The following is a 72,089-nucleotide window of genomic DNA, read 5'->3' as shown; positions in this document are numbered from 1 at the left end:
TGTAAATATTAGAGAATAAAGTGTAAATATTAAAGAATAAAGTGTAAATATTAGAAAATAAAGTGTAAATATTAGAGAATAAAGTGTAAATATTAAAGAATAAAGTGTAAATATTAGAGAATAAAGTGTAAATATTAAATATTAGAGAATAAAGTGTAAATATTAGAGAATAAAGTGTAAATATTAAATATTAGAGAATAAAGTGTAAATATTAGAGAATAAAGTGTAAATATTAAATATTAGAGAATAAAGTGTAAATATTAAGACAATAAAGTGTAAATATTAAGAGAATAAAGTGTAAATATTAGAGAATAAAGTGTAAATATTAAATATTAGAGAATAAAGTGTAAATATTAGAGAATAAAGTGTAAATATTAAATATTAGAGAATAAAGTGTAAATATTAAATATGAGGATAATAAAGTGTAAATATTAGAGAATAAAGTGTAAATATTAGAGAATAAAGTGTAAATATTAAATATTAGAGAATAAAGTGTAAATATTAAGACAATAAAGTGTAAATATTAAGAGAATAAAGTGTAAATATTAGAGAATAAAATGTAAATATTAAATATTAGAGAATAAAGTGTAAATATTAAGACAATAAAGTGTAAATATTAAGAGAATAAAGTGTAAATATTAGAGAATAAAGTGTAAATATTAAGAGAATAAAGTGTAAATATTAGAGAATAAAGTGTAAATATTACAGAATAAAGTGTAAATATTAAAGAATAAAGTGTAAATATTAGAGAATAAAGTGTAAATATTAAGAGAATAAAGTGTAAATATTAGAGAATAAAGTGTAAATATTAGAGAATAAAGTGTAAATATTAAATATTAGAGAATAAAGTGTAAATATTAAGACAATAAAGTGTAAATATTAAGAGAATAAAGTGTAAATATTAGAGAATAAAGTGTAAATATTAAATATTAGAGAATAAAGTGTAAATATTAAGACAATAAAGTGTAAATATTAAGAGAATAAAGTGTAAATATTAGAGAATAAAGTGTAAATATTACAGAATAAAGTGTAAATATTAAAGAATAAAGTGTAAATATTAGAGAATAAAGTGTAAATATTAAATATTAGAGAATAAAGTGTAAATATTAGAGAATAAAGTGTAAATATTAAATATTAGAGAATAAAGTGTAAATATTAAATATTAAGAGAATAAAGTGTAAATATTAGGAGAATAAAGTGTAAATATTAAATATTAAAAGAATAAAGTGTAAATATTAGGAGAATAAAGTGTAAATATTAGAGAATAAAGTGTAAATATTAGAGAATACAGTGTAAATATTAAAGAATACAGTGTAAATATTAAAGAATAAAGTGTAAATATTAGAGAATAAAGTGTAAATATTAAATATTAGAGAATAAAGTGTAAATATTAGAGAATAAAGTGTAAATATTAGAGAATAAAGTGTAAATATTAAATATTAGAGAATAAAGTGTAAATATTAAATATTAAGAGAATAAAGTGTAAATATTAGGAGAATAAAGTGTAAATATTAAATATTAAAAGAATAAAGTGTAAATATTAGGAGAATAAAGTGTAAATATTAGAGAATAAAGTGTAAATATTAGAGAATACAGTGTAAATATTAAAGAATACAGTGTAAATATTAAAGAATAAAGTGTAAATATTAGAGAATAAAGTGTAAATATTAAATATTAGAGAATAAAGTGTAAATATTAGAGAATAAAATGTAAATATTAAATATTAGAGAATAAAGTGTAAATATTAAGACAATAAAGTGTAAATATTAAGAGAATAAAGTGTAAATATTAGAGAATAAAGTGTAAATATTAAGAGAATAAAGTGTAAATATTAGAGAATAAAGTGTAAATATTACAGAATAAAGTGTAAATATTAAAGAATAAAGTGTAAATATTAGAGAATAAAGTGTAAATATTAAGAGAATAAAGTGTAAATATTAGAGAATAAAGTGTAAATATTAGAGAATAAAGTGTAAATATTAAATATTAGAGAATAAAGTGTAAATATTAAGACAATAAAGTGTAAATATTAAGAGAATAAAGTGTAAACATTAGAGAATAAAGTGTAAATATTACAGAATAAAGTGTAAATATTAAGAGAATAAAGTGTAAATATTAGAGAATAAAGTGTAAATATTACAGAATAAAGTGTAAATATTAAAGAATAAAGTGTAAATATTAGAGAATAAAGTGTAAATATTAAATATTAGAGAATAAAGTGTAAATATTAGAGAATAAAGTGTAAATATTAAATATTAGGATAATAAAGTGTAAATATTAGAGAATAAAGTGTAAATATTAGAGAATAAAGTGTAAATATTAAGACAATAAAGTGTAAATATTAAGAGAATAAAGTGTAAATATTAGAGAATAAAATGTAAATATTAAATATTAGAGAATAAAGTGTAAATATTAAGACAATAAAGTGTAAATATTAAGAGAATAAAGTGTAAATATTAGAGAATAAAGTGTAAATATTACAGAATAAAGTGTAAATATTAAAGAATAAAGTGTAAATATTAGAGAATAAAGTGTAAATATTAAGAGAATAAAGTGTAAATATTAGAGAATAAAGTGTAAATATTAGAGAATAAAGTGTAAATATTAAATATTAGAGAATAAAGTGTAAATATTAAGACAATAAAGTGTAAATATTAAGAGAATAAAGTGTAAATATTAAGAGAATAAAGTGTAAATATTAGAGAATAAAGTGTAAATATTAGAGAATAAAGTGTAAATATTGAGAAAATAAAGTGTAAATATTAGAGAATAAAGTGTAAATATTAAAGAATAAAGTGTAAATATTAGAAAATAAAGTGTAAATATTAGAGAATAAAGTGTAAATATTAAAGAATAAAGTGTAAATATTAAGAGAATAAAGTGTAAATATTAGATAATAAAGTGTAAATATTAAAGAATAAAGTGTAAATATTAGAGAATAAAGTGTAAATATTAAATATTAGAGAATAAAGTGTAAATATTAAGAGAATAAAGTGTAAATATTAAAGAATAAAGTGTAAATATTAGAGAATAAAGTGTAAATATTAAATATTAGAGAATAAAGTGTAAATATTAAGAGAATAAAGTGTAAATATTAAAGAATAAAGTGTAAATATTAGAGAATAAAGTGTAAATATTAAATATTAGAGAATAAAGTGTAAATATTAGAGAATAAAGTGTAAATATTAGAGAATAAAGTGTAAATATTAAATATTAGAGAATAAAGTGTAAATATTAAAAGAATAAAGTGTAAATATTGAGAAAATAAAGTGTAAATATTAGAGAATAAAGTGTAAATATTAAAGAATAAAGTGTAAATATTAGAAAATAAAGTGTAAATATTAGAGAATAAAGTGTAAATATTAAAGAATAAAGTGTAAATATTAGAGAATAAAGTGTAAATATTAAAGAATAAAGTGTAAATATTAGAAAATAAAGTGTAAATATTAAATATTAGAGAATAAAGTGTAAATATTAGAGAATAAAGTGTAAATATTAAATATTAGAGAATAAAGTGTAAATATTAAGACAATAAAGTGTAAATATTAAGAGAATAAAGTGTAAATATTAGAGAATAAAGTGTAAATATTAAATATTAGAGAATAAAGTGTAAATATTAGAGAATAAAGTGTAAATATTAAATATTAGGATAATAAAGTGTAAATATTAGAGAATAAAGTGTAAATATTAGAGAATAAAGTGTAAATATTAAATATTAGAGAATAAAGTGTAAATATTAAGACAATAAAGTGTAAATATTAAGAGAATAAAGTGTAAATATTAGAGAATAAAGTGTAAATATTAAGAGAATAAAGTGTAAATATTAGAGAATAAAGTGTAAATATTACAGAATAAAGTGTAAATATTAAAGAATAAAGTGTAAATATTAGAGAATAAAGTGTAAATATTAAGAGAATAAAGTGTAAATATTAGAGAATAAAGTGTAAATATTAGAGAATAAAGTGTAAATATTAAATATTAGAGAATAAAGTGTAAATATTAAGACAATAAAGTGTAAATATTAAGAGAATAAAGTGTAAATATTAGAGAATAAAGTGTAAATATTACAGAATAAAGTGTAAATATTAAGAGAATAAAGTGTAAATATTAGAGAATAAAGTGTAAATATTAGAGAATAAAGTGTAAATATTAAATATTAGAGAATAAAGTGTAAATATTAGAGAATAAAGTGTAAATATTAGAGAATAAAGTGTAAATATTAAATATTAGAGAATAAAGTGTAAATATTAGAGAATAAAGTGTAAATATTAAAGAATAAAGTGTAAATATTAGAGAATAAAGTGTAAATATTAAATATTAGAGAATAAAGTGTAAATATTAAATATTAAGAGAATAAAGTGTAAATATTAGGAGAATAAAGTGTAAATATTAAATATTAAAAGAATAAAGTGTAAATATTAGGAGAATAAAGTGTAAATATTAGAGAATAAAGTGTAAATATTAAAGAATAAAGTGTAAATATTAGAGAATAAAGTGTAAATATTAAATATTAGAGAATAAAGTGTAAATATTAGAGAATAAAGTGTAAATATGAAATATTAGAGAATAAAGTGTAAATATTAAAGAATAAAGTGTAAATATTAGAGAATAAAGTGTAAATATTAGAGAATAAAGTGTAAATATTAAACAATGAAGTGTAAATATTAGAGAATAAAGTGTAAATATTAGAGAATAAAGTGTAAATATTAGAGAATAAAGTGTAAATATTAAAGAATAAAGTGTAAATATTAAGAGAATAACGTGTAAATATTAGATAATAAAGTGTAAATATTAAAGAATAAAGTGTAAATATTAAGAGAATAACGTGTAAATATTAGATAATAAAGTGTAAATATTAAAGAATAAAGTGTAAATATTAGAGAATAAAGTGTAAATATTAAATATTAGAGAATAAAGTGTAAATATTAGAGAATAAAGTGTAAATATTAAGAGAATAAAGTGTAAATATTAAAGAATAAAGTGTAAATATTAGAGAATAAAGTGTAAATATTAAATATTAGAGAATAAAGTGTAAATATTAGAGAATAAAGTGTAAATATTAGAGAATAAAGTGTAAATATTAAGAGAATAAAGTGTAAATATTAGAGAATAAAGTGTAAATATTAAAAGAATAAAGTGTAAATATTGAGAAAATAAAGTGTAAATATTAGAGAATAAAGTGTAAATATTAAAGAATAAAGTGTAAATATTAGAAAATAAAGTGTAAATATTAGAGAATAAAGTGTAAATATTAAAGAATAAAGTGTAAATATTAGAGAATAAAGTGTAAATATTAGAGAATAAAGTGTAAATATTAAATATTAGAGAATAAAGTGTAAATATTAGAGAATAAAGTGTAAATATTAGAGAATAAAGTGTAAATATTAAATATTAGGATAATAAAGTGTAAATATTAGAGAATAAAGTGTAAATATTAGAGAATAAAGTGTAAATATTAAATATTAGAGAATAAAGTGTAAATATTAAGACAATAAAGTGTAAATATTAAGAGAATAAAGTGTAAATATTAGAGAATAAAATGTAAATATTAAATATTAGAGAATAAAGTGTAAATATTAAGACAATAAAGTGTAAATATTAAGAGAATAAAGTGTAAATATTAGAGAATAAAGTGTAAATATTAAGAGAATAAAGTGTAAATATTACAGAATAAAGTGTAAATATTAAAGAATAAAGTGTAAATATTAGAGAATAAAGTGTAAATATTAGAGAATAAAGTGTAAATATTACAGAATAAAGTGTAAATATTAAATATTAGAGAATAAAGTGTAAATATTAAATATTAGAGAATAAAGTGTAAATATTAGAGAATAAAGTGTAAATATTAGAGAATAAAGTGTAAATATTAGAGAATAAAGTGTAAATATTAAATATTAGAGAATAAAGTGTAAATATTAGAGAATAAAGTGTAAATATTAGAGAATAAAGTGTAAATATTAGAGAATAAAGTGTAAATATTAAATATTAGAGAATAAAGTGTAAATATTAAATATTAAGAGAATAAAGTGTAAATATTAGGAGAATAAAGTGTAAATATTAGAGAATAAAGTGTAAATATTAGAGAATAAAGTGTAAATATTAGAGAATAAAGTGTAAATATTAAAGAATAAAGTGTAAATATTAAAGAATAAAGTGTAAATATTAAACAATGAAGTGTAAATATTAGAGAATAAAGTGTAAATATTAGAGAATAAAGTGTAAATATTAGAGAATAAAGTGTAAATATTAAAGAATAAAGTGTAAATATTAGAGAATAAAGTGTAAATATTAGAGAATAAAGTGTAAATATTAAATATTAGAGAATAAAGTGTAAATATTAGAGAATAAAGTGTAAATATTAAGAGAATAAAGTGTAAATATTAAATATTAGAGAATAAAGTGTAAATATTAGAGAATAAAGTGTAAATATTAAAGAATAAAGTGTAAATATTAGAGAATAAAGTGTAAATATTAGAGAATAAAGTGTAAATATTAAACAATGAAGTGTAAATATTAGAGAATAAAGTGTAAATATTAGAGAATAAAGTGTAAATATTAAAGAATAAAGTGTAAATATTAAATATTAGAGAATAAAGTGTAAATATTAGAGAATAAAGTGTAAATATTAGAGAATAAAGTGTAAATATTAAATATTAGAGAATAAAGTGTAAATATTAGAGAATAAAGTGTAAATATTAAATATTAGAGAATAAAGTGTAAATATTAGAGAATAAAGTGTAAATATTGAGAAAATAAAGTGTAAATATTAGAGAATAAAGTGTAAATATTAAAGAATAAAGTGTAAATATTAGAAAATAAAGTGTAAATATTAAAGAATAAAGTGTAAATATTAAGAGAATAAAGTGTAAATATTAAGAGAATAAAGTGTAAATATTACAGAATAAAGTGTAAATATTAAGAGAATAAATTGTAAATATTAGAGAATAAAGTGTAAATATTAAGAGAATAAAGTGTAAATATTAGAGAATAAAGTGTAAATATTGAGAAATAAAGTGTAAATATTAAAGAATAAAGTGTAAATATTAGAAAATAAAGTGTAAATATTAGAGAATAAAGTGTAAATATTAAAGAATAAAGTGTAAATATTAAGAGAATAAAGTGTAAATATTAGATAATAAAGTGTAAATATTAAAGAATAAAGTGTAAATATTAGAGAATAAAGTGTAAATATTAAGAGAATAAAGTGTAAATATTAGAGAATAAAGTGTAAATATTAGAGAATAAAGTGTAAATATTAGAGAATAAAGTGTAAATATTAAAAGAATAAAGTGTAAATATTGAGAAAATAAAGTGTAAATATTAGAGAATAAAGTGTAAATATTAAAGAATAAAGTGTAAATATTAGAAAATAAAGTGTAAATATTAGAGAATAAAGTGTAAATATTAAAGAATAAAGTGTAAATATTAGAGAATAAAGTGTAAATATTAAATATTAGAGAATAAAGTGTAAATATTAGAGAATAAAGTGTAAATATTAAATATTAGAGAATAAAGTGTAAATATTAGAGAATAAAGTGTAAATATTAAATATTAGAGAATAAAGTGTAAATATTAAGACAATAAAGTGTAAATATTAAGAGAATAAAGTGTAAATATTAGAGAATAAAATGTAAATATTAAATATTAGAGAATAAAGTGTAAATATTAAGACAATAAAGTGTAAATATTAAGAGAATAAAGTGTAAATATTAGAGAATAAAGTGTAAATATTACAGAATAAAGTGTAAATATTAAAGAATAAAGTGTAAATATTAGAGAATAAAGTGTAAATATTAAATATTAGAGAATAAAGTGTAAATATTAGAGAATAAAGTGTAAATATTAAGAGAATAAAGTGTAAATATTAAGAGAATAAAGTGTAAATATTAAAGAATAAAGTGTAAATATTAGAGAATAAAGTGTAAATATTAGAGAATAAAGTGTAAATATTAAATATTAGAGAATAAAGTGTAAATATTAGAGAATAAAGTGTAAATATTAAATATTAGAGAATAAAGTGTAAATATTAGAGAATAAAGTGTAAATATTAAATATTAGAGAATAAAGTGTAAATATTAAAAGAATAAAGTGTAAATATTGAGAAAATAAAGTGTAAATATTAGAGAATAAAGTGTAAATATTAAAGAATAAAGTGTAAATATTAGAAAATAAAGTGTAAATATTAGAGAATAAAGTGTAAATATTAAAGAATAAAGTGTAAATATTAGAGAATAAAGTGTAAATATTAAATATTAGAGAATAAAGTGTAAATATTAGAGAATAAAGTGTAAATATTAAATATTAGAGAATAAAGTGTAAATATTAAGACAATAAAGTGTAAATATTAAGAGAATAAAGTGTAAATATTAGAGAATAAAATGTAAATATTAAATATTAGAGAATAAAGTGTAAATATTAAGACAATAAAGTGTAAATATTAAGAGAATAAAGTGTAAATATTAGAGAATAAAGTGTAAATATTACAGAATAAAGTGTAAATATTAAAGAATAAAGTGTAAATATTAGAGAATAAAGTGTAAATATTAAATATTAGAGAATAAAGTGTAAATATTAGAGAATAAAGTGTAAATATTAAGAGAATAAAGTGTAAATATTAAGAGAATAAAGTGTAAATATTAAAGAATAAAGTGTAAATATTAGAGAATAAAGTGTAAATATTAGAGAATAAAGTGTAAATATTAAATATTAGAGAATAAAGTGTAAATATTAGAGAATAAAGTGTAAATATTAAATATTAGAGAATAAAGTGTAAATATTAGAGAATAAAGTGTAAATATTAAATATTAGAGAATAAAGTGTAAATATTAAAAGAATAAAGTGTAAATATTGAGAAAATAAAGTGTAAATATTAGAGAATAAAGTGTAAATATTAAAGAATAAAGTGTAAATATTAGAAAATAAAGTGTAAATATTAGAGAATAAAGTGTAAATATTAAAGAATAAAGTGTAAATATTAGAGAATAAAGTGTAAATATTAAATATTAGAGAATAAAGTGTAAATATTAGAGAATAAAGTGTAAATATTAAATATTAGAGAATAAAGTGTAAATATTAGAGAATAAAGTGTAAATATTAAATATTAGAGAATAAAGTGTAAATATTAAGACAATAAAGTGTAAATATTAAGAGAATAAAGTGTAAATATTAGAGAATAAAGTGTAAATATTAAATATTAGAGAATAAAGTGTAAATATTAGAGAATAAAGTGTAAATATTAAATATTAGAGAATAAAGTGTAAATATTAAATATGAGGATAATAAAGTGTAAATATTAGAGAATAAAGTGTAAATATTAGAGAATAAAGTGTAAATATTAAATATTAGAGAATAAAGTGTAAATATTAAGACAATAAAGTGTAAATATTAAGAGAATAAAGTGTAAATATTAGAGAATAAAATGTAAATATTAAATATTAGAGAATAAAGTGTAAATATTAAGACAATAAAGTGTAAATATTAAGAGAATAAAGTGTAAATATTAGAGAATAAAGTGTAAATATTAAGAGAATAAAGTGTAAATATTAGAGAATAAAGTGTAAATATTACAGAATAAAGTGTAAATATTAAAGAATAAAGTGTAAATATTAGAGAATAAAGTGTAAATATTAAGAGAATAAAGTGTAAATATTAGAGAATAAAGTGTAAATATTAGAGAATAAAGTGTAAATATTAAATATTAGAGAATAAAGTGTAAATATTAAGACAATAAAGTGTAAATATTAAGAGAATAAAGTGTAAATATTAGAGAATAAAGTGTAAATATTAAATATTAGAGAATAAAGTGTAAATATTAAGACAATAAAGTGTAAATATTAAGAGAATAAAGTGTAAATATTAGAGAATAAAGTGTAAATATTACAGAATAAAGTGTAAATATTAAAGAATAAAGTGTAAATATTAGAGAATAAAGTGTAAATATTAAATATTAGAGAATAAAGTGTAAATATTAGAGAATAAAGTGTAAATATTAAATATTAGAGAATAAAGTGTAAATATTAAATATTAAGAGAATAAAGTGTAAATATTAGGAGAATAAAGTGTAAATATTAAATATTAAAAGAATAAAGTGTAAATATTAGGAGAATAAAGTGTAAATATTAGAGAATAAAGTGTAAATATTAGAGAATACAGTGTAAATATTAAAGAATACAGTGTAAATATTAAAGAATAAAGTGTAAATATTAGAGAATAAAGTGTAAATATTAAATATTAGAGAATAAAGTGTAAATATTAGAGAATAAAGTGTAAATATTAGAGAATAAAGTGTAAATATTAAATATTAGAGAATAAAGTGTAAATATTAAATATTAAGAGAATAAAGTGTAAATATTAGGAGAATAAAGTGTAAATATTAAATATTAAAAGAATAAAGTGTAAATATTAGGAGAATAAAGTGTAAATATTAGAGAATAAAGTGTAAATATTAGAGAATACAGTGTAAATATTAAAGAATACAGTGTAAATATTAAAGAATAAAGTGTAAATATTAAAGAATAAAGTGTAAATATTAGAGAATAAAGTGTAAATATTAAATATTAGAGAATAAAGTGTAAATATTAGAGAATAAAATGTAAATATTAAATATTAGAGAATAAAGTGTAAATATTAAGACAATAAAGTGTAAATATTAAGAGAATAAAGTGTAAATATTAGAGAATAAAGTGTAAATATTAAGAGAATAAAGTGTAAATATTAGAGAATAAAGTGTAAATATTACAGAATAAAGTGTAAATATTAAAGAATAAAGTGTAAATATTAGAGAATAAAGTGTAAATATTAAGAGAATAAAGTGTAAATATTAGAGAATAAAGTGTAAATATTAGAGAATAAAGTGTAAATATTAAATATTAGAGAATAAAGTGTAAATATTAGAGAATAAAGTGTAAATATTAAGAGAATAAAGTGTAAATATTAAGAGAATAAAGTGTAAATATTAAAGAATAAAGTGTAAATATTAGAGAATAAAGTGTAAATATTAGAGAATAAAGTGTAAATATTAAATATTAGAGAATAAAGTGTAAATATTAGAGAATAAAGTGTAAATATTAAATATTAGAGAATAAAGTGTAAATATTAGAGAATAAAGTGTAAATATTAAATATTAGAGAATAAAGTGTAAATATTAAAAGAATAAAGTGTAAATATTGAGAGAATAAAGTGTAAATATTAGAGAATACAGTGTAAATATTAAAGAATACAGTGTAAATATTAAAGAATAAAGTGTAAATATTAAAGAATAAAGTGTAAATATTAGAGAATAAAGTGTAAATATTAAATATTAGAGAATAAAGTGTAAATATTAGAGAATAAAATGTAAATATTAAATATTAGAGAATAAAGTGTAAATATTAAGACAATAAAGTGTAAATATTAAGAGAATAAAGTGTAAATATTAGAGAATAAAGTGTAAATATTAAGAGAATAAAGTGTAAATATTAGAGAATAAAGTGTAAATATTACAGAATAAAGTGTAAATATTAAAGAATAAAGTGTAAATATTAGAGAATAAAGTGTAAATATTAAGAGAATAAAGTGTAAATATTAGAGAATAAAGTGTAAATATTAGAGAATAAAGTGTAAATATTAAATATTAGAGAATAAAGTGTAAATATTAAGACAATAAAGTGTAAATATTAAGAGAATAAAGTGTAAATATTAAGAGAATAAAGTGTAAATATTAGAGAATAAAGTGTAAATATTAGAGAATAAAGTGTAAATATTAAAGAATAAAGTGTAAATATTACAGAATAAAGTGTAAATATTAAGAGAATAAAGTGTAAATATTAGAGAATAAAGTGTAAATATTACAGAATAAAGTGTAAATATTAAAGAATAAAGTGTAAATATTAGAGAATAAAGTGTAAATATTAAATATTAGAGAATAAAGTGTAAATATTAGAGAATAAAGTGTAAATATTAAATATTAGAGAATAAAGTGTAAATATTAAGACAATAAAGTGTAAATATTAAGAGAATAAAGTGTAAATATTAGAGAATAAAGTGTAAATATTACAGAATAAAGTGTAAATATTAAGAGAATAAAGTGTAAATATTAGAGAATAAAGTGTAAATATTAAATATTAGAGAATAAAGTGTAAATATTAGAGAATAAAGTGTAAATATTAAGAGAATAAAGTGTAAATATTAAGAGAATAAAGTGTAAATATTAAAGAATAAAGTGTAAATATTAGAGAATAAAGTGTAAATATTAGAGAATAAAGTGTAAATATTAAATATTAGAGAATAAAGTGTAAATATTAGAGAATAAAGTGTAAATATTAAATATTAGAGAATAAAGTGTAAATATTAGAGAATAAAGTGTAAATATTAAATATTAGAGAATAAAGTGTAAATATTAAAAGAATAAAGTGTAAATATTGAGAAAATAAAGTGTAAATATTAGAGAATAAAGTGTAAATATTAAAGAATAAAGTGTAAATATTAGAAAATAAAGTGTAAATATTAGAGAATAAAGTGTAAATATTAAAGAATAAAGTGTAAATATTAGAGAATAAAGTGTAAATATTAAATATTAGAGAATAAAGTGTAAATATTAGAGAATAAAGTGTAAATATTAAATATTAGAGAATAAAGTGTAAATATTAGAGAATAAAGTGTAAATATTAAATATTAGAGAATAAAGTGTAAATATTAAGACAATAAAGTGTAAATATTAAGAGAATAAAGTGTAAATATTAGAGAATAAAGTGTAAATATTAAATATTAGAGAATAAAGTGTAAATATTAGAGAATAAAGTGTAAATATTAAATATTAGAGAATAAAGTGTAAATATTAAATATGAGGATAATAAAGTGTAAATATTAGAGAATAAAGTGTAAATATTAGAGAATAAAGTGTAAATATTAAATATTAGAGAATAAAGTGTAAATATTAAGACAATAAAGTGTAAATATTAAGAGAATAAAGTGTAAATATTAGAGAATAAAATGTAAATATTAAATATTAGAGAATAAAGTGTAAATATTAAGACAATAAAGTGTAAATATTAAGAGAATAAAGTGTAAATATTAGAGAATAAAGTGTAAATATTAAGAGAATAAAGTGTAAATATTAGAGAATAAAGTGTAAATATTACAGAATAAAGTGTAAATATTAAAGAATAAAGTGTAAATATTAGAGAATAAAGTGTAAATATTAAGAGAATAAAGTGTAAATATTAAATATTAGAGAATAAAGTGTAAATATTAGAGAATAAAGTGTAAATATTAAATATTAGAGAATAAAGTGTAAATATTAAATATTAAGAGAATAAAGTGTAAATATTAGGAGAATAAAGTGTAAATATTAAATATTAAAAGAATAAAGTGTAAATATTAGGAGAATAAAGTGTAAATATTAGAGAATAAAGTGTAAATATTAGAGAATACAGTGTAAATATTAAAGAATACAGTGTAAATATTAAAGAATAAAGTGTAAATATTAGAGAATAAAGTGTAAATATTAAATATTAGAGAATAAAGTGTAAATATTAGAGAATAAAGTGTAAATATTAGAGAATAAAGTGTAAATATTAAATATTAGAGAATAAAGTGTAAATATTAAATATTAAGAGAATAAAGTGTAAATATTAGGAGAATAAAGTGTAAATATTAAATATTAAAAGAATAAAGTGTAAATATTAGGAGAATAAAGTGTAAATATTAGAGAATAAAGTGTAAATATTAGAGAATACAGTGTAAATATTAAAGAATACAGTGTAAATATTAAAGAATAAAGTGTAAATATTAGAGAATAAAGTGTAAATATTAAATATTAGAGAATAAAGTGTAAATATTAGAGAATAAAGTGTAAATATTAGAGAATAAAGTGTAAATATTAAATATTAGAGAATAAAGTGTAAATATTAAATATTAAGAGAATAAAGTGTAAATATTAGGAGAATAAAGTGTAAATATTAAATATTAAAAGAATAAAGTGTAAATATTAGGAGAATAAAGTGTAAATATTAGAGAATAAAGTGTAAATATTAGAGAATACAGTGTAAATATTAAAGAATACAGTGTAAATATTAAAGAATAAAGTGTAAATATTAAAGAATAAAGTGTAAATATTAGAGAATAAAGTGTAAATATTAAATATTAGAGAATAAAGTGTAAATATTAGAGAATAAAATGTAAATATTAAATATTAGAGAATAAAGTGTAAATATTAAGACAATAAAGTGTAAATATTAAGAGAATAAAGTGTAAATATTAGAGAATAAAGTGTAAATATTAAGAGAATAAAGTGTAAATATTAGAGAATAAAGTGTAAATATTACAGAATAAAGTGTAAATATTAAAGAATAAAGTGTAAATATTAGAGAATAAAGTGTAAATATTAAGAGAATAAAGTGTAAATATTAGAGAATAAAGTGTAAATATTAAATATTAGAGAATAAAATGTAAATATTAGAGAATAAAGTGTAAATATTAGAGAATAAAGTGTAAATATTAGAGAATGAAGTGTAAATATTAAATATTAGAGAATAAAGTGTAAATATTAAGAGAATAAAGTGTAAATATTAGAGAATGAAGTGTAAATATTAAATATTAGAGAATAAAGTGTAAATATTAAGAGAATAAAGTGTAAATATTAGAGAATAAAGTGTAAATATTAGAGAATAAAGTGTAAATATTAGAGAATAAAGTGTAAATATGGGCCAAATCATGGATTACAGCAGGTTAACATTGGAATAAAAATCCATGGAAGAGACACTCGTTTATAGGCTGTCTCTGAGGGCTGCCTTACATTGTGGATACTACTTAACGAGCTAACTACAGCTAGTTGGAGATAGCCGATTTTCAACAACGCACATTTCCCACCATCCAAATGATTATAACTTTTTCACAAACCTCATTTTCCAAATATTACAAATGTATTTGTTGTATTAAATAAAGAAGGTAATATTCCATGTCACACTGTTGAGACGTGAAACTTGGTGTTCGTGTGTGGGCAGGTAAGACGCAGGCATCAAAAGAGCCATATGTGGCTCTCGAGCCATAGGTTCCGTATTTTGGATACCCCTGTGTCATACAGTATAGAATAAATGACTTTGTACCGCTGCGTAAAATGAAAACAAACAAAGAAGATTACATGTGATTGTGGTACATTTGTTCACAGAACACACACGGAATGATAGTAATATTTATCTGAAACATTTGTCTGTTGAATGGATCGTTGACGGAGCTACAGTATGTATGAATCGTGAAAAAAGTTTTCATTTCATTCTTAATAATTCATCATTTATTTTAATGGTTTTATTTTCCCCATTTTCTTTTTTCATTGTTCAAAATAACGTTTTCTCACAGTTCTTATGATTCTGTTGTTGTGTATTAGCTTGGCTATTGTAAATTGTAGCAGCGTATTCCACACACAGTGAGCGACCGACCAGAGGGTGGTGTGTCTGAAGTAAAGGAGATGTCACGAGATTACAATTCAGCCATAGATTAGCCGCACCGCAGTATAAGCCGAAGGTTTCAAAGTTTAAATAGTACGACTTTAATTCTTTAATAGTTCAACTCCATCCTACTAAAATGACATTCTTTTTCCTTGTGATGTGTGTGTGTGTGTGTGTGTGAACACTGTAAAAGGATGAGTCACTCCATCACTTAGGACAGGCATGATTGGCTTGAAGGAAGGATGATGGCACATCAAAATCATGAATAAATGTGAAAATCAACAGAGGCGAACTGGAAAATATCGAGCTCAACACTCTAGTATCGATCGTATAGTAATCTTGCCTCATTTGCACGCACGTCAATTGGCACATGGTTTCCAATGCAGGTATGTGTAAGGATCAGCTGATGGACTGTTTAACCGGGGAGGCACAAGATGTCCTCTTCTTCTGTGGTCTGAGTTTGTGCTGCTGCAAAGGCAGCGGACTGGACCCCTGCGAGCATGTTCTAGTGATAAATTGGACCTGCACGCCCATCCCAGCACGCGCAGAAATATGAGGAAGGTCAATGCAAGAACGTTAACAAAAAATAAATTAGATATTTACAAAAATAAATCACAAATGTATTCTTATATCAAATTTAATGAAAGATTTTAGCCGTTAGATATACATTTTCTATTTTAAATAATGATAACATTGACCATACTGTAGTAAAAATCAAAGTTAGATGGTGCATTCAAACACCATCCAACAAAGTGGGACAATTTGCCGCTGGCATTAAACATGTAAAAATTATTTTTAAAATCATTTTACATTTATTATTCATGCATTCATTAATCATTACATTGAACTTTTTTATACTTCTTTGAAGCTTTTTGTCATTTTGGATAAAGTGCGGCCTGGGGGCCATTTACGGTCAGCGGCCATTTTTTTCCGAGTGTGTTTAGCTCGACTAACAATCATTTGAAATGACTTTAGTTTTGTGTCATGTCTGTGATCTGACACCCTGTAGTCACCTTTACATTCCATAACACCTTCTCATAGGCCATTGTTAACGAATCAATATTTAAATTAAAGCACGTGTGATTGATGACGTTCACACAGCTGGACGCCATCCTCTCCTTTTTCTTAGCTGATTAAACGTCTGTTGACTAAGAAAATGTTGTTTTTTTATATTAGGAGAAACAAACCAAACAAAATAAAGTTGTAATTTTTGAAAAATTATGTTGGGGGGGGGGACACAGCACCCCGCTCACAGCGCCTCACATCTTTCTTCTTGTCTTCCTTTTTAACTCATCCACCACAAGTGTCATTCATCCCTGAGTAAAATGTTGGTTTTGTCAATGTAAGCGAGCGTTTTACGACGCCTGCACACGTGCGATCGGATTAATCATGATGGCTTAATCTGCACGAGTTCATAACCCAATGACCGCGTTTAAGTCTGCGATGAAAATATTTTTTATTTCTTACAATAAAGAATGTACACTAAGCAATTTGTCTCCCTTCACGGTTTGATTTGTCAACCCCACATTTATCAGTCTCACTGAGGGCAGTGAAGTGTTCAGGTGGGTTCTTGCTATGGATGATGCATCTGTTGTTTACCAGTAGTCTTACGAATTTGCCCGGCAACAAAGCGGACAGCTCGGCAAAGATAAAAGGTCTGCTTTCATGGATGACAAAGGACATTTTCCCAGGTTGTCCACGAGTGCTCTTGCCCGCTCACAAAATCCAAACAAACAAAAGTTAAGCCAATTTGATCAAAATAATCCCACAGGCTACAAGACTCTGAATTTATACAGTTTCCAATTAGTTTATTCTAAACTTAAGACAGGGTTTTAAACAAAATGTGAACTTTGAGAGTGTTTTAATTGTTTATTTTAGTGGCGTTTTTATTTTGAAGACCACCGGTCTAATGAACTCAGGGTAGTGTCAGGAAACTATCTGATGTGACGTTTGCAGCTTTAACTTCCAACATTATGCTACCAGAGTTACGTAATGAAACATGAACATGTCCCCCCCTTTATGACTGGTGGTGTGAAAGGAATTAAAGGTATTATTCATCACTTTGCATCAACTTGGCAGTATCCTGATACGTCAATTATTCAATTATACATCATAAAAAAGTTGTCTTTAATGGAAATAGAACCGTGCTTATAGAGCTGGAATATTAAAAATAAGATTTGTTTGTTAACAAGAGAAAGTCAAAGCATCCAACCAATCAAGCAACAAAGACTTGGTCAGAAATGCTGAGCTGGGATTGGAGACATTGCGATCCTGTTCCCCATTGGAATGATTTCTAAATGATCAAATCGCTGACATTAGGCTCCCACGTGAGCCACCGCCGACTACTTTTGGACAAATGAGGATCCAGAACCTTATCCGTTTGAGCCGAAATAGGAAGTTGTAGGTTGCGTTGTGCTCCTGCCTCGGCCACGAGCGTCTGAGTGTGTGTCTGGCAGCTGATCCCCTCGTCGGTCACCCCCCCTGCTGCAAAATTCAGTTGGGGAAAAAGTTCTAATATTATGATTTTGTTAGGCAATGAGAAAAAAAGTTGCAATTTTAAAAGAATAAACTTGTCGAAATTATGATGAAAAATAATGTCATTTTAGTAGCATAGAGTTGAAATATTTGATTTATTTGTTGTACAAATATGGTAAAGGTAAAGGTTTAATTTAATTAGAACACGTGTGCAAGTTACAAGGGAATACATCACATTGTTCCAAAAATATTCTTAAGGCTTAAGCTTTGTTATGTGTTGCCTTGACTTCAGCTGTATTGTTGATTTTTATTGATTGTTTATGGGGGTCTATGGAGGGCAAATAAGTTTAAAACAAATGACCAAAATAGGATGGAGTCAAAATAAATAAAGTTATCATATAAAAATATACATTTACAAGGACTCACGCTTGAGAGTGACAGAAAATGGTGATGGAAGAGCGAGGCAGCCAGATGGCCATCAGATCTTCCCACAGTCGGCCATGGCAGAGCCCCTTTCCGCCAGCCATAATGATGAGATAAAAAGCTCAAAATTCCCAGATCAAAAGTCCTAATTATGAGCTAAAAACTCCAAATTTGAAAGTGAAAAACCTAGAGAAAACACTTACGTTAATATACACCACATTGCGCGCCGCTTTGATATTTTGTAAAGCAACACGTGCTAAGTTACGTATATTTCAGAATTGCAGAATCCATTAGCTCATGTTGACACATGCAAATTCTGCGGACACATAAGTTGTTAGTGTCCAATTGGACTTCGGCGCACTTTTAAAATAAGTCGTAAAAGACGTAAGAAGAAGTACCGAAGTGCGCCTCAAACGACGCGATTGACATAAGCACTACGGGATGTCCGATAATATCGGCAAATGGGGACCTGATATTTGGAACGTGTCTTTTTCCTCACCACTGGTGTCCACCAACGGGTTTTTGTCCATCACATTACAGGCCATCGGATCAAGGTTTGACTACAATCATAATATCACACTTGCAATTGCCTGGCTCATTTCTGCTCTCACAAGTTCCAAGCATGTGCAATACTATTACGCTACGGTGCCACAACACTCTTCATCTTGGTGTTTTACTACACTCAGACAACAAACACAGCTCATAAATCATTTAAAAGCTATTTATGGTGTAAAATACATAAATAAATAAATCATTTAAAAGCTATTTATGTTGAATAGTCCAACTCTCAGCTGAGACATCTGCCCTGCTTGACTATGAAGGGACCACGGAACTAAAAGCTCTCATCTTAAAAAAAAAAAAAAGAAAGGATTTGGCCCAGATGCATTTTTTCTTCTTCTTTCTTTTTTTTGGGGGGGGGAGGGTTATCTCACCGTTATCTATTATGTGTTATCCTGACTATCACTGAAAACATGACATGGAATCCAGGAAGTGAACTACATGTACTGTAATAGATGTAGAATGGATGGGGGGTAGGATTAAATAAGCTTTGTTTCTTCCTACTCCTTTTGGACATGTGGAACTGTCAAAGAATGATTCACGAGATGTATTCCATTGGAACCTTCATGTTCAAATAAACTAAACCAAACCAAACCTTTATTATCTCATATTTACACTTTATTCTTTAATATTTACACTTTTTTCTTTAATATTTACACTTTATTCTTTAATATTTACACTTTATTCTCTAATATTTACACTTTATTCTTTAATATTTACACTTTATTCTCTAATATTTACACTTTATTCTTTAATATTTACACTTTATTCTTTAATATTTACACTTTATTCTCTAATATTTACACTTTATTCTTTAATATTTACACTTTATTCTCTAATATTTACACTTTATTCTTTAATATTTACACTTTATTCTTTAATATTTACACTTTATTCTCTAATATTTACACTTTATTCTTTTAATATTTACACTTTATTCTTTAATATTTACACTTTATTCTTTAATATTTACACTTTATTCTCTAATATTTACACTTTATTCTTTTAATATTTACACTTTATTCTTTAATATTTACACTTTATTCTTTAATATTTACACTTTTTTCTTTAATATTTACACTTTATTCTTTAATATTTACACTTTATTCTCTAATATTTACACTTTATTCTTTAATATTTACACTTTATTCTCTAATATTTACACTTTATTCTTTAATATTTACACTTTATTCTTTAATATTTACACTTTATTCTCTAATATTTACACTTTATTCTTTAATATTTACACTTTATTCTCTAATATTTACACTTTATTCTTTAATATTTACACTTTATTCTTTAATATTTACACTTTATTCTCTAATATTTACACTTTATTCTTTTAATATTTACACTTTATTCTTTAATATTTACACTTTATTCTTTAATATTTACACTTTATTCTTTAATATTTGCACTTTATTCTCTAATATTTACACTTTATTCTCTTAATATTTACACTTTATTCTTTAATATTTACACTTTATTCTCTTAATATTTACACTTTATTCTTTAATATTTACACTTTATTCTCTTAATATTTACACTTTATTCTTTAATATTTACACTTTATTCTCTTAATATTTACACTTTATTCTTTAATATTTAAGAACGATGGGATGTAGCGTTAGCATGCCACGGATGCTGGAAAGATGGGATGTAGCGTTAGCATGCCACGGATGCTGGAAAGATGGGATGTAGCGTTAGCATGTCACGGATGCTGGAAAGATGGGATGTAGCGTTAGCATGCCACGGATGCTGGAAAGATGTGATATAGCATTAGCATGTCACAGGTGCTAGAAAGATGGGATGTAGCGTTAGCATGTCACGGATGCTGGAAAGATGGGATGTAGCGTTAGCATGTCACGGATGCTGGAAAGATGGGATGTAGCGTTAGCATGCCACGGATGCTGGAAAGATGGGATGTAGCGTTAGCATGTCACGGATGCTGGAAAGATGGGATGTAGCGTTAGCATGCCACGGATGCTGGAAAGATGTGATATAGCATTAGCATGTCACAGGTGCTAGAAAGATGGGATGTAGCGTTAGCATGTCACGGATGCTAGAAAGATGGGATGTAGCGTTAGCATGTCACCGATGCTGGAAAGGTGGGATGTAGCGTTAGCATGCCACGGATGCTGGAAAGATGGGATGTAGCGTTAGCATGTCACGGATGCTGAAATGATGGGATGTAGCGTTAGCATGTCACGGATGCTGGAAAGATGGGATGTAGCGTTAGCATGTCACGGATGCTGAAATGATGGGATGTAGCGTTAGCATGTCACCGATGTTGGAACGATGGGATGTAGCGTTAGCATGTTTCATTTAGGCTAAAGAGAAAAAGGCTCCACTCCATCAAATGTGCTGCAATGTGAGTTTATTGATGAAAATTATGTTTTCCAGTCATTAAAGTCATCTTGTTCATTTCCTTCTCATGTTGCCTTTTCCATCCTTTTGGACAAGAATGATACTTGTGGTTGCATTCATTGTGCAATCATGCATTCATTGTGCAATCATGCATTCATTGTGCAATCATGCATTCATTGTACAATCATGCATTCATTGTACAATCATGCATTCATTGTACAATCATGCATTCATTGTACAATCATGCATTCATTGTCCAATCATGCATTCATTGTACAATCGTGCATTCATTGTACAATCATGCATTCATTGTACAACCATGCATTCATTGTACAATCATGCATTCATTGTACAACCATGCATTCATTGTACAATCATGCATTCATTGTACAATCATGCATTCATTGTACAACCATGCATTCATTGTACAATCATGCATTCATTGTACAATCGTGCATTCACTGTACAACCATGCATTCATTGTACAATCATGCATTCATTGTACAACCATGCATTCATTGTACAACCATGCATTCATTGTACAACCATGCATTCATTGTCCAATCATGCATTCATTGTACAATCATGCATTCATTGTACAACCATGCATTCATTGTACAACCATGCATTCATTGTACAATCATGCATTCATTGTACAACCATGCATTCATTGTACAATCATGCATTCATTGTACAACCATGCATTCATGACGTTTAACAACTCGTTCATTTGCACATCACAGCTTTTTATTGGTTTTATTTTTATTTTCCAACCACTTCAACTTTCTTCTGACATTTTCTTCCCGTCTAACAATTTCTGTGCCCCCCCAATTTGATGACAATGAATGACACTTTGCTCATATTAAGACCTTCATGGGCCCCGGGGCCGCACATGCGACACCCCCGAGTGTAACAGTAAGGGAGGGGCTGGTCATGTGGGGGGGTGCAAACATCACATCAGGTCAGGTTGATGGAAAGTTGCTTTGTTGGATTATTTCTTTTCTTTTTTTAGCCTTTTCATGTGAAAGGGGGAAAAGGGGGGGGGGCTGCATTGGGGGGGTTATCCCAGTACCACCAACACAATCACGCTGATGGCTGGGGGGGGGGGGGGCTGCATGGGGGGGTTAGCCCAGCACCACCAACACAATCACGCTGATGGCTGGGGGGGAAGGGGGGGCTGCATGGGGGGTTAGCCCAGTACCACCAACACAATCACGCTGATGGCCAAGACCAAAGGCAGGCCCAAACCACCAGCCAGCCCCCCCCCACCACTGATGGTTGGGTCGATGGCTTTCAGGCAGCCTTTCAGGTCCTTGCTGGAGGGGCTGCAAGCGTCCTTGATGTCCTCCAGCTTCTTCCATGCATCAGCATCCTTGCTCACGTCCAGCCAGTTGTTGCATCCATCAGTGTTACAGCACTTAGTGTTATCATCTTCTTTACAACCATCCTTGCAGCCCATCTTATAGGTGACCTTGCCTGAACCTGTAGAGGTCATACAAGGACACGGGGTGAGTGGTGTCCACAAAGACATGAATGAGGAAGGTGATGTGATCATGTCTATGTGCTGTATGTCTATGATGTATGTATGATGTAGTGTATATGCTCTAGGTGTTGTATTCTATGTAGATCATGGCTGACACCTGCAACACCTTTCAGCTTGCTTACCTTTCACTTTAGTGACGGAGCACTGCTCTCCTGCATTACATGTGGTGGGGCTACATTTAGCACTCCAGTCCCAGCTGGTGAGGTAGTCCTCTTCAAGGTCACATTGATAGCAGCTGATAGCTGAGAATAAAAGGCAGGATGAACACATGAGGTGAGCATGAACACATGAGTGGTGTCAACAAGCCATGCCATAACAGGTCCAAGTCATGTTCAAGTCAGCACATAGAAAGCAGCAGCAGTCTGCATTGAGGAGCTGTTAGCCTAGCATGCTACAATAGGACCACTTTTACGACCTTTCTATTGCCTGAATGAAATGATGTCATCACATCAACTTAGCACTTTTCCCTAAAAGCACAACTCCATGTCAGCTTTTAAAGGTCAACATTTGACCTTGAAGCTGCTCAGATGAAGGTGTCATCAGACTGTGTTCATCTTCATCTTCATCACTGATGCTTACATTGCATTCTTATTGTTTGCTTGCCTTCTGAGGCCTTTTCAAAGACCCCCCATGCAGCCCCCCCACCACTGGTCTGCTCTTACTCTTGGCCTTGATGATGGCATCCAGGCACTGTTTGACATTATTGTTGCATGCTGACTTGACAGTAGAGTGTTGGTTTGTATCAGCCACGTCCAGCCAGTTGTTGCATCCATCAGAGTTACAGCACTTAGTGTCATCATCATCTGTACAAGGAGCCTTGCATCCCACCTTATAGGAGACCTGGCCTGTAGAGGTCATACAAGGACACGGGGTGAGTGGTGGTCGTGTTCACAAAGACATGAATGAGGAAGGTGATGTGATCATGTCTATGTGCTGTACGTCTATGATGTATGTATGATATGTAGTGTATGTGCTCTAGGTGTTGTATTCTATGTAGATCATGGCTGACACCTGCAACACCTTTCAGCTTGCTTACCTGAGCCTTTAGTGACGGAGCACTGATCTCCTGCATTTGGACATTGGGTGAGTTTGGAGGAACATGCATTACTCCACTCGGTGAGGTAGTTCTCTCCAAGGTCACATTGATAGCAGCTGATAGCTGAGAATAAAAGGCAGGATGAACACATGAGGTCAGCATGAACACATGAGTGGTGTCAACAAGCCATGACATAACAGGTCCAAGTCATGTTCTAGTCAGCAGTTAGAAGTTGAACTGTGGAAGTGAAACCTTGCAGACGGCCCCCCCCACACCACTGGTCTTACTCTTGGGAGAGGAGATGGCTTCCAGGCAGTCTTTCAGGTTCTTCAGGCTGCTGGAGTCGCAAGCTGCCTTGATGGCCTCCAGCTTCTTCCATGCTGGTACATCCTTGCTCACGTCCAGCCACTTGTTGCATCCATTAGAGTCACAGCACTTAGTGTTAGCATCAGCTTTACAATCAGCCTTGCATTCCATCTTATAGGCACCTGTACCTGTAGAGGTCATACAAGGACACGGGGTGAGTGGTGTCCACAAAGACATGAATGAGGAAGGTGATGTGATCATGTCTATGTGCTGTACATCTATGATGTATGTATGATATGCAGTGTATATGCTCTAGGTGTTGTATTCTATGTAGATCATGGCTGACACCTGCAACACCTTTCAGCTTGCTTACCTTTCTCTTTGGTGACGGAGCACTGATCTCCTGCATTTGGACATGGGGCGAGGGTGGAGGTACATTGAGTACCCCAGTCCCAGTCGGTGAAGTAGGACGCTCCAAGGTTACATTGATAGCAGCTGATAGCTGAGCCTAAAAGGCAGGATGAACACATGAGGTGAGCATGAACACATGAGTGGTGTCAACAAGCCAGGACATAACAGGTCCAAGTCATGTTCTAGTCAGCACATAGAAAGCAGCAGCAGTCTGCATTGAGGAGCTGTGCTATTGGTCCTTTCTTAACCAATCACGTGCATTTTGAAGGTGGATGAACGTTTTGTCGCAGTCTGCATTGAGGAGCTGTGCTATTGGTCCTTTCTTAACCAATCACGTGCATTTTGAAGGTGGATGAACGTTTTGTCACTTCTACTACTTCCTTTTCTATTTTGTTGTTCATTTGAATCTACATTATTAATATTCATAATAGAACATGGTTATGTTGTCATATAGTTCATAATAATAATAATATAACATGTTTATGTTGTTATATAGTTAATAATAATAATAATAGAACCTGTTTATGTTGTTATATAGTTAATAATAATAATAGAACATGTTTATGTTGTTATATAGTTAATAATAATAATAATATAGCATGTTTATGTTGTTATATAGTTAATAATAATAATATAACATGTTTATGTTGTTATATAGTTAATAATAATAATAATATAACATGTTTATGTTGTTATATAGTTAATAATAATAATAATATAACATGTTTATGTTGTTATATAGTTAATAATAATAATATAGCATGTTTATGTTGTTATATAGTTAATAATAATAATATAACATGTTTATGTTGTTATATAGTTAATAATAATAATATAACATGTTTATGTTGTTATATAGTTAATAATAATAATATAACATGTTTATGTTGTTATATAGTTAATAATAATAATATAACATGTTTATGTTGTTATATAGTTAATAATAATAATAATATAACATGTTTATGTTGTTATGTTTATGTTGTTATATAGTTAATAATAATAATAATATAACATGTTTATGTTGTTATATAGTTAATAATAATAATATAGCATGTTTATGTTGTTATATAGTTAATAATAATAATATAACATGTTTATGTTGTTATATAGTTAATAATAATAATAATAGAACATGTTTATGTTGTTATATAGTTAATAATAATAATATAACATGTTTATGTTGTTATATAGTTAATAATAATAATATAACATGTTTATGTTGTTATATAGTTAATAATAATAATATAACATGTTTATGTTGTTATATAGTTAATAATAATAATAATATAACATGTTTATGTTGTTATGTTTATGTTGTTATATAGTTAATAATAATAATAATATAACATGTTTATGTTGTTATATAGTTAATAATAATAATAATAGAACATGTTTATGTTGTTATATAGTTAATAATAATAATATAACATGTTTATGTTGTTATATAGTTAATAATAATAATATAACATGTTTATGTTGTTATATAGTTAATAATAATAATATAACATGTTTATGTTGTTATATAGTTAATAATAATAATAATAATATAACATGTTTATGTTGTTATATAGTTATTAATAATAATAATATAACATGTTTATGTTGTTATATAGTTAATAATAATAATATAACATGTTTATGTTGTTATATAGTTAATAATAATATAACATGTTTATGTTGTTATATAGTTAATAATAATAATAATATAACATGTTTATGTTGTTATATAGTTAATAATAATAATAATATAACATGTTTATGTTGTTATATCGTTAATAATAATAATATAGCATGTTTATGTTGTTATATAGTTAATAATAATAATAATAATTTGTTTATGTTGTTATATAGTTAATAATAATAATAATAATATAGCATGTTTATGTTGTAATATAGTTAATAACAATAATATAACATGTTTATGTTGTTATATAGTTAATAATAATAATATAACATGTTTATGTTGTTATATAGTTAATAATAATAATATAGCATGTTTATGTTGTTATATAGTTAATAATAATAATATAACATGTTTATGTTGTTATATAGTTAATAATAATAATAATAATATAACATGTTTATGTTGTTATATAGTTATTAATAATAATAATATAACATGTTTATGTTGTTATATAGTTAATAATAATAATATAACATGTTTATGTTGTTATATAGTTAATAATAATAATATAACATGTTTATGTTGTTATATAGTTAATAATAATAATATAACATGTTTATGTTGTTATATAGTTAATAATAATAATAATATAACATGTTTATGTTGTTATATCGTTAATAATAATAATATAGCATGTTTATTTTGTTATATAGTTAATAATAATAATAATATAACATGTTTATGTTGTTATATAGTTAATAATAATAATAATAATATAACATGTTTATGTTGTTATATCGTTAATAATAATAATATAGCATGTTTATTTTGTTATATAGTTAATAATAATAATAATATAGCATGTTTATGTTGTTATATAGTTAATAATAATAATAGAACATGTTTATGTTGTTATATAGTTATTAATAATAATAATAACATGTTTATGTTGTTATATAGTTATTAATAATAATAATATAGCATGTTTATGTTGTTATATAGTTAATAATAATAATAATATAACATGTTTATGTTGTTATATAGTTAATAATAATAATAATAGAACATGTTTATGTTGTTATATAGTTAATAATAATAATAATAATTTGTTTATGTTGTTATATAGTTAATAATAATAATAATAATATAGCATGTTTATGTTGTAATATAGTTAATAACAATAATATAACATGTTTATGTTGTTATATAGTTAATAATAATAATATAACATGTTTATGTTGTTATATAGTTAATAATAATAATAATATAGCATGTTTATGTTGTTATATAGTTAATAATAATAATATAACATGTTTATGTTGTTATATAGTTAATAATAATAATAATAATATAACATGTTTATGTTGTTATATAGTTATTAATAATAATAATATAACATGTTTATGTTGTTATATAGTTAATAATAATAATATAACATGTTTATGTTGTTATATAGTTAATAATAATAATAATATAACATGTTTATGTTGTTATATAGTTAATAATAATAATATAACATGTTTATGTTGTTATATAGTTAATAATAATAATAATATAGCATGTTTATGTTGTTATATAGTTAATAATAATAATATAACATGTTTATGTTGTTATATAGTTAATAATAATAATAATAATATAACATGTTTATGTTGTTATATAGTTATTAATAATAATAATATAACATGTTTATGTTGTTATATAGTTAATAATAATAATATAACATGTTTATGTTGTTATATAGTTAATAATAATAATAATATAACATGTTTATGTTGTTATATCGTTAATAATAATAATATAGCATGTTTATTTTGTTATATAGTTAATAATAATAATAATATAACATGTTTATGTTGTTATATAGTTAATAATAATAATAATAATATAACATGTTTATGTTGTTATATCGTTAATAATAATAATATAGCATGTTTATTTTGTTATATAGTTAATAATAATAATAATATAACATGTTTATGTTGTTATATAGTTAATAATAATAATAGAACATGTTTATGTTGTTATATAGTTAATAATAATAATAATAGAACCTGTTTATGTTGTTATATAGTTAATAATAATAATAATAATATAACATGTTTATGTTGTTATATAGTTATTAATAATAATAATAACATGTTTATGTTGTTATATAGTTATTAATAATAATAATATAGCATGTTTATGTTGTTATATAGTTAATAATAATAATATAACATGTTTATGTTGTTATATAGTTAATAATAATAATAATATAACATGTTTATGTTGTTATATAGTTAATAATAATAATATAACATGTTTATGTTGTTATATAGTTAATAATAATAATAATAATATAACATGTTTATGTTGTTATATCGTTAATAATAATAATATAGCATGTTTATTTTGTTATATAGTTAATAATAATAATAATATAACATGTTTATGTTGTTATATAGTTAATAATAATAATAATAATATAACATGTTTATGTTGTTATATAGTTAATAATAATAATATAACATGTTTATGTTGTTATGTAGTTAATAATAATAATAATATAACATGTTTATGTTGTTATATAGTTAATAATAATAATAGAACATGTTTATGTTGTTATATAGTTAATAATAATAATAATAGAACCTGTTTATGTTGTTATATAGTTAATAATAATAATAATAATATAACATGTTTATGTTGTTATATAGTTAATAATAATAATAATATAACATGTTTATGTTGTTATATAGTTAATAATAATAATAATATAACATGTTTATGTTGTTATATAGTTATTAATAATAATAATATAGCATGTTTATGTTGTTATATAGTTAATAATAATAATATAACATGTTTATGTTGTTATATAGTTAATAATAATAATAGAACATGTTTGTTGTTATATAGTTAATAATAATAATAATATAGCATGTTTATGTTGTTATATAGTTAATAATAATAATAATATAACATGTTTATGTTGTTATATAGTTAATAATAATAATAATAATATAACATGTTTATGTTGTTATATAGTTATTAATAATAATAATAACATGTTTATGTTGTTATATAGTTATTAATAATAATAATATAGCATGTTTATGTTGTTATATAGTTAATAATAATAATAATAATAATATAACATGTTTATGTTGTTATATAGTTAATAATAATAATATAACATGTTTATGTTGTTATATAGTTAATAATAATAATAATATAACATGTTTATGTTGTTATATAGTTAATAATAATAATAATAATATAACATGGTTATGTTGTTATATCGTTAATAATAATAATATAGCATGTTTATTTTGTTATATAGTTAATAATAATAATAATATAGCATGTTTATGTTGTTATATAGTTAATAATAATAATAGAACATGTTTATGTTGTTATATAGTTAATAATAATAATAATAGAACCTGTTTATGTTGTTATATAGTTAATAATAATAATAATAATATAACATGTTTATGTTGTTATATAGTTATTAATAATAATAATAACATGTTTATGTTGTTATATAGTTATTAATAATAATAATAATATAGCATGTTTATGTTGTTATATAGTTAATAATAATAATAATAATATAACATGTTTATGTTGTTATATAGTTAATAATAATAATAATATAGCATGTTTATGTTGTTATATAGTTAATAATAATAATAATATAACATGTTTATGTTGTTATATAGTTAATAATAATAATATAGCATGTTTATTTTGTTATATAGTTAATAATAATAATAATATAACATGTTTATGTTGTTATATAGTTAATAATAATAATAATATACCATGTTTATGTTGTTATATAGTTAATAATAATAATAATATAACATGTTTATGTTGTTATATAGTTAATAATAATAATATAACATGTTTGTTGTTATATATAGTTAATAATAATAATAATAATAATATAACATGTTTATGTTGTTATATAGTTAATAATAATAATAATTTTACATGTTTATGTAGTTATATAGTTAATAATAATAATAGAACATGTTTATATTGTTATATTGTTAATAATAATAATAATAATAGAACATGTTTATGTTGTTATATATAGTTAATAATAATAATATAGCATGTTTATGTTGTTATATAGTTAATAATAATCATAATATAACATGTTTATGTTGTTATATAGTTAATAATAATAATATAACATGTTTATGTTGTTATATAGTTAATAATAATAATAATAATATAACATGTTTATGTTGTTATATAGTTATTAATAATGATAATATAACATGTTTATGTTGTTATATAGTTAATAATAATAATATAACATGTTTATGTTGTTATATAGTTAATAATAATAATATAACATGTTTATGTTGTTATATAGTTAATAATAATAATAATATAACATGTTTATGTTGTTATATCGTTAATAATAATAATATAGCATGTTTATTTTGTTATATAGTTAATAATAATAATAATATAACATGTTTATGTTGTTATATAGTTAATAATAATAATAATAATATAACATGTTTATGTTGTTATATCGTTAATAATAATAATATAGCATGTTTATTTTGTTATATAGTTAATAATAATAATAATATAGCATGTTTATGTTGTTATATAGTTAATAATAATAATAGAACATGTTTATGTTGTTATATAGTTAATAATAATAATAATAGAACCTGTTTATGTTGTTATATAGTTAATAATAATAATAATAATATAACATGTTTATGTTGTTATATAGTTATTAATAATAATAATAACATGTTTATGTTGTTATATAGTTATTAATAATAATAATATAGCATGTTTATGTTGTTATATAGTTAATAATAATAATATAACATGTTTATGTTGTTATATAGTTAATAATAATAATAGAACCTGTTTATGTTGTTATATAGTTAATAATAATAATAGAACATGTTTATGTTGTTATATAGTTAATAATAATAATAATAGAACATGTTTATGTTGTTATATAGTTAATAATAATAATAATATAACATGTTTATGTTGTTATATAGTTAATAATAATAATATAACATGTTTATGTTGTTATATAGTTAATAATAATAATAATAATATAACATGTTTATGTTGTTATATCGTTAATAATAATAATATAGCATGTTTATTTTGTTATATAGTTAATAATAATAATAATATAACATGTTTATGTTGTTATATAGTTAATAATAATAATAATAATATAACATGTTTATGTTGTTATATCGTTAATAATAATAATATAGCATGTTTATTTTGTTATATAGTTAATAATAATAATAATATAGCATGTTTATGTTGTAATATAGTTAATAATAATATAACATGTTTATGTTGTTATATAGTTAATAATAATAATATAACATGTTTATGTTGTTATGTAGTTAATAATAATAATAATATAACATGTTTATGTTGTTATATAGTTAATAATAATAATAGAACCTGTTTATGTTGTTATATAGTTAATAATAATAATAATAATATAACATGTTTATGTTGTTATATAGTTATTAATAATAATAATAACATGTTTATGTTGTTATATAGTTATTAATAATAATAATATAGCATGTTTATGTTGTTATATAGTTAATAATAATAATATAACATGTTTATGTTGTTATATAGTTAATAATAATAATAGAACATGTTTATGTTGTTATATAGTTAATAATAATAATAATAGAACATGTTTATGTTGTTATATAGTTAATAATAATAATAATAATTTGTTTATGTTGTTATATAGTTAATAATAATATAGCATGTTTATGTTGTAATATAGTTAATAACAATAATATAACATGTTTATGTTGTAATATAGTTAATAATAATAATAATAATATAACATGTTTATGTTGTTATATAGTTATTAATAATAATAATAACATGTTTATGTTGTTATATAGTTATTAATAATAATAATATAGCATGTTTATGTTGTTATATAGTTAATAATAATAATATAACATGTTTATGTTGTTATATAGTTAATAATAATAATATAACATGTTTATGTTGTTATATAGTTAATAATAATAATAATAATATAACATGTTTATGTTGTTATATAGTTATTAATAATAATAATAACATGTTTATGTTGTTATATAGTTATTAATAATAATAATATAGCATGTTTATGTTGTTATATAGTTAATAATAATAATAATAATATAACATGTTTATGTTGTTATATAGTTAATAATAATAATATAACATGTTTATGTTGTTATATAGTTAATAATAATAATAATAATATAACATGTTTATGTTGTTATATAGTTAATAATAATAATAATAATATAACATGGTTATGTTGTTATATCGTTAATAATAATAATATAGCATGTTTATTTTGTTATATAGTTAATAATAATAATAATATAGCATGTTTATGTTGTTATATAGTTAATAATAATAGTAGAACATGTTTATGTTGTTATATAGTTAATAATAATAATAATAGAACCTGTTTATGTTGTTATATAGTTAATAATAATAATAATAATATAACATGTTTATGTTGTTATATAGTTATTAATAATAATAATAACATGTTTATGTTGTTATATAGTTATTAATAATAATAATAATATAGCATGTTTATGTTGTTATATAGTTAATAATAATAATAATAATATAACATGTTTATGTTGTTATATAGTTAATAATAATAATAATATAGCATGTTTATGTTGTTATATAGTTAATAATAATAATAATATAACATGTTTATGTTGTTATATAGTTAATAATAATAATATAGCATGTTTATTTTGTTATATAGTTAATAATAATAATATAACATGTTTGTTGTTATATATAGTTAATAATAATAATAATAATAATATAACATGTTTATGTTGTTATATAGTTAATAATAATAATAATTTTACATGTTTATGTAGTTATATAGTTAATAATAATAATATAACATGTTTATGTTGTTATATAGTTAATAATAATAATATAACATGTTTATGTTGTTATATAGTTAATAATAATAATAATAATATAACATGTTTATGTTGTTATATAGTTAATAATAATAATAATAATATAACATGGTTATGTTGTTATATCGTTAATAATAATAATATAGCATGTTTATTTTGTTATATAGTTAATAATAATAATAATATAGCATGTTTATGTTGTTATATAGTTAATAATAATAGTAGAACATGTTTATGTTGTTATATAGTTAATAATAATAATAATAGAACCTGTTTATGTTGTTATATAGTTAATAATAATAATAATATAACATGTTTATGTTGTTATATAGTTATTAATAATAATAATAACATGTTTATGTTGTTATATAGTTATTAATAATAATAATAATATAGCATGTTTATGTTGTTATATAGTTAATAATAATAATAATAATATAACATGTTTATGTTGTTATATAGTTAATAATAATAATAATATAGCATGTTTATGTTGTTATATAGTTAATAATAATAATAATATAACATGTTTATGTTGTTATATAGTTAATAATAATAATATAGCATGTTTATTTTGTTATATAGTTAATAATAATAATATAACATGTTTGTTGTTATATATAGTTAATAATAATAATAATAATAATATAACATGTTTATGTTGTTATATAGTTAATAATAATAATAATTTTACATGTTTATGTAGTTATATAGTTAATAATAATAATAGAACATGTTTATGTTGTTATATATAGTTAATAATAATAATATAGCATGTTTATGTTGTTATATAGTTAATAATAATAATAATAATATAACATGTTTATGTTGTTATATAGTTAATAATAATAATAATATAGCATGTTTATGTTGTTATATAGTTAATAATAATAATAATATAACATGTTTATGTTGTTTATATTGTCATATTGTTAATAATAATAATAATATAACATGTTTATGTTGTTATATAGTTAATAATAATAATAATAGAACATGTTTATGTTGTTATATAGTTAATAATAATAATATAACATGTTTATGTTGTTATATAGTTAATAATAATAATAATAATAATATAGCATGTTTATGTTGTTATATAGTTAATAATAATAATAGAACATGTTTATGTTGTTATATAGTTAATAACAATAATAATAATAATATAACATGTTTATGTTGTTATATAGTTAATAATAATAATATAACATGTTTATGTTGTTATATAGTTAATAATAATAATAATATAACATGTTTATGTTGTTATATAGTTAATAATAATAATAATATACCATGTTTATGTTGTTATATAGTTAATAATAATAATAATATAACATGTTTATGTTGTTATATAGTTAATAATAATAATATAACATGTTTGTTGTTATATATAGTTAATAATAATAATAATAATAATATAACATGTTTATGTTGTTATATAGTTAATAATATAACATGTTTATGTTGTTATATAGTTAATAATAATAATAATTTTACATGTTTATGTAGTTATATAGTTAATAATAATAATAGAACATGTTTATATTGTTATATTGTTAATAATAATAATAATAATAGAACATGTTTATGTTGTTATATATAGTTAATAATAATAATAATATAGCATGTTTATGTTGTTATATAGTTAATAATAATAATAATAATATAACATGTTTATGTTGTTATATAGTTAATAATAATAATAATATAGCATGTTTATGTTGTTATATAGTTAATAATAATAATAATATAACATGTTTATGTTGTTATATAGTTAATAATAATAATATAGCATGTTTATTTTGTTATATAGTTAATAATAATAATATAACATGTTTATGTTGTTATATAGTTAATAATAATAATAATATACCATGTTTATGTTGTTATATAGTTAATAATAATAATAATATAACATGTTTATGTTGTTATATAGTTAATAATAATAATATAACATGTTTGTTGTTATATATAGTTAATAATAATAATAATAATAATATAACATGTTTATGTTGTTATATAGTTAATAATAATAATAATTTTACATGTTTATGTAGTTATATAGTTAATAATAATAATAGAACATGTTTATATTGTTATATTGTTAATAATAATAATAATAATAGAACATGTTTATGTTGTTATATATAGTTAATAATAATAATATAACATGTTTATGTTGTTATATAGTTAATAATAATAATAATAATAATAATATAGCATGTTTATGTTGTTATATAGTTAATAATAATAATATAACATGTTTATGTTGTTATATAGTTAATAATAATAATAATAATAATATAGCATGTTTATGTTGTTATATAGTTAATAATAATAATAGAACATGTTTATGTTGTTATATAGTTAATAACAATAATAATAATAATATAACATGTTTATGTTGTTATATAGTTAATAATAATAATATAACATGTTTATGTTGTTATATAGTTAATAATAATAATAATATAACATGTTTATGTTGTTATATAGTTAATAATAATAATAATATACCATGTTTATGTTGTTATATAGTTAATAATAATAATAATATAACATGTTTATGTTGTTATATAGTTAATAATAATAATATAACATGTTTGTTGTTATATATAGTTAATAATAATAATAATAATAATATAACATGTTTATGTTGTTATATAGTTAATAATATAACATGTTTATGTTGTTATATAGTTAATAATAATAATAATTTTACATGTTTATGTAGTTATATAGTTAATAATAATAATAGAACATGTTTATATTGTTATATTGTTAATAATAATAATAATAATAGAACATGTTTATGTTGTTATATATAGTTAATAATAATAATAATATAGCATGTTTATGTTGTTATATAGTTAATAATAATAATAATAATATAACATGTTTATGTTGTTATATAGTTAATAATAATAATAATATAGCATGTTTATGTTGTTATATAGTTAATAATAATAATAATATAACATGTTTATGTTGTTTATATTGTCATATTGTTAATAATAATAATAATATAACATGTTTATGTTGTTATATAGTTAATAATAATAATATAACATGTTTATGTTTTTATATAGTTAATAATAATAATAATAATAATATAGCATGTTTATGTTGTTATATAGTTAATAATAATAATAGAACATGTTTATGTTGTTATATAGTTAATAATAATAATAATAATATAACATGTTTATGTTGTTATATAGTTAATAATAATAATATAACATTTTTATGTTGTTATATAGTTAATAATAATAATAATAATATAACATGTTTATGTTGTTATATAGTTAATAATAATAGAACATGTTTATGTTGTTATATAGTTAATAATAATAATATAACATGTTTATGTTGTTATATAGTTAATAATAATAATAATATAACATGTTTATGTTGTTATATAGTTAATAATAATAATAATATAACATGTTTATGTTGTTATATCGTTAATAATAATAATATAGCATGTTTATTTTGTTATATAGTTAATAATAATAATAATATAACATGTTTATGTTGTTATATAGTTAATAATAATAATAATAATATAACATGTTTATGTTGTTATATCGTTAATAATAATAATATAGCATGTTTATTTTGTTATATAGTTAATAATAATAATAATATAGCATGTTTATGTTGTTATATAGTTAATAATAATATTAGAACATGTTTATGTTGTTATATAGTTAATAATAATAATAATAGAACCTGTTTATGTTGTTATATAGTTAATAATAATAATAATAATATAACATGTTTATGTTGTTATATAGTTATTAATAATAATAATAACATGTTTATGTTGTTATATAGTTATTAATAATAATAATATAGCATGTTTATGTTGTTATATAGTTAATAATAATAATATAACATGTTTATGTTGTTATATAGTTAATAATAATAATAATAGAACCTGTTTATGTTGTTATATAGTTAATAATAATAATATAACATGTTTATGTTGTTATATAGTTAATAATAATAATAATAGAACATGTTTATGTTGTTATATAGTTAATAATAATAATAATAATTTGTTTATGTTGTTATATAGTTAATAATAATATAGCATGTTTATGTTGTAATATAGTTAATAACAATAATATAACATGTTTATGTTGTAATATAGTTAATAATAATAATATAACATATTTATGTTGTTATATAGTTAATAATAATAATAATATAGCATGTTTATGTTGTTATATAGTTAATAATAATAATATAACATGTTTATGTTGTTATATAGTTAATAATAATAATAATAATATAATATGTTTATGTTGTTATATAGTTATTAATAATAATAATAACATGTTTATGTTGTTATATAGTTAATAATAATAATAATAATATAACATGTTTATGTTGTTATATAGTTAATAATAATAATAATAATATAACATGTTTATGTTGTTATATCGTTAATAATAATAATATAGCATGTTTATTTTTTTATATAGTTAATAATAATAATAATATAGCATGTTTATGTTGTTATATAGTTAATAATAATAATAGAACATGTTTATGTTGTTATATAGTTAATAATAATAATAATAGAACCTGTTTATGTTGTTATATAGTTATTAATAATAATAATAACATGTTTATGTTGTTATATAGTTATTAATAATAATAATAATATAGCATGTTTATGTTGTTATATAGTTAATAATAATAATATAACATGTTTATGTTGTTATATAGTTAATAATAATAATAATAATATAACATGTTTATGTTGTTATATAGTTAATAATAATAATAATATAACCTGTTTATGTTGTTATATAGTTAATAATAACAATAATATAACATGTTTATGTTGTTATATAGTTAATAATAATAATAATAATTTGTTTATGTTGTTATATAGTTAATAATAATAATATAGCATGTTTATGTTGTAATATAGTTAATAATAATAATATAACATGTTTATGTTGTAATATAGGTAATAATAATAATAATATAACATGTTTATGTTGTTATATATAGTTAATAATAATAATAATAATATAACATGTTTATGTTGTTATATAGTTATTAATAATAATATAGCATGTTTATGTTGTTATATAGTTAATAATAATAATATAGCATGTTTATGTTGTTATATAGTTAATAATAATATAACATGTTTATGTTGTTATATAGTTAATAATAATAATAATATAACATGTTTATGTTGTTATATAGTTAATAATAATAATATAACCTGTTTATGTTGTTATATAGTTAATAATAATAATAATATAACATGTTTATGTTGTTATATAGTTATTAATAATAATAATAACATGTTTATGTTGTTATATAGTTATTAATAATAATATAACATGTTTATGTTGTTATATAGTTAATAATATAACATGTTTATGTTGTTATATAGTTAATAATAATAATAATTTTACATGTTTATGTAGTTATATAGTTAATAATAATAATAGAACATGTTTATATTGTTATATTGTTAATAATAATAATAATAATAGAACATGTTTATGTTGTTATATATAGTTAATAATAATAATAATATAGCATGTTTATGTTGTTATATAGTTAATAATAATAATAATAATATAACATGTTTATGTTGTTATATAGTTAATAATAATAATATAACATGTTTATGTTGTTATATAGTTAATAATAATAATAATAATATAACATGTTTATGTTGTTATATAGTTAATAATAATAATAATATAACCTGTTTATGTTGTTATATAGTTAATAATAATAATAATAATTTGTTTATGTTGTTATATAGTTAATAATAATAATATAGCATGTTTATGTTGTAATATAGTTAATAATAATAATATAACATGTTTATGTTGTAATATAGGTAATAATAATAATAATATAACATGTTTATGTTGTTATATATAGTTAATAATAATAATAATAATAATATAACATGTTTATGTTGTTATATAGTTATTAATAATAATATAGCATGTTTATGTTGTTATATAGTTAATAATAATAATATAGCATGTTTATGTTGTTATATAGTTAATAATAATATAACATGTTTATGTTGTTATATAGTTAATAATAATAATAATATAACATGTTTATGTTGTTATATAGTTATTAATAATAATAATAACATGTTTATGTTGTTATATAGTTATTAATAATAATATAACATGTTTATGTTGTTATATAGTTAATAATATAACATGTTTATGTTGTTATATAGTTAATAATAATAATAATTTTACATGTTTATGTAGTTATATAGTTAATAATAATAATAGAACATGTTTATATTGTTATATTGTTAATAATAATAATAATAATAGAACATGTTTATGTTGTTATATATAGTTAATAATAATAATAATATAGCATGTTTATGTTGTTATATAGTTAATAATAATAATAATATAGCATGTTTATGTTGTTATATAGTTAATAATAATAATAATATAACATGTTTATGTTGTTATATAGTTAATAATAATAATAATATAGCATGTTTATGTTGTTATATAGTTAATAATAATAATAATATAACATGTTTATGTTGTTTATATTGTCATATTGTTAATAATAATAATAATATAACATGTTTATGTTGTTATATAGTTAATAATAATAATAATAAGAACATGTTTATGTTGTTATATAGTTAATAATAATAATAATAATAATATAGCATGTTTATGTTGTTATATAGTTAATAATAATAATATAACATGTTTATGTTGTTATATAGTTAATAATAATAATAATAATAATATAGCATGTTTATGTTGTTATATAGTTAATAATAATAATAGAACATGTTTATGTTGTTATATAGTTAATAACAATAATAATAATAATATAACATGTTTATGTTGTTATATAGTTAATAATAATAATATAACATGTTTATGTTGTTATATAGTTAATAATAATAATAATATAACATGTTTATGTTGTTATATAGTTAATAATAATAATAATATACCATGTTTATGTTGTTATATAGTTAATAATAATAATAATATAACATGTTTATGTTGTTATATAGTTAATAATAATAATATAACATGTTTGTTGTTATATATAGTTAATAATAATAATAATAATAATATAACATGTTTATGTTGTTATATAGTTAATAATATAACATGTTTATGTTGTTATATAGTTAATAATAATAATAATTTTACATGTTTATGTAGTTATATAGTTAATAATAATAATAGAACATGTTTATATTGTTATATTGTCAATAATAATAATAATAATAGAACATGTTTATGTTGTTATATATAGTTAATAATAATAATAATATAGCATGTTTATGTTGTTATATAGTTAATAATAATAATAACAAGCCAGTATCAGAGTCGTTCATACCCAATTCAGGGAGCGACACTTCCCTTTTATCGTAGGTGTGAATAACAGGATAGGATTATACCACTGTAAAGATGAGGAATGCAGGCTTAGTGTAACGAACCAATAGGAGGAGGGTGTTGGCACACCAATTCCGCCCACTCTTACTGTATTTAAGGCCTAAGCTACCAGCACTTATTAGTTTGCTGACGAAGCTCTTCGGATGAGGAGCGAAACGTCCGACACCTTCTACACAGAAGTACAGATGACGTCTCAAGAAGCCTTTTCCTCGATAATAATAATAATAATATAACATGTTTATGTTGTTATATAGTTAATAATAATAATATAACATGTTTATGTTGTTATATAGTTAATAATAATAATAATAATATAACATGTTTATGTTGTTATATAGTTAATAATAATAATAATATAACCTGTTTATGTTGTTATATAGTTAATAATAATAATAATAATTTGTTTATGTTGTTATATAGTTAATAATAATAATATAGCATGTTTATGTTGTAATATAGTTAATAATAATAATATAACATGTTTATGTTGTAATATAGGTAATAATAATAATAATATAACATGTTTATGTTGTTATATATAGTTAATAATAATAATAATAATAATATAACATGTTTATGTTGTTATATAGTTATTAATAATAATATAGCATGTTTATGTTGTTATATAGTTAATAATAATAATATAGCATGTTTATGTTGTTATATAGTTAATAATAATATAACATGTTTATGTTGTTATATAGTTAATAATAATAATAATATAACATGTTTATGTTGTTATATAGTTATTAATAATAATAATAACATGTTTATGTTGTTATATAGTTATTAATAATAATATAACATGTTTATGTTGTTATATAGTTAATAATATAACATGTTTATGTTGTTATATAGTTAATAATAATAATAATTTTACATGTTTATGTAGTTATATAGTTAATAATAATAATAGAACATGTTTATATTGTTATATTGTTAATAATAATAATAATAATAGAACATGTTTATGTTGTTATATATAGTTAATAATAATAATAATATAGCATGTTTATGTTGTTATATAGTTAATAATAATAATAATAATATAACATGTTTATGTTGTTATATAGTTAATAATAATAATAATATAGCATGTTTATGTTGTTATATAGTTAATAATAATAATAATATAACATGTTTATGTTGTTTATATTGTCATATTGTTAATAATAATAATAATATAACATGTTTATGTTGTTATATAGTTAATAATAATAATAATAAGAACATGTTTATGTTGTTATATAGTTAATAATAATAATATAACATGTTTATGTTGTTATATAGTTAATAATAATAATAATAATAATATAGCATGTTTATGTTGTTATATAGTTAATAATAATAATAGAACATGTTTATGTTGTTATATAGTTAATAATAATAATAATAATAATATAACATGTTTATGTTGTTATATAGTTAATAATAATAATATAACATTTTTATGTTGTTATATAGTTAATAATAATAATAATAATATAACATGTTTATGTTGTTATATAGTTAATAATAATATAACATGTTTATGTTGTTATATAGTTAATAATAATAATATAACATGTTTATGTTGTTATATAGTTAATAATAATAATAATAGAACATTTTTATGTTGTTATATAGTTAATAATAATAATAATATAGCATGTTTATGTTGTTATATAGTTATTAATAATAATAATATAACATGTTTATGTTGTTATATAGTTAATAATAATAATAATATAACATGTTTATGTTGTTATATAGTTGATAATAATAGAACATGTTTATGTTGTTATATAGTTAATAATAATATAACATGTTTATATTGTTATATTGTTAATAATAATAATAATATAACATATTTATGTTGTTATATAGTTAATAATAATAATAATATAACATGTTTATGTTGTTATATAGTTAATCTTAATAATAATATAACATATTTATGTTGTTATATAGTTAATAATAATAATATAACATGTTTATGTTGTTATATAGTTAATAATAATAATAATATAACATATTTATGTTGTTATATAGTTAATAATAATAATAATATAACATGTTTATGTTGTTATATAGTTAATAATAATAATAATATAACCTGTTTATGTTGTTATATAGTTAATAATAATAATAATAGAACATGTTTATGTTGTTATATATAGTTAATAATAATAATATAGCATGTTTATGTTGTTATATAGTTAATAATAATAATAATAATATAACATGTTTATGTTGTTATATAGTTAATAATAATAATATAGCATGTTTATGTTGTTATATAGTTAATAATAATAATAATAATATAACATGTTTATGTTGTTATATAGTTAATAATAATAATATAGCATGTTTATTTTGTTATATAGTTAATAATAATAATAATATAACATGTTTATGTTGTTATATAGTTAATAATAATAATAATATACCATGTTTATGTTGTTATATAGTTAATAATAATAATAATAGAACATGTTTATGTTGTTATATAGTTAATAATAATAATAATAATTTGTTTATGTTGTTATATAGTTAATAATAATATAGCATGTTTATGTTGTTATATAGTTAATAATATCACATGTTTATGTTGTTATATAGTTAATAATAATAATAATAATAGAACATGTTTATGTTGTTATATAGTTAATAATAATAATAATAATATAACATGTTTATATTGTTAATAATAATAATAATATAACATGTTTATGTTGTTATATATAGTTAATAATAATAATAATATAGCATGTTTATGTTGTTATATAGTTAATAATAATAATAATATAACATGTTTATGTTGTTCTATAGTTAATAATAATAATATAACATGTTTATGTTGTTATATAGTTAATAATAAGAAATAATATAACATGTTTATGTTGTTATATAGTTAATAATAATAATAATATAACATGTTTATATTGTTATATAGTTAATAATAACAATAATATAACATGTTTATGTTGTTATATAGTTAATAATAACAATAATAATATAACATGTTTATGTTGTTATATTGTTAATAATAATAATAATATAACATGTTTATGTTGTTATATAGTTAATAATAATAATATAACATGTTTATGTTGTTATATATAGTTAATAATAATAATAATATAACATGTTTATGTTGTTATATAGTTAATAATAATAATATTAATATAACATGTTTATGTTGTTATATAGTTAATAATAATAATATAGCATGTTTATGTTGTTATATAGTTAATAATAATAATAATATAGCATGTTTATGTTGTTATATAGTTAATAATAATAATAATATAACATATTTATGTTGTTATATAGTTAATAATAATAATATAACATGTTTATGTTGTTATATAGTTAATAATAATAATAATATAACATATTTATGTTGTTATATAGTTAATAATAATAATAATATAACCTGTTTATGTTGTTATATAGTTAATAATAATAATAATAGAACATGTTTATGTTGTTATATATAGTTAATAATAATAATATAGCATGTTTATGTTGTTATATAGTTAATAATAATAATAATAATATAACATGTTTATGTTGTTATATAGTTAATAATAATAATATAGCATGTTTATGTTGTTATATAGTTAATAATAATAATAATAATATAACATGTTTATGTTGTTATATAGTTAATAATAATAATATAGCATGTTTATTTTGTTATATAGTTAATAATAATAATAATATAACATGTTTATGTTGTTATATAGTTAATAATAATAATATACCATGTTTATGTTGTTATATAGTTAATAATAATAATAATAGAACATGTTTATGTTGTTATATAGTTAATAATAATTATAATAATTTGTTTATGTTGTTATATAGTTAATAATAATATAGCATGTTTATGTTGTTATATAGTTAATAATATCACATGTTTATGTTGTTATATAGTTAATAATAATAATAATAATAATAGAACATGTTTATGTTGTTATATAGTTAATAATAATAATAATAATATAACATGTTTATATTGTTAATAATAATAATAATATAACATGTTTATGTTGTTATATATAGTTAATAATAATAATAATATAGCATGTTTATGTTGTTATATAGTTAATAATAATAATAATATAACATGTTTATGTTGTTCTATAGTTAATAATAATAATATAACATGTTTATGTTGTTATATAGTTAATAATAAGAAATAATATAACATGTTTATGTTGTTATATAGTTAATAATAATAATAATATAACATGTTTATATTGTTATATAGTTAATAATAACAATAATATAACATGTTTATGTTGTTATATAGTTAATAATAACAATAATAATATAACATGTTTATGTTGTTATATTGTTAATAATAATAATAATATAACATGTTTATGTTGTTATATAGTTAATAATAATAATATAACATGTTTATGTTGTTATATATAGTTAATAATAATAATAATATAACATGTTTATGTTGTTATATAGTTAATAATAATAATATTAATATAACATGTTTATGTTGTTATATAGTTAATAATAATAATATAGCATGTTTATGTTGTTATATCGTTAATAATAATAATAATATAGCATGTTTCTGTTGTTATATAGTTAATAATAATAATAATATAGGATGTTTATGTTGTTATATAGTTAATAATAATAATATAACATGTTTATGTTGTTATATATAGTTAATAATAATAATATAACATGTTTATGTTGTTATATAGTTAATAATAATAATAATAATAATAATAATAATAATAATAATAATAATAATAATAATAATAATAATAATATAACATGTTTATGTTGTTATATAGTTAATAATAATATAACATGTTTATGTTATATAGTTAATAATAATCATAATATAACATATTTATGTTGTTATATAGTTAATAATAATAATAATAATAATATAACATGTTTGTGTTGTTATATAGTTAATAATAATAATAGAGCATGTTTATGTTGTTATATAGTTAATAATAATATAACATGTTTATGTTGTTATATAGTTAATAATAATAATAATATAACATGTTTATGTTGTTATATAGTTAATAATAATAATAATATAACATGTTTATGTTGTTATATAGTTATTAATAATAATAATAACATGTTTATGTTGTTATATAGTTATTAATAATAATATAGCATGTTTATGTTGTTATATAGTTAATAATAATAATAATAATATAGAATGTTTATGTTGTTATATAGTTAATAATAATAATATAACATGTTTATGTTGTTATATAGTTAATAATAATAATAATAGAACATGTTTATGTTGTTATATAGTTAATAATAATAATATAGCATGTTTATTTTGTTATATAGTTAATAATAATAATAATATAACCTGTTTATGTTGTTATATAGTTAATAATAATAATAATATAACATGTTTATGTTGTTATATAGTTAATAATAATAATAATATAACATGTTTATGTTGTTATATAGTTGATAATAATAATAGAACATGTTTATGTTGTTATATAGTTAATAATAATAGAACATGTTTATATTGTTATATTGTTAATAACAATAATAATATAACATATTTATGTTGTTATATAGTTAATAATAATAATAATATACATGTTTATGTTGTTATATAGTTATTAATAATAATATAGCATGTTTATGTTGTTATATAGTTAATAATAATAATAATATAACATGTTTATGTTGTTATATAGTTGATAATAATAATAGAACATGTTTATGTTGTTATATAGTTAATAATAATAGAACATGTTTATATTGTTATATTGTTAATAATAATAATAATATAACATATTTATGTTGTTATATAGTTAATAATAATAATAATATAACATGTTTATGTTGTTATATAGTTAATAATAATAATAATATAACATGTTTATGTTGTTATATAGTTAATCTTAATAATAATAATATAGCATGTTTATTTTGTTATATAGTTAATAATAATAATATAACATGTTTATGTTGTTATATAGTTAATAATAATAATAGAACATGTTTATGTTGTTATATAGTTAATAATAATAATATAGCATGTTTATGTTGTTATATAGTTAATAATAATAATAATATAACATGTTTATGTTGTTATATAGTTAATAATAATAATAATAATATAACATGTTTATGTTGTTATATAGTTAATAATAATAATAATATAACATGTTTATGTTGTTATATCGTCAATAATAATAATAATATAGCATGTTTATGTTGTTATATAAATAATAATAATCATAATATAACATGTTTATGTTGTTTTATTGTTAATAATAATAATAATATAACATGTTTATGTTGTTATATAGTTAATAATAATAATAATATAGCATGTTTATGTTGTTCTATAGTTAATAATAATAATATAAAATGTTTATGTTGTTATATAGTTAATAATAATATAACATGTTTATGTTGTTATATAGTTAATAATAATAATATAACATGCTTATGTTGTTATATAGTTAATAATAATAATAATAGAACATGTTTATGTTGTTATATAGTTAATAATAATAATAATAATAATATAGCATGTTTATGTTGTTATATAGTTAATAATAATAATAGAACATGTTTATGTTGTTATATAGTTAATAATAACAATAATATAACATGTTTATGTTGTTATATAGTTAATAATAATAATAATAGAACATGTTGATGTTGTTATATAGTTAATAATAATAATATAACATGTTTATGTTGTTATATAGTTAATAATAATAATAGAACATTTTTATGTTGTTATATAGTTAATAATAATAATAGAACATTTTTATGTTGTTATATAGTTAATAATAATAATATAACATGTTTATGTTGTTATATAGTTAATAATAATAATAGAACATGTTTATGTTGTTATATAGTTAATAATAATAATATAACATGTTTATGTTGTTATATAGTTAATAATAATAATATAACATGTTTATGTTGTTATATATAGTTAATAATAATAATATAATAATAATAATAATAATAATATAACATGTTTATGTTGTTATATAGTTAATAATATAACATGTTTATGTTGTTATATAGTTAATAATAATAATAATAGAACATGTTTATGTTGTTATATATAGTTAATAATAATAATATAGCATGTTTATGTTGTTATATAGTTAATAATAATAATCATAATATAACATGTTTATGTTGTTATATAGTTAATAATAATAATAATATAGCATGTTTATGTTGTTATATAGTTAATAATAATAATATAACATGTTTATGTTGTTATATAGTTAATAATAATAATATAACATGTTTATATTGTTATATTGTTAATAATAATAATAATAACATGTTTATGTTGTTATATAGTTAATAATAATAATAATATAGCATGTTTATGTTGTTATATAGTTAATAATATCACATGTTTATGTTGTTATATATAGTTAAAAATAATAATAATAATATAACATGTTTATATTGTTGTATTGTTAATAATAATAATAATATAACATGTTTATGTTGTTATATATAGTTAATAATAATAATAATATAGCATGTTTATGTTGTTATATAGTTAATAATAATAATAATAATATAGCATGTTTATGTTGTTATATAGTTAATAATAATAATAATATAGCATGTTTATGTTGTTATATAGTTAATAATAATAATATAACATGTTTATGTTGTATATAATACTTATTAATAATAATAATATAACATGTTAATGTTGTTATATAGTTATTAATAATAATATAGCATGTTTATGTTGTTATATAGTTGATAATAATAATATAACTTGTTTATGTTGTTATATAGATAATAATCATAATAGAACATGTTTATGTTGTTGAATAGTTAATAATAATCATAAAACATGTTTATGTTGTTGTATAGTTAATAATAAAAATAATATAACATATTTATGTTGTTATATAGTTAATAATAATATAACATGTTTATGTTGTTATATAGTTAATAATAATAATAATAATATAGCATGTTTATTTTGTTATATAGTTAATAATAATAATATAACATGTTTATGTTGTTATATAGATAATAATCATAATAGAACATGTTTATGTTGTTATATAGTTAATAATAATCATAATATAACATATTTATGTTGTTATATAGTTAATAATAATAATAATAATAATATAACATGTTTATGTTGTTATTATAATAATATAACATGTTTATGTTGTTATATAGTTAATAATAATAATATAGCATGTTTATGTTGTTATATAGTTATTAATAATAATGTAGCATGTTTATTTTGTTATATAGTTAATAATAATAATAATAATATAGCATGTTTATGTTGTTATATAGTTAATAATAATAATATAACATGGTTATGTTGTTATATAGTTAATAATAATAATAATATAACCTGTTTATGTTGTTATATAGTTAATAATAATAATAATATAACATGTTTATGTTGTTATATAGTTAATAATAATAATAATATAACATGTTTATGTTGTTATATAGTTAATAATAATAATAATATAACATGTTTATGTTGTTATATAGTTAATAATAATAGAACATGTTTATATTGTTATATTGTTAATAATAATAATAATATAACATATTTATGTTGTTATATAGTTAATAATAATAATAATATAACATGTTTATGTTGTTATATAGTTAATAATAATAATAATATAACATGTTTATGTTGTTATATAGTTAATAATAATAATAATAATATAGCATGTTTATTTTGTTATATAGTTAATAATAATAATATAACATGTTTATGTTGTTATATAGTTAATAATAATAATAATAATAGAACATGTTTATGTTGTTATATAGTTAATAATAATAATATAGCATGTTTATGTTGTTATATAGTTAATAATAATAATAATATAACATGTTTATGTTGTTATATAGTTAATAATAATAATAATAATATAACATGTAATATTAATAATATAACATGTTTATGTTGTTATATAGTTAATCTTAATAATATAACATGTTTATGTTGTTATATAGTTAATAATAATAATAATATAGCATGTTTATGTTGTTCTATAGTTAATAATAATATAACATGTTTATGTTGTTATATAGTTAATAATAATAATAATATAACATGTTAATGTTGTTATATAGTTAATAATAATAATAATATAACATGTTTATGTTGTTATATAGTTAATAATAATAATATAACATGTTTATGTTGTTATATAGTTAATAATAATAATAATATAACATGTTAATGTTGTTATATAGTTAATAATAATAATATAACATGTTTATGTTGTTATATATAGTTAATAATAATAATAATAATATATCATGTTTATTTGGTTATATAGTTAATAATAATAATAATAATATATCATGTTTATTTTGTTATATAGTTAATAATAATAATAATATAACATGTTTATGTTGTTATATAGTTAATAATATAACATGTTTATGTTGTTATATAGTTAATAATAATATAGCATGTTTATGTTGTTATATAGTTAATAATAATATAACATGTTTATGTTGTTATATAGTTAATAATAATATAGCATGTTTATGTTGTTATATAGTTAATAATAATATAACATGTTTATGTTGTTATATAGTTAATAATAATAATAATAATAATATAACATGTTTATGTTGTTATATAGTTAATAATAATAATAATATAACATGTTTATGTTGTTATATAGTTAATAATAATAAAACATGTTTATGTTGTTATATAGTTAATAATAATAATAATATAACAAGTTTATGTTGTTATCTAGTTAATAATAATAATAATACAACATGTTTATGTTTTTATTATTATAATAATATAACATGTTTATGTTGTTATATAGTTAATAATAATAATAATATAACATGTTAATGTTGTTATATAGTTAATAATAATAATAATATAACATGTTTATGTTGTTATATATAGTTAATAATAATAATAATAATATATCATGTTTATTTGGTTATATAGTTAATAATAATAATAATAATATATCATGTTTATTTTGTTATATAGTTAATAATAATAATAATATAACATGTTTATGTTGTTATATAGTTAATAATATAACATGTTTATGTTGTTATATAGTTAATAATAATATAGCATGTTTATGTTGTTATATAGTTAATAATAATATAGCATGTTTATGTTGTTATATAGTTAATAATAATAATAATAATAATATAACATGTTTATGTTGTTATATAGTTAATAATAATAATAATATAACATGTTTATGTTGTTATATAGTTAATAATAATAATATAACATGTTTATGTTGTTATATAGTTAATAATAATAAAACATGTTTATGTTGTTATATAGTTAATAATAATAATATAACATGTTTATGTTGTTATATAGTTAATAATAATAATATAACATGTTTATGTTGTTATATATAGTTAATAATAATAATAATAATAATAATATAACATGTTTATGTTGTTATATAGTTAATAATATAACATGTTTATGTTGTTATATAGTTAATAATAATAATAATAGAACATGTTTATGTTGTTATATATAGTTAATAATAATAATATAGCATGTTTATGTTGTTATATAGTTAATAATAATAATCATAATATAACATGTTTATGTTGTTATATAGTTAATAATAATAATAATATAACATGTTTATGTTGTTATATAGTTAATAATAATAATAATATAACATGTTTATGTTGTTATATAGTTAATAATAATAATATAACATGTTTATGTTGTTATATAGTTAATAATAATAATATAACATGTTTATGTTGTTATATAGTTAATAATAATAATATAACATGTTTATGTTGTTATATATAGTTAAAAATAATAATAATAATATAACATGTTTATATTGTTGTATTGTTAATAATAATAATAATATAACATGTTTATGTTGTTATATATAGTTAATAATAATAATAATATAGCATGTTTATGTTGTTATATAGTTAATAATAATAATAATAATATAGCATGTTTATGTTGTTATATAGTTAATAATAATAATAATATAGCATGTTTATGTTGTTATATAGTTAATAATAATAATATAACATGTTTATGTTGTATATAATACTTATTAATAATAATAATATAACATGTTAATGTTGTTATATAGTTATTAATAATAATATAGCATGTTTATGTTGTTATATAGTTGATAATAATAATATAACATGTTTATGTTGTTATATAGATAATAATCATAATAGAACATGTTTATGTTGTTGAATAGTTAATAATAATCATAAAACATGTTTATGTTGTTGTATAGTTAATAATAATAATAATATAACATATTTATGTTGTTATATAGTTAATAATAATATAACATGTTTATGTTGTTATATAGTTAATAATAATAATAATAATATAGCATGTTTATTTTGTTATATAGTTAATAATAATAATATAACATGTTTATGTTGTTATATAGATAATAATCATAATAGAACATGTTTATGTTGTTATATAGTTAATAATAATCATAATATAACATATTTATGTTGTTATATAGTTAATAATAATAATAATAATAATATAACATGTTTATGTTGTTATTATAATAATATAACATGTTTATGTTGTTATATAGTTAATAATAATAATATAGCATGTTTATGTTGTTATATAGTTAATAATAATAATATAACATGGTTATGTTGTTATATAGTTAATAATAATAATAATATAACCTGTTTATGTTGTTATATAGTTAATAATAATAATAATATAACATGTTTATGTTGTTATATAGTTAATAATAATAATAATATAACATGTTTATGTTGTTATATATAGTTAATAATAATAATAATATAGCATGTTTATGTTGTTATATAGTTAATAATAATAATAATAATATAGCATGTTTATGTTGTTATATAGTTAATAATAATAATAATATAGCATGTTTATGTTGTTATATAGTTAATAATAATAATATAACATGTTTATGTTGTATATAATACTTATTAATAATAATAATATAACATGTTAATGTTGTTATATAGTTATTAATAATAATATAGCATGTTTATGTTGTTATATAGTTGATAATAATAATATAACATGTTTATGTTGTTATATAGATAATAATCATAATAGAACATGTTTATGTTGTTGAATAGTTAATAATAATCATAAAACATGTTTATGTTGTTGTATAGTTAATAATAATAATAATATAACATATTTATGTTGTTATATAGTTAATAATAATATAACATGTTTATGTTGTTATATAGTTAATAATAATAATAATAATATAGCATGTTTATTTTGTTATATAGTTAATAATAATAATATAACATGTTTATGTTGTTATATAGATAATAATCATAATAGAACATGTTTATGTTGTTATATAGTTAATAATAATAATAATATAGCATGTTTATGTTGTTCTATAGTTAATAATAATAATATAAAATGTTTATGTTGTTATATAGTTAATAATAATATAACATGTTTATGTTGTTCTATAGTTAATAATAATATAACATGTTTATGTTGTTATATAGTTAATAATAATATAACATATTTATGTTGTTATATAGTTAATAATAATAATAATAATAATATAACATGTTTATGTTGTTATTATAATAATATAACATGTTTATGTTGTTATATAGTTAATAATAATAATATAGCATGTTTATGTTGTTATATAGTTAATAATAATAATATAACATGGTTATGTTGTTATATAGTTAATAATAATAATAATATAACCTGTTTATGTTGTTATATAGTTAATAATAATAATAATATAACATGTTTATGTTGTTATATAGTTAATAATAATAATAATATAACATGTTTATGTTGTTATATAGTTAATAATAATAATAATATAACATATTTATGTTGTTATATAGTTAATAATAATAATAATATAACATGTTTATGTTGTTATATAGTTAATAATAATAATAATATAACATGTTTATGTTGTTATATAGTTAATAATAATAATAATAATATAGCATGTTTATTTTGTTATATAGTTAATAATAATAATATAACATGTTTATGTTGTTATATAGTTAATAATAATAATAATAATAGAACATGTTTATGTTGTTATATAGTTAATAATAATAATATAGCATGTTTATGTTGTTATATAGTTAATAATAATAATAATATAACATGTTTATGTTGTTATATAGTTAATAATAATAATAATAATATAACATGTTTATGTTGTTATATAGTTAATAATAATAATAATATAACATGTTTATGTTGTTATATCGTCAATAATAATAACAATATAGCATGTTTATGTTGTTATATAAATAATAATAATCATAATATAACATGTTTATGTTGTTTTATTGTTAATAATATCAATAATATAACATGTTTATGTTGTTATATAGTTAATCTTAATAATATAACATGTTTATGTTGTTATATAGTTAATAATAATAATAATATAGCATGTTTATGTTGTTCTATAGTTAATATTAATAATATAAAATGTTTATGTTGTTATATAGTTAATAATAATATAACATGTTTATGTTGTTCTATAGTTAATAATAATATAACATGTTTATGTTGTTATATAGTTAATAATAATAATAATATAACATGTTAATGTTGTTATATAGTTAATAATAATAATAATATAACATGTTTATGTTGTTATATAGTTAATAATAATAATATAACATGTTTATGTTGTTATATAGTTAATAATAATAATAATATAACATGTTAATGTTGTTATATAGTTAATAATAATAATAATATAACATGTTTATGTTGTTATATATAGTTAATAATAATAATAATAATATATCATGTTTATTTGGTTATATAGTTAATAATAATAATAATAATATATCATGTTTATTTTGTTATATAGTTAATAATAATAATAATATAACATGTTTATGTTGTTATATAGTTAATAATATAACATGTTTATGTTGTTATATAGTTAATAATAATATAGCATGTTTATGTTGTTATATAGTTAATAATAATATAACATGTTTATGTTGTTATATAGTTAATAATAATATAGCATGTTTATGTTGTTATATAGTTAATAATATAACATGTTTATGTTGTTATATAGTTAATAATAATAATAATAATAATATAACATGTTTATGTTGTTATATAGTTAATAATAATAATAATATAACATGTTTATGTTGTTATATAGTTAATAATAATAAAACATGTTTATGTTGTTATATAGTTAATAATAATATAACAAGTTTATGTTGTTATCTAGTTAATAATAATAATAATACAACATGTTTATGTTTTTATTATTATAATAATATAACATGTTTATGTTGTTATATAGTTAATAATAATAATAATATAACATGTTAATGTTGTTATATAGTTAATAATAATAATAATATAACATGTTTATGTTGTTATATATAGTTAATAATAATAATAATAATAATATATCATGTTTATTTGGTTATATAGTTAATAATAATAATAATAATATATCATGTTTATTTTGTTATATAGTTAATAATAATAATAATATAACATGTTTATGTTGTTATATAGTTAATAATATAACATGTTTATGTTGTTATATAGTTAATAATAATATAGCATGTTTATGTTGTTATATAGTTAATAATAATATAGCATGTTTATGTTGATATATAGTTAATAATAATATAGCATGTTTATGTTGTTATATAGTTAATAATAATATAACATGTTTATGTTGTTATATAGTTAATAATAATAATAATAATAATATAACATGTTTATGTTGTTATATAGTTAATAATAATAATAATATAACATGTTTATGTTGTTATATAGTTAATAATAATAAAACATGTTTATGTTGTTATATAGTTAATAATAATAATATAACATGTTTATGTTGTTATATAGTTAATAATAATAATAATAATAATATAACATGTTTATGTTGTTATATAGTTAATAATAATAATAATATAACATGTTTATGTTGTTATATAGTTAATAATAATAAAACATGTTTATGTTGTTATATAGTTAATAATAATAATATAACATGTTTATGTTGTTATATAGTTAATAATAATAATATAACATGTTTATGTTGTTATATATAGTTAATAATAATAATAATAATAATAATAATATAACATGTTTATGTTGTTATATAGTTAATAATATAACATGTTTATGTTGTTATATAGTTAATAATAATAATAATAGAACATGTTTATGTTGTTATATATAGTTAATAATAATAATATAGCATGTTTATGTTGTTATATAGTTAATAATAATAATCATAATATAACATGTTTATGTTGTTATATAGTTAATAATAATAATAATATAGCATGTTTATGTTGTTATATAGTTAATAGAAATAATATAACATGTTTATGTTGTTATATAGTTAATAATAATAATAATAATATAACATGTTTATATTGTTATATTGTTAATAATAATAATAATAACATGTTTATGTTGTTATATAGTTAATAATAATAATAATATAGCATGTTTATGTTGTTATATAGTTAATAATATCACATGTTTATGTTGTTATATAGTTAATAATAATATAACATGTTTATGTTGTTATATATAGTTAAAAATAATAATAATAATATAACATGTTTATATTGTTGTATTGTTAATAATAATAATAATATAACATGTTTATGTTGTTATATATAGTTAATAATAATAATAATATAGCATGTTTATGTTGTTATATAGTTAATAATAATAATAATAATATAGCATGTTTATGTTGTTATATAGTTAATAATAATAATAATATAGCATGTTTATGTTGTTATATAGTTAATAATAATAATATAACATGTTTATGTTGTATATAATACTTATTAATAATAATAATATAACATGTTAATGTTGTTATATAGTTATTAATAATAATATAGCATGTTTATGTTGTTATATAGTTGATAATAATAATATAACATGTTTATGTTGTTATATAGATAATAATCATAATAGAACATGTTTATGTTGTTGAATAGTTAATAATAATCATAAAACATGTTTATGTTGTTGTATAGTTAATAATAATAATAATATAACATATTTATGTTGTTATATAGTTAATAATAATATAACATGTTTATGTTGTTATATAGTTAATAATAATAATAATAATATAGCATGTTTATTTTGTTATATAGTTAATAATAATAATATAACATGTTTATGTTGTTATATAGATAATAATCATAATAGAACATGTTTATGTTGTTATATAGTTAATAATAATCATAATATAACATATTTATGTTGTTATATAGTTAATAATAATAATAATAATATAACATGTTTATGTTGTTATTATAATAATATAACATGTTTATGTTGTTATATAGTTAATAATAATAATATAACATGGTTATGTTGTTATATAGTTAATAATAATAATAATATAACCTGTTTATGTTGTTATATAGTTAATAATAATAATAATATAACATGTTTATGTTGTTATATAGTTAATAATAATAATAATATAACATGTTTATGTTGTTATATAGTTAATAATAATAGAACATGTTTATATTGTTATATTGTTAATAATAATAATAATATAACATGTTTATGTTGTTATATAGTTAATAATAATAATAATATAACATGTTTATGTTGTTATATAGTTAATAATAATAATAATAATATAGCATGTTTATTTTGTTATATAGTTAATAATAATAATATAACATGTTTATGTTGTTATATAGTTAATAATAATAATAATAATAGAACATGTTTATGTTGTTATATAGTTAATAATAATAATATAGCATGTTTATGTTGTTATATAGTTAATAATAATAATAATATAACATGTTTATGTTGTTATATAGTTAATAATAATAATAATAATATAACATGTTTATGTTGTTATATAGTTAATAATAATAATAATATAACATGTTTATGTTGTTATATCGTCAATAATAATAATAATATAGCATGTTTATGTTGTTATATAAATAATAATAATCATAATATAACATGTTTATGTTGTTTTATTGTTAATAATATTAATAATATAACATGTTTATGTTGTTATATAGTTAATAATAATAATAATATAACATATTTATGTTGTTATATAGTTAATAATAATATAACATGTTTATGTTGTTATATAGTTAATAATAATAATAATAATATAGCATGTTTATTTTGTTATATAGTTAATAATAATAATATAACATGTTTATGTTGTTATATAGATAATAATCATAATAGAACATGTTTATGTTGTTATATAGTTAATAATAATCATAATATAACATATTTATGTTGTTATATAGTTAATAATAATAATAATAATAATATAACATGTTTATGTTGTTATTATAATAATATAACATGTTTATGTTGTTATATAGTTAATAATAATAATATAACATGGTTATGTTGTTATATAGTTAATAATAATAATAATATAACCTGTTTATGTTGTTATATAGTTAATAATAATAATAATATAACATGTTTATGTTGTTATATAGTTAATAATAATAATAATATAACATGTTTATGTTGTTATATAGTTAATAATAATAGAACATGTTTATATTGTTATATTGTTAATAATAATAATAATATAACATGTTTATGTTGTTATATAGTTAATAATAATAATAATATAACATGTTTATGTTGTTATATAGTTAATAATAATAATAATATAGCATGTTTATTTTGTTATATAGTTAATAATAATAATATAACATGTTTATGTTGTTATATAGTTAATAATAATAATAATAATAGAACATGTTTATGTTGTTATATAGTTAATAATAATAATATAGCATGTTTATGTTGTTATATAGTTAATAATAATAATAATATAACATGTTTATGTTGTTATATAGTTAATAATAATAATAATAATATAACATGTTTATGTTGTTATATAGTTAATAATAATAATAATATAACATGTTTATGTTGTTATATCGTCAATAATAATAATAATATAGCATGTTTATGTTGTTATATAAATAATAATAATCATAATATAACATGTTTATGTTGTTTTATTGTTAATAATATTAATAATATAACATGTTTATGTTGTTATATAGTTAATCTTAATAATATAACATGTTTATGTTGTTATATAGTTAATAATAATAATAATATAGCATGTTTATGTTGTTCTATAGTTAATAATAATAATATAAAATGTTTATGTTGTTATATAGTTAATAATAATATAACATGTTTATGTTGTTCTATAGTTAATAATAATATAACATGTTTATGTTGTTATATAGTTAATAATAATAATAATATAACATGTTAATGTTGTTATATAGTTAATAATAATAATAATATAACATGTTTATGTTGTTATATAGTTAATAATAATAATATAACATGTTAATGTTGTTATATAGTTAATAATAATAATAATATAACATGTTTATGTTGTTATATATAGTTAATAATAATAATAATAATATATCATGTTTATTTGGTTATATAGTTAATAATAATAATAATAATATATCATGTTTATTTTGTTATATAGTTAATAATAATAATAATATAACATGTTTATGTTGTTATATAGTTAATAATATAACATGTTTATGTTGTTATATAGTTAATAATAATATAGCATGTTTATGTTGTTATATAGTTAATAATAATATAACATGTTTATGTTGTTATATAGTTAATAATAATATAGCATGTTTATGTTGTTATATAGTTAATAATAATATAACATGTTTATGTTGTTATATAGTTAATAATAATAATAATAATAATATAACATGTTTATGTTGTTATATAGTTAATAATAATAATAATATAACATGTTTATGTTGTTATATAGTTAATAATAATAAAACATGTTTATGTTGTTATATAGTTAATAATAATAATATAACAAGTTTATGTTGTTATCTAGTTAATAATAATAATAATACAACATGTTTATGTTTTTATTATTATAATAATATAACATGTTTATGTTGTTATATAGTTAATAACATGTTAATGTTGTTATATAGTTAATAATAATAATAATATAACATGTTTATGTTGTTATATATAGTTAATAATAATAATAATAATATATCATGTTTATTTGGTTATATAGTTAATAATAATAATAATAATATATCATGTTTATTTTGTTATATAGTTAATAATAATAATAATATAACATGTTTATGTTGTTATATAGTTAATAATATAACATGTTTATGTTGTTATATAGTTAATAATAATATAGCATGTTTATGTTGTTATATAGTTAATAATAATATAGCATGTTTATGTTATATAGTTAATAATAATATAGCATGTTTATGTTGTTATATAGTTAATAATAATATAACATGTTTATGTTGTTATATAGTTAATAATAATAATAATAATAATATAACATGTTTATGTTGTTATATAGTTAATAATAATAATAATATAACATGTTTATGTTGTTATATAGTTAATAATAATAATAATATAACATGTTTATGTTGTTATATAGTTAATAATAATAAAACATGTTTATGTTGTTATATAGTTAATAATAATAATATAACATGTTTATGTTGTTATATAGTTAATAATAATAATATAACATGTTTATGTTGTTATATATAGTTAATAATAATAATAATAATAATAATATAACATGTTTATGTTGTTATATAGTTAATAATAATAATAATAGAACATGTTTATGTTGTTATATATAGTTAATAATAATAATATAGCATGTTTATGTTGTTATATAGTTAATAATAATAATCATAATATAACATGTTTATGTTGTTATATAGTTAATAATAATAATAATATAGCATGTTTATGTTGTTATATAGTTAATAATAATAATATAACATGTTTATGTTGTTATATAGTTAATAATAATAATAATATAACATGTTTATATTGTTATATTGTTAATAATAATAATAATAACATGTTTATGTTGTTATATAGTTAATAATAATAATAATATAGCATGTTTATGTTGTTATATAGTTAATAATATCACATGTTTATGTTGTTATATAGTTAATAATAATAATATAACATGTTTATGTTGTTATATATCGTTAAAAATAATAATAATAATATAACATGTTTATATTGTTGTATTGTTAATAATAATAATAATATAACATGTTTATGTTGTTATATATAGTTAATAATAATAATAATATAGCATGTTTATGTTGTTATATAGTTAATAATAATAATAATAATATAGCATGTTTATGTTGTTATATAGTTAATAATAATAATAATATAGCATGTTTATGTTGTTATATAGTTAATAATAATAATATAACATGTTTATGTTGTTATATAGTTATTAATAATAATATAGCATGTTTATGTTGTTATATAGTTGATAATAATAATATAACATGTTTATGTTGTTATATAGATAATAATCATAATAGAACATGTTTATGTTGTTGAATAGTTAATAATAATCATAAAACATGTTTATGTTGTTGTATAGTTAATAATAATAATAATATAACATATTTATTTTGTTATATAGTTAATAATAATAATATAACATGTTTATGTTGTTATATAGATAATAATCATAATAGAACATGTTTATGTTGTTATATAGTTAATAATAATCATAATATAACATATTTATGTTGTTATATAGTTAATAATAATAATAATAATAATATAACATGTTTATGTTGTTATTATAATAATATAACATGTTTATGTTGTTATATAGTTAATAATAATAATATAGCATGTTTATGTTGTTATATAGTTATTAATAATAATGTAGCATGTTTATTTTGTTATATAGTTAATAATAATAATAATAATATAGCATGTTTATGTTGTTATATAGTTAATAATAATAATATAACATGGTTATGTTGTTATATAGTTAATAATAATAATAATATAACCTGTTTATGTTGTTATATAGTTAATAATAATAATAATATAACATGTTTATGTTGTTATATAGTTAATAATAATAATAATATAACATGTTTATGTTGTTATATAGTTAATAATAATAATAATATAACATGTTTATGTTGTTATATAGTTAATAATAATAGAACATGTTTATATTGTTATATTGTTAATAATAATAATAATATAACATATTTATGTTGTTATATAGTTAATAATAATAATAATATAACATGTTTATGTTGTTATATAGTTAATAATAATAATAATATAACATGTTTATGTTGTTATATAGTTAATAATAATAATAATAATATAGCATGTTTATTTTGTTATATAGTTAATAATAATAATATAACATGTTTATGTTGTTATATAGTTAATAATAATAATAATAATATAACATGTTTATGTTGTTATATAGTTAATAATAATAATATAGCATGTTTATGTTGTTATATAGTTAATAATAATAATAATATAACATGTTTATGTTGTTATATAGTTAATAATAATAATAATAATATAACATGTTTATGTTGTTATATAGTTAATAATAATAATAATATAACATGTTTATGTTGTTATATCGTCAATAATAATAATATAGCATGTTTATGTTGTTATATAAATAATAATAATCATAATATAACATGTTTATGTTGTTTTATTGTTAATAATATTAATAATATAACATGTTTATGTTGTTATATAGTTAATCTTAATAATATAACATGTTTATGTTGTTATATAGTTAATAATAATAATAATATAACATGTTTATGTTGTTATATAGTTAATAATAATAATATTATAACATGTTTATGTTGTTATATAGTTAATAATAATAGAACATGTTTATATTGTTATATTGTTAATAATAATAATAATATAACATATTTATGTTGTTATATAGTTAATAATAATAATAATATAACATGTTTATGTTGTTATATAGTTAATAATAATAATAATAATATAGCATGTTTATTTTGTTATATAGTTAATAATAATAATATAACATGTTTATGTTGTTATATAGTTAATAATAATAATAATAATATAACATGTTTATGTTGTTATATAGTTAATAATAATAATATAGCATGTTTATGTTGTTATATAGTTAATAATAATAATAATATAACATGTTTATGTTGTTATATAGTTAATAATAATAATAATAATATAACATGTTTATGTTGTTATATAGTTAATAATAATAATAATATAACATGTTTATGTTGTTATATCGTCAATAATAATAATAATATAGCATGTTTATGTTGTTATATAAATAATAATAATCATAATATAACATGTTTATGTTGTTTTATTGTTAATATTAATAATATAACATGTTTATGTTGTTATATAGTTAATCTTAATAATATAACATGTTTATGTTGTTATATAGTTAATAATAATAATAATAATATAGCATGTTTATGTTGTTCTATAGTTAATAATAATAATATAAAATGTTTATGTTGTTATATAGTTAATAATAATATAACATGTTTATGTTGTTCTATAGTTAATAATAATAATATAACATGTTAATGTTGTTATATAGTTAATAATAATAATATAACATGTTAATGTTGTTATATAGTTAATAATAATAATAATATAACATGTTTATGTTGTTATATAGTTAATAATAATAATATAACATGTTTATGTTGTTATATAGTTAATAATAATAATAATATAACATGTTAATGTTGTTATATAGTTAATAATAATAATAATATAACATGTTTATGTTGTTATATATAGTTAATAATAATAATAATAATATATCATGTTTATTTGGTTATATAGTTAATAATAATAATAATAATATATCATGTTTATTTTGTTATATAGTTAATAATAATAATAATATAACATGTTTATGTTGTTATATAGTTAATAATATAACATGTTTATGTTGTTATATAGTTAATAATAATATAGCATGTTTATGTTGTTATATAGTTAATAATAATATAGCATGTTTATGTTGTTATATAGTTAATAATAATATAACATGTTTATGTTGTTATATAGTTAATAATAATAATAATAATAATATAACATGTTTATGTTGTTATATAGTTAATAATAATAATAATATAACATGTTTATGTTGTTATATAGTTAATAATAATAAAACATGTTTATGTTGTTATATAGTTAATAATAATATAACATGTTTATGTTGTTATCTAGTTAATAATAATAATAATACAACATGTTTATGTTTTTATTATTATAATAATATAACATGTTTATGTTGTTATATAGTTAATAATAATAATAATATAACATGTTAATGTTGTTATATAGTTAATAATAATAATAATATAACATGTTAATGTTGTTATATAGTTAATAATAATAATAATATAGCATGTTTATGTTGTTATATAGTTATTAATAATAATAATATAACATGTTTATGTTGTTATATAGTTAATAATAATAATAATAATATAGCATGTTTATGTTGTTATATAGTTATTAATAATATAACATGTTTATGTTGTTATTATTATAATAATATAACATGTTTATGTTGTTATATAGTTAATAATAATAATAATATAACATGTTTATGTTGTTAATATTATAATAATATAACATGTTTATGTTGTTATATAGTTAATAATAATAATATAACATGTTTATGTTGTTATATAGTTAATAATAATAATAATATAACATGTTTATGTTGTTATTATTATAATAATATAACATGTTTATGTTGTTATATAGTTAATAATAATATGTTATTATACGGAGGAGCAATACAACAACATCTTCATCAACGACGACAAGTTATCCATCATACACATAAACAGCAGAAGCTTGAACGCAAACTTTACTAATATTAAACAATATTTGAATCAATTCAAAGAACCTTTCAAAGTAAAAGCAATCTCATAAGCTTGGATCAATGCCAACAAAGGAATGGACTTCGAGCTGGAAGGATATGAAATGATGAGTGCAAACAGGAACAATGCAAATGGAGGAGGTGTGGCCGTATACGTGGACAAACATCTGAACTACAAAATGGTAAAGAATATGTCATTTGTCATTGATAACATTTTAGAATGTATAACAATGGAAATCTGTAAAGAAAAAAGCAAACATGTGTCAATAAGTTGCGTGTATAGAACTCCAAAGTCAAAGATTGGAATGTTTGAGGATTGGATTAAGACAACGTTTACAGACATACAGGAGGTCAAATAATTATTTTTATATGTGGAGACTTCAATATTGACCTTTTGAACCCACACAGGCCATCAGGCTTCTCAATGAAGCACTCACACACGCCGCACGCAACACACACACTCATAGCACTTTATTTATTTATTTATTTATTTGTATTATTTATTTGTATTAATGTCTCTTCTTGTTGTTGTTTAATTTATTGGTATTTATGTTTCTTATGTTCTTATTCTTTCTTGTGTTTTCTTTCTTTTCTTGGGAGAATGAACAGAATAAGATTTCATTGCAGAGTAGAACTGCTGTTTTACTATGCACATGACAATAAAACTCTTCAATCTTGAACAAGTACAAGGAAATAGACGACTTCACAGATACAATGTATAGTTTGAGTTTATATCCTAAAATCATCAGAGCAAGTAGAATACCAGAGCACTGTGCCCCCCCCATCCATAATATATTCACCAATGACTTGGATAACAACACCATCAGTGGCCTCAGTCATCATCTGCCAGTCTTCATATTTACAAGGAACATTACAACCATTATTTTGTAAATACTGGACCAAAACTGGAAGAAGAAATTCCAAAACAAGACCCAATTGATGAAGGGAATGATATCATTGATAGGAATCTTAATTCTATGTTTCTCACTGCTGGAACCAAAAAGGAGATCACTGACATTGTTAACCATTTTAAGGCAAAAACATCAACTGATTGTCATGGAATGGAAATGGAAACAATGAAAAGGGTCATCAATGAGATCGTAGACCCGTTAACATAGATTAGTAACTTATCTTTTCAGACTGGAATATTTCCAAGCAAAATGAGAACAGCCAAGGTGGTTGCAATCTTTAAAAAAGGAGACAAACACCAATTTACAAATTATCAACCAGTTTCCTTGTTACCACAATTCTCTCCAATGATGGAGAAGCTTTTCAACAGCAAACGTATGAATGACAATGAACGAGTGTGAAAGGATGATTGATGAGATGTTTTCCATCGCAACCTTCATGTTCAAATCAACCAAAGCAAAGAAGACAGCAGCAGTAGAGATAAAGTTAGCACAACCACAATGGACAAGCCTCAGGTGCCAGAACCACTTTTCACAATAAATCATGGAAATGGTTTGTCGGGTACCAAGTGCCCATGGCCCAGTACCGAGGGTTGTGGATCACTGCAATAGAGCATTAGCACTCATCCAAGGTGACTATGATCTGATGGATTCTTTTGGACGAGTCTTACCGATGGCACAGCAGGTGGCCAGCTGCACCAGCAGAAGGATCATTCTCATCTTGTCCGCTGAAGAGTCGTCTCAGAACCAAACGGGCTGGAAGAAGGAAGGACGGTTGGATGATCGGTCGTGAAGAACGGAGATGTCGGTCTCTTCCAGGCGGAAGTAGAGTGAGTGTCTGACGGTGACGTCCCTTTTATAGGTTTCATCGTCCCGCATCATTTCCAGCAACGCCACGTGATGCCATCACAAGGCAGCCGAGTGCTTTGAGTGCTGAGATGCTCTTTGAAGGCTTCTTGGCCACCAGCACACAAATAAAAACTCCTTTGCTTTTCTCACAAAGACAAAGAAACGCTGGACAAGCACGGTTATACAACGGACAAAACGGATCAAGGACGAATCCACCCGTCATTCCTTTATTGGCTTTTCACATTAAAAGCAAACAAAGAAAAACTAAATAAGGCCTGTTTTTTCAAGACTTCTTTTCAGAGCAAAACAAAGAAACGGACAACAAATCATTTTTCCAGTGTTCTATTTTGGACACAATTGGAAAAATGGACAAAAGGGATGAATCCGTGTATCATCCGTTCATTCCTTTTCAAAATAAAGCCGACATGAATGACTTGTTTTGTCAACATTTATTTCCAGAGACTCAAACTAAACAACAAAAACAGAGAAATTGCTTTTCCAATTTCCAGCACGGTAGCAAAAGGGACAAAAGGGGTCACGGACGACTCGGCGTGTGACTCGTTTATCGGTGTTTGACATGAAAGCCCAAAGTGAAAAAGAAGCGCTCCTATTTTCCCTCCGTGTTTTCAGAGCAAACGCAAAGAAGGAAGAAGAAAGGTTTGTTCCAAAGTTGGATGTTTGCTAGCTGGATTGTTCTTCCTGTCCAATTCTAATGTTTCATTCTATGCGATGCAACTACAAACATGACTTGCTTCATCAAAGACGTTAGCGTCCATGTGGTCGAGAAGCCAAGTCATTGCTTGTTGACGTGAATGTGGAAGACAAATGCCATGAGATCAATCATCCACGTCAGCACATGAACTCATCCATCCATCCACAGCTGGACTGCAATCATTGACAATGGAAGGAAACCTGCACGTTCACAACAATCATTTCCACTTCCCTTTCCAAATGATGCTCATGAAGACATTGGAAACGTGCTGACCGTGTTCCATAAACACATCACCACCTCCTTTTTACCGTTGGATGTCACCAGGACATGAATTCGTTGCTTGTCGTGTGAGCACATGAATGCTGACATTGTGAAATGGGATGAAACCAACGAAACTGGGATGAAACGTTGGTCTCCTCTCCAGCGTGTGTGTGTGTGTGTGTTTCAGTGCTGATTGGCCTCTAACCAATCAGACAGCACATGACGGGCTGGGCCGCATCAGAACCAAAATAATCCACTTTGAAATGGATCTCTTCCAAAACATCCAAAAAGGCCGACGTGGCTGAGAAGAATGTCCTGAAAGAAGAAATGAGTCATAAAAAGATGAAATATTCCATTTAGTTGGAGATTCCATTCAAACGGGAGACATTTGAACCATGAATGTTTGCAGGATCAGAAGTCCTCACGATCACATCAAACATCCACACGAGAAGATACAAGTCAACACCAGGAAACACATAGCTCAATAAGCTAGCAGCAGCAAAGATCACCAGTAGCTCAATAAGCTAGCAGTGTAAAGGTCACCAGTAGCTCAATAAGCTAGCAGCGGCAAAGATCACCAGTAGCTCAATAAGCTAGCAGTGTAAAGGTCACCAGTAGCTCAATAAGCTAGCAGTGGCAAAGATCAACAGTAGCTCAATAAGCTAGCAGTGTAAAGGTCACCAGTAGCTCAATAAGCTAGCAGTGGCAAAGATCAACAGTAGCTCAATAAGCTAGCAGCGGCAAAGATCAACAGTAGCTCAATAAGCTAGCAGTGGCAAAGATCAGCAGTAGCTCAATAAGCTAGCAGTGTCAAAGGTCACCAGTAGCTCAATAAGATAAGTGTCAGAGGTCACCAGTAGCTCAATAAGCTAGCAGTGGCAAAGGTCACCAGTAGCTCAATAAGCTGGCAGTGTAAAGGTCATGAGTAGCTCAATAAGCTAACAGTGGCAAAGATCAACAGTAGCTCAATAAGCTGGCAGTGTAAAGGTCATGAGTAGCTCAATAAGCTAGCAGTGTGAAGGTCATAAGTATGTAATGTAGCCCCAAGAGGATACAAGCCAGTGTCTTATTGTGGCGGTCCCAAGCCCGGATAAATACAGAGGGTTGTGTCAGGAAGGGCATCCGACGTAAAACTTTTGCCAAATCAAACATGCGAATGAAGTCTATGACTTCCATACCGGATCGGTCGAGGCCCGGGTTAACAACGACCGCCATCGGTGCTGTTGACCTGCAGGGTGCCGGTGGAAATTGGACTACTGTTGGTGGAAGAAGGAGAGGAGGAAAGTGTGTCTGTAGGAAGAGAGAGAAGAGGAACACCAAGAGTATAGGACTGAGAGTAGGGACGTTGAATGTTGGAACTATGACAGGAAAAGGTAGAGAGTTGGTCGACATGATGCAGAGAAGGAAGGTAGACATACTGTGTGTCCAGGAGACCAGGTGGAATGGTAGCAAGGCTAGAAGTTTAGGAGCAGGGTTCAAGTTGTTCTATCATGGTGTAGATAGGAAGAGAAACAGAGTAGGAGTTACCTTGAAGGAGGAGTTTGTTAGGAATGTCGTGGAGGTAAAAACAGTGTCAGATTGAGTGATGAGTCTGAAGCTAGAAATGGAAGGTGTGATGGTCGATGTTGTTAGTGGGTATGCTGCACAGGTAGGATGTGAGCTGGAGGAGAAGGAGACATTCTGGTTGGACTTGGATGAAGTGATGCAGAGCACACCTAGAAGAGAGAGAGTTGTCATTGGTGCAGACTTCAATGGACATGTTGGTGCAGGAAACAGAGGGGATGAGGAGGCCATGGGCAGGTTTGGTATCCAGGAGAGGAATGCAGAAGGACAGATGGTGGTTGACTTTGCAAAAAGGATGGAAATGGCTGTAGTGAATACTTTCTTCCAGAAGAGGCAGGAACATAGGGTGACCTATAAGAGCGGACGTAGGAGCACACAGCTAGACTACATCTTGTGTAGACGCTGTCATCTGAAGGAGATCAGTGACTGTAAAGTCCAGTTCAGTAGATGGGGGGTCTTGTGACTGGCGAAACATCCCGATCCAAAAATAGGATCATTTTTTCTTTGCAATCAGCCACTTGTTGTTTAAGAAGCACATATTGTGCAGGTGTACCTAATGATGTGGTGCCAGTGCAGTTTGACATTGGATCTCATGACACAAACATCCCACATGATACAGCATATATTTGCATCAATAAAAGAAATACAACATGATGATATGATTGTGTTATTATTATATTGTACACAAAGTAAAGTGTATATGTAAGTGTCATCTCTCCATGACTGGTGTAAGCGCCGTGTGGTCATGGACTACAGTATGTACCAACGCTTGTGGAGATGAATATACAGCATAGTGCCATTTCTAGGGGAACCTTCAACTATTCCAAAAAGTCCAAGTGATCCAGTCTTCCCAATGCCAATGCCAACAGGGATTACTGTGTGGATCTTTTGTCCCGTGGAATAGATGCCATCATTTTTTAAATAACGACATCATTTTTTTGTAAAGGGATACAAATGAGGGAAACCACATTCACCTTGCAGGGGGTAAGAACCTACCCCACATACATGACAATCCAGCCTCTAGCACCTCCTGCTGGCTTGCAGTGACTGAATCACCCCCCTGACGCTTTGGCTGCACCTAGAAACTCACTGGGGTTGAAAGTTTCCAAAGAAAATAGTTGTAACTTTCCAAGGAAATGCCTCGGTTAGGGTGGTGAATCCATTCCAAGTGGGGCTGAAGATGTTGTAGCAACATGTGTGGACGCTAACATCCCACTAGAAGAGTTAGCAGACTAATGGCCTGTGTGAGTGCACCTGAATTTAGGTGTGAAGCTTGGCTTGAACAAACGCCATAAACAGACCTTCCTCAACTGGAACAGGATACAGCTGGAACACCATCAGGTTCAAGGATACAGTTGGAACACCGTCATGTTCAAGGATACAGCTGGAACACCGTCATGTTCTAGGATACAGGTGGAACACCGTCATGTTCAAGAATAGAGCTGGAACACCGTCATGTTCAAGGATACAGGTGGAACACCGTGTCATATTCTAGGATACAGCTGGAACACCGTCATGTTCTAGGATACAGCTGGAACACCGTCATGTTCTAGGATAAAGCTGGAAAACCGTCATGTTCTAGGATAAAGGTGGAACACCGTCATGTCGAAGGATACAGCTGGAACACCTTCATGTTGAAGGATACAGGTGAAACACCGTCATGTTCTAGGATACAGCTGGAACACCGTCATGTTCAAGGATACAGCTGGAACACCGTCATGTTCTAGGATACAAATGGAACACCGTCATGTTCAAGGATACAGCTGGAACACCGTCATGTTCTCGGATACAGGTGGAACACCGTCATGTTCTAGGATACAAATGGAACACCGTCATGTTCAAGGATACAGGTGGAACACCGTCATGTTCAAGGATACAGCTGGAACACCGTCATGTTCTAGGATACAGCTGGAACACCGTCATGTTCAAGGATACAGCTGGAACACCGTCATGTTCTAGGATACAGCTGGAACACCTTCATGTTCAAGGATACAGCTGGAACACCGTCATGTTCTAGGATACAAATGGAACACCGTCATGTTCAAGGATACAGCTGGAACACCTTCAGTTCAAGGATACAGTTGGAACACCTTAATGTTCAAGGATACAGTTGGAACACCTTCATGTTCAAGGATACAACTGGAACACCGTCATGTTCATTTCTCTGAAAACTGCGGCTGCCCAACCATTCATGAATAAAATTCATCACAGTTGAAAATGACGCCCCGTCCAGACTGAAACGTTCCTGGGATTGGATCATTTGTGAAACACATCCGTGGGACACATACGCCAATCAGAACACAGAACACAATGGGCTGGTTCTCCCTTGCCAATCAGGACTGTGGTGGCTCTAAATGTATCCGGCTGACGAGGTGGAGGGATGACATCTACAGTCCAGGAAAGTCTATTCCAGAGTGCTGCAGAGTTGGGACCATCAGAAAGGCTGCAGATCAAAGTTTGGACATTTTTGGAGAGCTGCTGGAAACATGACATGTTCTTGGAGATGATTGGGCCTGAGCAGGTGTTTTACATGCATCGTGCAACACAGGAAGTGCAACACTAAGTTGGTCAGCACTATATTTGGTTTCTATTATTATTGTTCACATTGTTCACATTTCAAAATTGCTTTTTTCCAACTACAGATGGTTGACAACGGCCAAGCGAGACATCGAGTAATTAGTGTTCCAATGAAGCAACAGTGTTGTCTAAGTAGGACACAAGTTCCCAATCCACACAGGGATCATATCATTCTTGTTGCACATGACTTACAGACACTTTGTCTCCAAGAGAGAAGCCTATTAGGAAGTATTGCGTAAAAAAAGCGGGATGCTCTTCATCATCCCATGTGTGTGCCTCACTGCTCCATGAGGAAAACTCTGGAATGATTGAGCACTTGAGGTCAGTGTGCACACGTTGCATGAATTAGGGCCTGAGTGGGCCACAAAGTGTCATCTAAACAAATACATACATTGGATGAAGAAGTATCTGAAGAGTTTGAAGGTTTTCCAGCGTGAAGCGCCTTTTTAAGGTCATGCCACCACATTTGAAAAGGATTCAGGTCAGGACTCGGACTAGGCCCGGCATGCGGCGGCGTATCTTCTTGCACAACTGTCGTACGTCGCTGCAGGAGGTCTCCACTTTTTTGTTCCATGACCCTCAGGATCTTTGAAGAAGTTTCAAATAAAAGTTGATGAAAAGCCATGCTTTTAAAATCCTGTAATGTTGGACATTTTCATGTTCACGTTGAGCCAATAAGTTACCAGGAAGGCTGACAAGTGTTGCTTGGAACACACCCTCCAGGCAACCATCCAGCCTTTCTGGGGGCCATCATGCTGGTTGGATCTTGACCTCTTCTCACGAGTGGGG

At 21.0% G+C, this 72,089-nt stretch overlaps 1 protein-coding gene across 2 annotated transcripts; it reads right to left on the bottom strand.

Annotated features, from left to right (window-relative positions):
• Window positions 1–21,249: 21,249 nt before the first annotated feature.
• Window positions 21,250–66,159, bottom strand: LOC129180073 (uncharacterized). Of its 2 annotated transcripts, none has more exons than XM_054774113.1 (7): window positions 66,010–66,159; window positions 24,504–24,632; window positions 24,112–24,318; window positions 23,825–23,947; window positions 23,451–23,633; window positions 22,911–23,030; window positions 21,250–22,727 (listed from the first exon to the last, which is right to left on the bottom strand). In XM_054774113.1, the coding sequence occupies exons 1-7, from the start codon at window positions 66,056–66,058 to the stop codon at window positions 22,435–22,437; spliced, it is 1,104 nt and encodes a 367-aa protein (XP_054630088.1). In that variant the 5' UTR covers window positions 66,059–66,159; the 3' UTR covers window positions 21,250–22,434. The 2 variants fall into 2 exon arrangements, with proteins under 2 accessions (XP_054630088.1, XP_054630087.1); XM_054774112.1 differs by having other exon boundaries at window positions 24,504–24,638; window positions 66,010–66,153.
• Between the last annotated feature and the right edge of the window lie 5,930 nt (window positions 66,160–72,089).

The sequence above is a fragment of the Dunckerocampus dactyliophorus genome, chromosome 4 (assembly GCF_027744805.1).
Source record: "Dunckerocampus dactyliophorus isolate RoL2022-P2 chromosome 4, RoL_Ddac_1.1, whole genome shotgun sequence".
Taxonomy (NCBI): domain Eukaryota; kingdom Metazoa; phylum Chordata; class Actinopteri; order Syngnathiformes; family Syngnathidae; genus Dunckerocampus; species Dunckerocampus dactyliophorus.
Note: the sequence above shows the minus strand (reverse complement) of the source record. Positions and strands in the feature narration are given on the sequence as shown.

Excerpts from the sequence above, each read along its gene's own strand:
- LOC129180073 (XM_054774112.1), bottom strand. The coding sequence starts at position 66,058 with ATGAGAATGATCCTTCTGCTGGTGCAGCTGGCCACCTGCTGTGCCATC. Across the intron at positions 24,319-24,503 it reads CTCCGTCACCAAAGAGAAAG|GTACAGGTGCCTATAAGATG; the intron begins GTAAGCAAGCTG and ends TGACCTCTACAG. Across the intron at positions 23,031-23,450 it reads TGCCATCATCAAGGCCAAGA|CTATCAGCTGCTATCAATGT; the intron begins GTAAGAGCAGAC and ends TTTTATTCTCAG.